The sequence below is a fragment of the Natrix helvetica genome (genome assembly GCF_964273705.1).
Source record: "Natrix helvetica genome assembly, chromosome: Z".
NCBI classification, from domain to species: domain Eukaryota; kingdom Metazoa; phylum Chordata; class Lepidosauria; order Squamata; family Natricidae; genus Natrix; species Natrix helvetica.
This window is the reverse complement of record NC_138554.1, coordinates 76,856,400-76,928,245: the sequence shown is the minus strand read 5'-3', so window position 1 is coordinate 76,928,245 and position 71,846 is coordinate 76,856,400. Positions and strand designations below refer to the sequence as shown.

The following is a 71,846-nucleotide window of genomic DNA, read 5'->3' as shown; positions in this document are numbered from 1 at the left end:
TTGCTAACTTAGCTGGGTCCAGAGAAGGCTTCTTGAGTAGGGGCCTCACCACCGCCTCTTTCAAGACGGCCGGCAAGAACCCCTCTCTCAATGAAGCGTTCACTAGTTCCTGGAGCCAGCCTCGTGTGACCTCCCAGGATGCCAGTACAAGCCCTCCTGGACACAGGCGCAGTAAACATGTGGTGGCTCGTAGTCGTCCACGTAACCTGTCCATATCGTTGGAAGTAACAGAGTCAAACTCCTCCCAGGATGGCACCTCAAGACCCACCTCCGACATCTCTTCTAGACCGCTAACGGAGACCCACTCGCTGCGAATCTGAGCGATTTTGTCCTGCAGATATTCCCCAAATTCCTCTGCTCTACCCTGCAAGGGGGCTTCCCGCGGTCTCTGTGAAAGGAGGGAGCGGGTCACCCTAAACAGGGCGGCAGGGCGGTTATCTGCGGACGCAATAAGAGTGGCACAATATTGTCGTTTGGCCACTCTTAATGCCACAAGGTAAGTCCGTAAATAGGCTCTCACCTGTGCTCGGTCAGACTCGGAGCGTGACAATCTCCATCTGCTCTCTAGGCGTCTCTTGCGGCGCTTCATCACCCCCAGCTCCTCGGTGAACCAAGGGGCCTGGGTGGTTCGATGCTGCAGGAGAGGCCGCAAAGGCGCAACCCGGTCCAAGGCTCCGACGGCTGCACTATTCCATGCGGCCACTAGGTCCTCCATCCGGGTGCGGGTCAGGACTACAGGGAATGGCCCAAGCTCCGTCTGGAACCTATCAGGTTCCATCAAGCACCTGGGGTGGAACCATCTAGGACATTCCGGTTCCGCCTCCCCGTGATGGGGAGTACCGGTTGGAAAGTCGAGCCGGAGAAGTGAGTGATCTGACCATGACAGGGGCGTGATAACTAAATCCCCTACTCCCAGATCACTCCTCCACTGGCCAGAGACAAAAATAAGGTCCAGTGTGTGACCTCCCTTGTGTGTGGGGCCCTGAATTACCTGGGTCAGGTCCATGGCTGTCATGGAAGCCATGAACTCCCGAGCCGCCTCGGATGTTTCCCCTACTGATGGCAGGTTAAAGTCCCCCATGACTAGCAGCCTGGGGGTCTCAACCGCCATCTCAGCGATCACCTCGAGGAGCTCGGGCAGGGCCGCTGATGCATAGCGAGGAGCCAAGTATACAATCAGCAAGCTCAACTGTCTCCCTGGGCCCCATTTCACACATAGGGACTCACAACCGGTTATCTGTGGCACAGTGGACTCTCTTGGCTCAAGGCCTTCCCTTACGATAACCGCTACCCCGCCACCCCTACCCTGGGCCCGTGGCTGATGAAATGCACGGTAGCCTGGCGGGCACATTTCCACAAGGGGGAGACCTCCCTGGTGGCCCAGCCAGGTCTCCGTTATCCCTGCCAGGTCCGGCTCCCCCTCCGAGATCAAGTCGTTAATGAGGGGGGCTTTGTTGGCAACGGACCTGGTGTTGCATAGCATCAGTCTCAGGCCCCGGCTCTGTAGGTCCTGACCATTTAGATTGCGGGGGTTGGGACAAATGACCGGCCGTATCCAACGGCCACGGTCTCCCAACCAGTTAAAAGATCTCGGTCTACCCTCGCACCTACCCCTCCCCACGACCGTTAGAATGGGAAGACCTTCTTCTGGACCACCACTCCCCCTTCTCTTAGTCGCTCCGCTCACTCCCTTGTTAAACCCACCTGTCTGCCTGGCACTAGTCCCTCCCTCAGCCTGATTGAACCCACCCCCCACCCTGGAACCCCTTAAGAGATGAATAAAAGATCTAATTAAAAAACCCCTAAGGTTGCGCTTCGTCCACCTCTCTGGATTGATAAATCCCTCATCAAGGTGGGCCCTCGAGAGGGCGGGGGGGCCATACTTGCGAGAGGGGGGACTCCCGCAGTAAGATGAGAACTGCCCTCGAGTACATGGTAAGATTGCATTTCCAACAGGGCTACAGTTTGGTTAGGGATGTTTACAGGTCATTAGTTCCAGTGAGGGATAACGGCCCAAGTCTTGGGTAGGGTGGTGAGATGAACAAATCAAATAGTCAGCAGGTGATAATTAGTCCTGTGCCAAGGAGCCTCCTACCTCCTGTCTCTTGCCAGACTTCCAGCGCCATAGTGCTCTTCCGCCAAGAGCTGCCAGCCAAAGCTGCCAGCCTCCAGCGCTCCTCCGATGTTCTTACTAGAGTGGGAGGGGAAGCAGTGAAGCTGGAGGAGGCCGAGCCGATGTTCCTGCAGGCGCTCCTGCCCGGTCTCCTGCCGGCCGCCAGCGCCGCCGGCCTGCCGATCTCCTGCCAGCCTCTCTCTCCAGCTGACCGCCAGCCTGCCGATCTCCAACACCTCCAACACTGCCGGCCTGCCGACCTCCTGCCAGCCTCTCCAGCTTCTCTCGGCGTCTCGCAGCTCCCCAGCTGACTCCACAGCCGACATCGGTGTCCGGCGTCTCTCTCTGCGTAGCTCTTTTATTGTTTTTGTACTTATTTTAATCTTATTGTAGTTCATCCATTGGGGCAAAGAATTCAGTGACGTCGTCTTGGCCACTCCCACCTAGTCACATGGCCAGCAAACCACTCCCACCCGGTCACATGGTCGGCAAGCCACTCCCACCTGGTCACATGGCCGGCAAGCCACTCCCACAAAGGAGGCCACACCCACAGAGTAGGTTCCAAAAAAATTTGAAACCCACCACTGGGGTAGGCATAGATTTTAGTATGCAATTCATTCCAGAATTAATCCTTAGTGTCTTCATCAAATTCTGTTGGTGAGACATAAGAAGAAAACACCTGGAGTCGATGGTTGGGTGTGTCAGTGGTGACAGACATGAGATGGTCATGCATGTAGCTGTATAGATCTTTGCTCACGACAACAGCAACACCATAGTTGTTGGAAGTGCATTGGTAAATCAGCTTCTCCAGTGCCTCTGGATTTACAATAATACAATAATACAATACAATAATACAATAGTAGAGTTGGAGGGGACCTTGGAGTTCTTCTAGTCCAACCCCCTGCCTAGGCAGGAATCCCTATACCGTTTTAAACAGATGGCTGTCCAACATTTCTGTCCCTTCCATCTGGTCTCCTGAAGGCATGCTATTGTCAAGCCTCCAAGTAACATGTCCCAAAACACAAAGTTCAAGGCATTCATCTTACCTTTAAAGTTTCTTTATTAGGAATACCCTAAATTGGCAAGGACTTGGTGTAATTCCGACTCTGACCCGTATCCAGAATTACACCCAATAAAAACAATAGTATGAAACTCCCACCCTCCCCCGAGTCACAATCTCCAATCAATTCTCAATCCAACAGCCAGAGACTCTAAACTCCACATTTGTCCAGCTGCAGGCTGCCACCTAGACACAACCCCCCTTATTTTTACAACCCCCCTTTCCACAGTTAGAAAATGGCAAGCCTGAAGTATTATTAAATTCATTTACTCACAACCCTAAAAGCTAATAGAAAAAGAATTTAAATGCTACAATAAAATATAGCTATACATATGCCATCTTCAGGGTTGTCAGCTACATCAATACGGCAGTCGTTTCAGGATTTGAGCTAACTCACAGCTATGTCCTGTTATTGTTCCTATGTTGAGAGTGGTGATGCACAATGGTTTTGGCTTCCTTTGAGCGAGCTTTTTTAAATGACCACTGTGCGAGAAGCCTCCAACCGCTGCTGCCAGCTCAGTTCCGGCCAGCAAAGAGGCTGCTGCTGCAGCCCCTTTGCAGCAGCAAAGTGTAGTGGTTGCAGGCTTTTCATGCTGAAAAACGCCGGCTTCTCACGCTTAAAAAGAGGCGGCAGCTGTAGGCTTGCACTGAAAAAGACTGGCAGCTGCAGGCTTCTCGCACTGAAAAAGAGACGGCAGCTGCAAGCTAGTGTCTCAGGGTGGGATCGTGTGCCCAGCTGCACCAACAAAGGCCAGAAGTAGCTGCTCACCATTTCCTGCTGCAAAAACCTTTTTTAAAAAACCCTGACTGTTGGGCAACGAGACCCAGCAAGAGATGAGGCATCGGAGAATCACCGTTGCTGCTGCTACATAAAGATAAGTCTAAGGCTTTGGCCCGCCTGCGCCACCCATCTTGCCGTGAATGACATAAAGTTGGCCATGCCCACTCAGTCACATGACTCCCTCAAGCCACTTGCACCCAGCCTTTAGGACAAACTGGTTGTTAAATTAGTTGGATCTCACTACTGACTAGAGGCAAAAATGTTTTACACCACTGCTACTGAACATTATAACAATTACCAAGAGAGGCTATGGGACATTCTGATTCACCTTGTATAAATAGAAAGTGCTAGTATGAGAAGTTTGCTTTGAGCAATAAAGTAACTAATTTATACATGTACTGTAAGTCTGGTTGTTCTCAGTTGACAAGTAGTTCTTCATCTATGACTGTAAAAGGATTTCTGGTTGACACCGCAGCAAGAATGGCTGGAAAATAGCAAGGCTCTACTGAGCTCCACAAAATCCAGTCAGCAACTGCTTTCAGGAGGCCCTATTGGGTCATAGCCTCCTTGAAGGGGAGGTGAAGGAAGGGGAGGTGCTTTGCTGAACATGAGTAATTTGCAATTTCCTCGTTAGGTCTGAAGCAAGCTCACCCCAAACAGCAAAATGGATGACCACCATTTTTTGGCAATCACGAAGCTGAGACAACCAGACAATAAAATTTGTGCAGCAATAGTATATGGGCAGATCATCGAAACTGGATGAGATAATTACCAACTTTTACCTTAAATATTGGATATAACAAGAATGTTAAAAGATAACTCCTAAGTTTAAAACAGCAGCGACCTAACACACGGAAGGAAAAAAATAAAAGAGGGACTGGAAATTGAAAGGCAGGAGAAGCCCTAAAGAAGCTATAAAAATTCAGAAAGCTCAGGGGGAAAAATAGAACAAATAATTTGAAAAGTGAATTTAGGGAAAAATTATTTGTGGCTTTTAACCCCCTGGATTTACTAGATAATCAGCTGTTTTTAATAGTCTGTTTAGCATTGAATTTGGGACTAAGAGAGCCATTTACTGGAAGAAAACAAGTGTTGCAGAACTATAGATATAGCATATTCAGCTGAAGTTAATTTAATATGCACAAAGAACAACACACAGAATAGAGGAAACAACACCTGGAGGACGGCCTAACCTTGACTTTATCAGCTAGAAGGCGATTGGGACACTTCGAGAACATTTTTCCCCTTTCTTTTACATTTGAAGACTGATAAAAGAAACTAACTTGAAAATAAATAATTTTTATTAAAATTGGACACTGGATTTGGACTTGAATTATTGGAGGACTTTAGCAGACTAAGTTGGATTTGGATTGGACATTCCATTTTTGGCGCTCTGCACATGTGTGGAAAGTCCTGCGCGTGCATGGAGGTGGCATGTGAGCAAAGCTTGCACACTCTCACATTTGCAAACTAGTGGTGAAGATAAGTTGATTTCACCCCTGCCAGGGACAGGTGGCCTTCCCTCCTAACTCAACATGATATCTGGGGATTTTCAAGTGGTAAGTGTGTGATAGAGGACAGGGTGGAGAGCAGGTCAAAGGCATGTGGGGACTTGACAGGACAGGATGGGTGGGAGAGGGGGGGGATGGACACCACTGTAATGTTCCTACTGTCAGTCATAAGGGTGAATGACTATAGGACCACTGTGGCAGCTGTAACTTTGAAATGGGATCATAAGTACCTTTTGAGGTTGTCTGTCATAACTTCTAAAGATATCTGACCAGTCATTAAGTAAGGATTATCAGTATAAGTAATACAGTATTTTTGTTTGTTTGTCTCCTTGTCAATTGGATTCAACACGAACCATTTCTTTCTCCCAGCTGAGTAGTAAGGAGGATTAATTCTTGTATCTGTGCAAGGCTGTGAGATTCTAAGCAAACATAAGCAGGGAAATGTTTTCGTTACATTGCCAATGCTACAGCATGTGGATTGATTGTTTATTTCTCAGTATAAAGGTTTGTTCATGTACACAAAACAAAATATCAAGTTAAGAACCTGTTGAGTTACACAGAAATTTTTTTGGAAAAAGTTTGGAAAAATGTGTCCCTTTAAAAAGCTGAATTTCTTTCTCTGATAAATGGGGGTGCTAGCTATGCTTATAAGCATTATTCATTCTGATGTGTGTGAATTCTGTGAGAATTCTGTGAGAATTTAAGAAAGCAATGGATAGATGTGATTCAGAAAGAAAGGGGGACCTGCAAAATATTTTCTGTTTTTAAGAACATGAACTGCTGGCTCCTGTTGCCTTATAACTCTTCATTTTACAGACTTTTTTTCTTAACTTTCTTTTTTGGCTCCTAAAACCCAGTAGAAGATTTTGTCTATGTGTGCTGATAACTCCTCACCATGTAAAAAGTATAGGACATGCACCATTTTCCTTTTGGGGCAAGGTGAGTATTATGGAAAACCTGATTATTGTATTTTTTGGACTATAAGATGCTCCGAACTATAAGACACTTATTAGCTTTAGAAGAGGTAAATAAGAAAATAAAATCTGCTTCTGTCTCTGTGGCCCATTCATTGCAGCCCATTTGCTGCTTCCCATTCACTGCTGTCATGGCCTGTTCTCTGCAGCCTGTTTGCCACTGCCTGTTCTCCCCCGCCCATTCTCCCCCACCATGGTCTGTTTGCCGCTGCCAGTTTGCCACCACTGCGCCCATTCGCTGCTGTGGCCTGTTTGCCACGGCCCATTCACTGCCATTGTAGCCTGCTTGCCACATACCATTTACCACTGCCTATTCGCTGCTGCTGAAACCCACCCACCCACTCACCACTGCCCGTTGCCTCTGCCAAGGCCTGTTCACTGCGGCCTGTTCACCACCACCTGTTTTCACACTACTGCACTTTGCAAATGCCTTTTTTCCCCCCACTACGTGAAAGTTTTTGGTACTACTTTTATTTGGAAGGGGTCTTCAGTATATGTATTTCCATACCTCAATTGGAATTACCTCAATTCCATACCTTACAGAAAATTTGCAAGGGTTTTTTTCTAATCTTTTGCTATACTGGACTACAATTTCCAAATATGATTATGTGCTGATCACATGAAGATGCTACAGTTAGAATAAATTGCAATTTGCTCAGTTAAACAAGAGCCCAAACAAGAAGGCTATGCATGTGAAGGCCAGTAACTAGATATAGCATGATGTACCCTATACAGTACTCTTCTCAAGCATGGGAATGTTTGTCCATTTTTGCATTATGACTTACATCCTATAGGACATGCAGCATCTGCAGAATCCAAGTGTAACAATTTCCAGTGCTTCTCTTAAAAATCCAGCTGAATTTTTCCTGTGTCCACAAAGTGTTCAGCTTTTTTTTCCACTAGCAGAAATGAAATAAATAGAGGATTTCAAAGATGCATCCAGTTTTAATGCAAACTTTAAATTTTACTGTGATAGTATTAATTTAATGAAAGAGTGGGTAGAATGCAAGGCACAAAGCAAGATATGCAGTCCCCCCAAAACAGAACACTCTCTAATCAGCAGAACTGCAACGCAAAGGTCATGAAGGAACAGAAACATTAGCCTAGAGCAGGACTGTCAAATTCCTGGCCCACAGGCTAGATGCATCACACGCTGACCACAGCCACGCCAGGTTTAGCAAAGGGGGAAAAAGTCTAGATATGTCATGTTACAATGACGTGATGACGTGAGTTTGACATCTCTAGCCTAGAGGTTTAAACAAAATTGGGCATGTACAAGAGATAGTTGGCAAATGTGCAAATGGTTTAGCTTATTCTAAGGGAAGATGACTACAGCCAAATCCATCCTGATTATTATTCAGGAGCTGTGGTGATGGCAAAGAGATTAAAAAATAGTAATTGCAGGCTACTTCTTCTGGAGTTCAGGAATTCAATCTCACCAGCTCAAGGTTGACTCAGCCTTCCATTCTTCCGAGGTTGGTAAAATGAGGACCCAGATTGTTTAGGAAAATATGCTGACTCTATAAATTGTTTAAGTATATAAGATTAAGTCCTAAGTGCTATTACTATTCAGAGCATGGTACCATTTTGAGATAATACAAATTGACTCATGGGTTTTTAATTGAAGTCCTTAGTTAATAAACAAATCTCTATTGGTCTTAGAGTAGATCTGTATCTAACAGATATTTCCAGTCTTTTTGAATAGTTATTTCCAAGTTTGCATATTTCCCTTTTCGTCAGCAGATGGCACTCTCAACTTCTGTCTGCTACAACCTCTCTGAAATATTGTTAACAGTTCCAATTTCAATTATTTTTTCAATTTTTCAAATTATTTTTAAATTATAAATCCAATAATTAAGCGATGTTTGTAAAGAGAAATTTGGGACTTTAATCCCAGCATTTTAAAATACTCTCAATACTACATCTTTAGCTTTGAGAAACCAAGTTTCTATTTATTATTTAAAAAGCAAAATTTTTCCTTCTTCAATTCTCCAGTACTTTTCCTTTGTGCCCATTCGCAGGTTCAACAAATAGCTTTAAATGTGCTTTTCCCCTTGGATTTCTGGGGTCAACTTCCAATAAAAAGTATTTTCTCACCCAGATCACATTCCATCCACTTTCTCCACTCCAGCACAGTCTTGGGTATTCAAGCTGTCCCCGGCTTCATGGCAGCCATTTTGGCTGCCGTTGCTCCTCGTCTTTAGATGAGGGGGCTTTTCCAGGCAGGGAGGAGAGATGTGGTTCTCCTCAACCTTTCAGGTGGTCCCACCTTACTTCACCACCCCTTCAGGATGGCTATGGTCCAAATTTAGGCCCTCCCTTTGACCGCAGAGCTTGCACATCAGGCTTCCGAAGGCACTGGAAGTACAACCGGAAGTCACTAACCTTAATCCTTTCCATTCCAAAATGGAGAACCATTTTCTGCTATCAAATTTGGATTCTGTGTTCAAAAATGCTTTATATGAGAATCAGAACAGTTTTTGGAGCTCCCCCTACATATAAATCACTCAGCCTTGAACACTAAGGCAACCCACCAAGCTTTATACAGGGTGAAAACAATGAATAATTTTGCCAGGACAAAACTGTGTGCAAGTGTTTGGTTGTTATATTTGTTGGAAGAAAATTTCCTGTGTTCCTTTCCCAGCTGGGAAGCAGTTACCTATGCTGAGAAGAAATAAACATGAAAGCCAGCTGCCAGAAAAGGGTGGTATTAAATTAAAGGGATCCTTTAATTCAGGAAGGCAATAGTGACACAGCTCGTGTGTTCCTGGCTTGCAAGCAAACTTGGAAGTGTGACTCTGAGCCTTTTATACTTAATTCCCCTTTGAAATTCCTGCAGCTTGATGGGTTTTGATGTGTTTCTGATTGCCCTGGGTTTTGTTTTTCTGTATTAATCTTGGTCCCAGGTTTTGTTTTTCCTGTCCTAGGAGTTAATCCTGTTAGGGAGGCAGGAAAAAGGGAGTTTCAGTTTATCTGGAGAGTTTATTTTTAGCTTTTCCCCTTATCTTAATGGCTCTACTTAAGTGTTCTTTTCAGATGGTACTTTTGCTGGGAGAAGGGCTGGCTTGAGTCTTTTGGAAAAGACTTTGTTTTCTGAGGTTTCTAGTGCTGTAAGGTTTCTGGCACTGTCCTTTTGAGGTATACATAAATCTAAGTGCTATTGCATATATTAAAAATACATTCTTTTTCCTACCAGCTACTGAAAACAGCACATAAGCAATAGAGCTTAGATATGTACAAACTCCTTTGCATTTACCCTGTTGTGTGGAAACTATTCCATACTTTTAGGAAGACCTTATGCAATTAGGCATTTAACTTCATTTCATCCAGAACCAGTTGATCAAAATGCTATTCATCGCAAGCCAAGAGAGTGCACAAAAATGGTACCTTATTCAGGTTACCCTCATCAGCATAATTTACATACCAGTCTTTACAGCTTATGCCTATCTTGATTTTAAAAAAAACTTGGCCTGTATAATTATAAAATATATAAATAAGACTGATATAGTTGTCCCAAATGAGGAGCAGAAATAGTTAGGAACAGTAATATTGCAAAACAAACTGGCCATTGATTTTGCATTTTTTAAATGTCCCAATGCTATGAGCAATTTCCGTGTAACTGACAATTCCTGCAAGTAAAAGCCATTGTGCAAGATGTAAAGAATATAGCAAAATGATTTACATTATGTTCCATAAATGGAACCTCTTTCTTGTGAAGATTACAAATGATTTTGTCTTTAAGTTATATGTATGTATGTATGTATGTATGTATGTATGTATGTATGTATGTATTTGTATTACAACCCCTGGTATGCCCAAATATGGCAGGGAGCTCACTACTCCCCCTTTCTGTCCTTCGGCTCATTACAGAAGACCATCCAGGCAGAAAACCATATTTTTATTTTTATTGTTGCCTTTGCTATGTTTGTGTTGTATTTGTGCTGATAAATAAATAAAGGGAGACTAGTCTAGATCTATTTCAAGCTATTTAGCTCTCATCAGCTAGCCATACCCTTACTGGGATTAGAACCTGGGCTATATATATATTTGTGTTGTATTTGTGCTGATATTTAGCTCTCATCAGCTAGCCATACCCTTTATTTATTTATTTATTTAAAAATATGGTTTTCTGCCTGGATGGTCTCCTGCAGTGAGCCGAAAGACAGAAAATTGTAACACAAATACATTGTGTGTGTGTGTGTGTGTGTGTGTGTTGTATTTGTGCTGATAAATAAATAAATAAATAAAGGGAGACTAGTATAGATCTATTTCAAGCTCTCCTCCCTATCAGCTGAGCCAGGGAAATAGGTATGTATTTGTGTTACAACCCCTGGTATGCCCAAATATTATATATATATATATTAAAAAGTCTGGAAAGCTAGAATGGCAGTAATTTACAATTTGGAAATATTGATCAATTTTCAGAAGAGGAAACTTTAACTTTTCAAAAGATTTGGGATGGAATTCAAAATTTATTGGAGGTAACTGGGAGAATTGAGAAGAAGATAGAGTTTATACTAGAAAAAAATGATGGAGATGGAGCCCCAAAAATTGAAGAAAAAAAATGAATACAAAGATAAGAAAACTAATGATTTGATTTGTAGAATGAAAGTGGTTGAAAGCGAAAAAATGGGAGTATGGAAAAGGGAATTTGATGGACTGGAGCTCTACCCAAAATTTCAAGGCACAGAAGAAGAAAAAAGAGAAAAAATGATGGTTTTAAGGAGAGAAACCTTACCAGTAGCACGATCGACAATCAAAGATAAATTAATTAAAGTAGCATATGGAGGGCGCCGAGATTACCTGAGAGATGCAACAAGTAATAAGGTGTGGAGATATGTCCATAAAAACTTTACCAAAGAAATAAACAGAAGATTAACTCCACAAATGACAAAAGAAATAAGACTATATGCCTTCTGGAAGGATACAGGTTGATATATGAAAGTTGATAATAAAAAAGTAGCTAAATTTGGATTAGTAAGTAGGAATTTAGTAATTTTTAGATTGCTTTGTTAAATAAATAGTTGATAATAGTAACAAGGTACATATTTATGTTGGCTGGAAGTGAGGAAGTTGAATATAAGTAGCAAATGATTTTGTTAACAAATATTAATGATAATAATAATAATGAAATGATAAGAGATATAGTTAATAATGTATGTATGTATGTATGTATGTATGTATGTATGTATGTATGTATTGGTTTAATATAAGGAAATTGGATATAAATTGCAAACTGATTTGAAAAAAAAGCTTAGAAATTTTGTTAATTAATCCTTATTTTGAATATGTTATAAAGGTGTAATATTATTGGATATATGAAAGTTGATAACAAAAAATTAACTAAATCTTATAATTAGTAATAATTTAGTAACTTTTAAATTGTTATATTAAATAAATAATCGATAATGACAATAAGGTACACATATGTGTTGGCTTGATGAGAAGAAAGTGGATATAAACAGTAAAGGATTTTTGTAAATGATTTTGTTAACAAATATTAATGACAACAATAATAATGAAATGATAAGAGATATAGTGAATTGTATGTATGTATGTACCGTATTTTTCACCCTATAAGACGCTCCGGAATATAAGACGCACCCAATTTTAAAGGAGGAAAATCTAGGAAAAAAAGATTCTGAACCAAATACTATAGTAAAATATTTTATATCAACTGTATATTGAGAGGCCGTGGGAGGCCCCTCTTCAGGGCAGGGCAGAGGAATTTGGGAAATATCTGCAGGATAAAATCGTTCAAATCCGGAAGGATTGGGTCCCTGTCAGTGGTCCAATGGAGACGTCCGTGGCTAGTCTTGAGGAATCGACCTGGGAGGAGTTTGACTTGGTTGCCATCGAGGATTTGGACAGAATGCGTGGACGACTGCGACCCACCACATGTTTATTGGACCCGTGCCCCTCCTGGCTTGTACTGGCATCCTGGGAGGTTACACGAGACTGGCTCCTGGGCCTAGTGAACGCTTCGTTGAGCGAGGGGTCTCTCCCGGCCACCTTAAAAGAGGCGGTGGTGAGACCCTTGCTCAAGAAGCCTTCCCTGGACCCTTTGGAGCTGGCCAATTATCGTCCTGTCTCCAACCTTCCCTTTTTGGCGAAGGTTGTAGAGAGTGTGGTGGCTTACCAGTTTCCACGACATCTGGACGAAAATGATTATCTAGACCCGCGCCAGTCCGGCTTCCGCCCCGGTCACAGCACAGAGACGGCCTTGGTCGCGTTGGTGTATGATCTCTGGAGGGCCAGAGATAGGGGTTGTTCCTCTATCCTGGTCCTATTAGACCTCTCGGTGGCTTTTGATACCATCGACCATGGTATCCTGTTGCGCCGGCTGGAGGGGTTGGGGGTCCGGGGCACCGTGTTGCGGTGGTTCGGCTCCTACCTTTCTGGCCGGACGCAACGTGTGTTGGCAGGGGAGGAGAGGTCGACCCTACGCCCCCTTACTTGCGGGGTACCACAGGGGTCGGTCCTCTCGCCACTCCTGTTCAACACATATATGAAGCCGCTGGGTGAGATCATCCGTGGTTTCGGGGTGGGATATCATCTGTACGCTGATGATACTCAGCTGTACATTTCCACCCCGAACCACCCCAACGAGGCCGTCAAAGTGATGTCCCGGTGTGTGGAAGCCATACGGGTCTGGATGGATGACAACCGACTCAAACTCAACCCCTCCAAGACGGAGTGGCTGTGGGTACCGGTTCAGCCAATTAATCCCATCATTGGCCATCGAGGGCATTCAACTCGCCCCCGTGGAGCGGGCGCGCAATTTGGGCGTCCTCCTGGATGCCCGGCTGTCCATGGATGACCATGTGACAGCCGTGGCAAGGGGGGCGTTCCACCAGGTCCGCCTGATGCGCCAATTGTGCCCCCGACTGGACCGGGATGCCTTACGCACAGTCACTCATGCGCTGGTGACGTCTCGCTTGGACTACTCTAACGCTCTCTACATGGGGCTTCCCTTGAAATGCACCCGGAGGCTACAGTTGGTCCAGAACGCAGCCGCGCGGGTAATTATGGGGAGTACTAGGTACTCCCATGTGACACCGTTCCTGCGCGAGCTGCACTGGCTTCCTGTGGTCTATCGGGTGCGTTTCAAGGTTTTGATAACGATCTTTAAAGCGCTCCATGGCTCAGGACCTAGTTACTTGCGGGATCGTATTCTGCTCCATACATCTCTGCGACCAATCCGCTCGCACAGAGAGGGTCTCCTCCAGGTGCCGTCCACCAGACAGTGCCGAGGGGCGGCGCCTAGGAGTAGAGCCTTCTCTGTGGCGGGCCCAGCCCTGTGGAATGACCTCCCTCCAGATATTAGGAATACCTCTGACCTCCGCTCCTTCCGTGTAAAGCTCAAGACCCACCTATTCCAAGTAGCTGGCCTGGCTCAACTATGATCTAACTATATCGCTCCTGACGGGTTTTTTATTTGGGTAATTTAATTGTATTTATTTATTTAGGGGTTTTTAAACATTGTGATTTTAATTGTTTTTATTCATCAGCTCACCTCCTCCTTGTACACGTCTTAGTATACGTCTTTGTTATATGTATGTCTTGTCTAGATATGTATTTTATATGTTTTATTGTACGCCGCCCCGAGTCCTTCGGGAGAGGGTGCGGCTAAGAAATATTTATTATTATTATTATAAAGTTAACAGCAGTTTAAGAACAATTTTATGTCAACCATGTAACACAGGGGTGTCCAAACTTTTTTCAAAGAGGGCCAGATTGGATGAAGTGAACATGCTGGAGGGCCGAACATTTTTCCGAACATTCTTTGAACAATAACAATTAAATGCAAATGAATTATTTTATGCCAAGTTAATTGCAAATGGCATACTTTTCATTTCATGACATTAAGATCAACTGACAGCTGAGTTTTCACAATGTATCCATCTTTTCCCTGAAGACTTGTGCTTAGTACATTCAGATGCTTTCTTTCCTCTTTCCCTCTTACTTGTCTATCCTTCCTTCCACCCTCCCTTCCTCCTTCCCTTCCTTCCTGCCTCCCTTCCAGTTCCCTCCTTCCTCTTTCCTCCTGCCTGCCTTCTTTCCCTCCTGCTTATCTATGCTTCCTTCCTTGCTTGCACCTCCCTCCCTTCTGCCTGCCTACCTTCTTTCCTCTTTCCCTATCCTCCTATCCTTCCTTTCTCCCTCCCTCCTTCCCTGCCTCCCTTCCAGTTCCATCCTTCCCTCCTTCCTTCTGCCTCCTTCCTGCCTGCTTGCCTTCTTTCCTCTTTCCCTCCAGTGTGTCTGCTTTTCTTTCCTTCCTTCCACCTCCCTTCTGCCCTGCTTTCTTTCCTCTTTCCCTCTTACTTGTCTATCCTTCCTTCCACCCTCCCTTCCTCCTTCCCTTCCTTCCTGCTTCCCTTCCAGTTCCCTCCTTCCTCTTTCCTCCTGCCTGCCTGCCTTCTTTCCCTCCTGCTTATCTATGCTTCCTTCCTTCCTTGCACCTCCCTCCCTTCTGCCTGCCTGCCTTCTTTCCTCTTTCCCTATCCTCCTATCCTTCCTTTCTCCCTCCCTCCTTCGATCTCAGGAGCGAAAGCCTTTGAATCAAGTTTGATTGTCTCCCATCTAGCGTTCTCCACCCCCACCCCCAAATCTCTCCGGATCCGGAGAGATTTGGGGGTGGGGGTGGAGAACGCTAGATGGGACACAATCAAACTTGATTCAAAGGCTTCGATCTCAGGAGATGGGACACAATCAAACTTGATTCAAAGGCTTCGATCTCGGGCTCCCGAGAGGGCTAGCGAGATCGAAGCCTTTGAATCAAGTTTGATTGTGTCCCATCTAGTGTTCCGGATCCGGAGAGATTTGGGGGTGGGGGTGGAGAACGCTAGATGGGACACAATCAAACTTGATTCAAAGGCTTCGATCTCAGGAGCGAAAGCCTTTGAATCAAGTTTGATTGTGTCCCATCTAGCGTTCTCCACCCCCACCCCCAAATCTCTCTGGATCCGAAGAGATTTGGGGTTGGGGGTGGAGAACACTAGATGGGACACAATCAAACTTGATTCAAAGGCTTTGGCTCCTGAGATCGGTGCGCTGCCATCCAAAATGCTATTACTACGATCTCTGCTGCCTGGAACCGCCTGAGAAGCGGCAGGTAAAGCAGGCGCTGCAGCGATCGTGGTACCAGCATTTTGGATGGCAGCGCACCGGTCTCAGGAGCCAAAGCCTTGAGGCACCTTTCATTTGCAGGAGGAGGGCAGCTTAAAGCAGCGCCCCAGCAATGTGAGGAGCCGCTGCCACCGCCACCACCGCCTAAACCCTCTCGGGAGCCCAGCCGAGCGGGAGCTCTGAAAGTGAAACCTCTCTCCTTTCCAGCCATCACGATCTCTGCAGCCCCCTCTTTGCCTGCCCCATTTTCAGATGACCCAGTGGCTACATTCGGCTTACAAGACGCACTCAGATTTTTACCCTCTTTTTTGGAGTAAAAAAGTGCGTCTTATAAGGTGAAAAATACGGTATGTATGTACTGGTTTAACATAAGGAATTTGGATATAAGTTGCAAACAGTGATTTGGGAAAAAAGGTTTAGAAATTTTGTTAATTAATTCTTATTTTGAATATGTTATAAAGGTGTAATGTTATTGGATATATGAAAGTTGATAACAAAAAATTAACGATGTTTTATAATTAGTAAGTAGTAATTTAGTAACTTTTAGATTGTTATGTTAAATAAATAATCGATAATGGCAATAAGGTACACATATGTGTTGGTTTGATGAGAAGAAAATGGATATAAACAGTAAGGATCTTCTGTTAACCAATATTAATTATAACAACTAATAATGGAATGATAATGATAAGGGATACAGTTAATGATATATATATGTACTACCATAACAAAAGGAACCTGGACACAAATTGTAAACAGTGACTTGGAGGGAAAAAAGGCTTAGAAACTTTGTCAACTAACCTTTATTTAGAATATGTTATAAAGACTGAAAATTATTGGATGATTTTTGAAATAACTAATGAAATGCCATCAGGTGGTTTGTGTTTTTAACTATGGATTACTTTAGGCAAAAGGACACTAAAACAACTTCAGTCAAATATGAGAACTATGCTATGTTGATAGTAAGACTCATTAAGATTCTTTGACATCTAGGTTTTAGGTTTAGGTTTATTTGGATTTATATGCCGCCCTTCTCCAAAAGGACTCTGGGCGGCGTACAACATTAAAAACACACATCACAAAAGTTAAAAAAAGATTAAACCCATTTCCAAAAAGACCAAACCGATTTTTTTTAAAGAAACAATACATTTAAAATAAATTAAAATTAACATTAACAGGCCAGGCCGGCTTGCTGGAAAAGCCAACTTTTTAGGGCGCGTCGGAAGGACCAGAGGTCAGGGATTATGCGGAGCTCCGGGGGCAGCTCATTCCAGAGGGAAGGCACTCCCACAGAGAAGGGTCTCCCCCTAGGGGTCACCAGACGACACTGTCTGGCCGACGGCACCCTAAGAAGGCCAACTCTGTGGGATCGTACTGGACGGTGGGAGGCTACTGGTGGCAGTAGGTGGTCTCGCAGGTACCCTAGGCCGAAGCCATGGAGGGCTTTAAAGGTCATAATTAATACCTTGAATCGCACCCAGAAAACAACCGGCAACCAGTGCAGGCCGTCTAAAAGGGGTGTGACATGGGAGCACCTTGGTACCCCCATGACAACCCGCGCGGCCGCATTCTGGACCAGCTGAAGCCTCCGGGTGCTCTTCAAGGGCAACCCCATGTAGAGAGCATTGCAGTAGTCCAGGCAAGAAAGGACGAGGGCATGAGTGACTGTGCACAGAGCATCCCGATCCAGGAAGGGGCGTAACTGGCGTACCAGGCAAACCTGATAAAAGGCTCCCCTGGTCACGGCCGTCAGGTGTTCTTCTAAACTAAGCCGCGTATCCAGGAGGACTCCCAGGTTGCGAGCCTTCTCTGAGGGGGCTAAAATTTCTCCCCCTATCGTCAAAGATGGAACAAGATGTACAAATCGGGATGACGGAAACCACAGCCACTCAGTCTTGGAGGTATTGAGCTTGAGCCTGTTCCTTCCCATCCAGATCCGCACAGCCTCCAGGCATCGGGACATCATGTCGAGGGCATCGTTTGGGTGGTTTGGGGTAGAGATGAAAAGTTGGGTATCATCAGCATATTGATGATACCATACCCCAAAACCATGGATGATCTCGCTCAGCGGTTTCATGTATATGTTGAACAGGAGGGGTGAGAGAACCGACCCCTGGGGCACCCCACAAGTGACGCACCTGGGGGTCGATCTCTGCCCTCCAGTCAACACAATCTGCGACCGATCCAACAAGTAGGAGGAGAACCACCGTAAAACGGTGCCCCCCACTCCCAACCCTCCGAGTTGTTGCAGTAGGATACCATGGTCGATGGTATCAAAAGCCGCCAAGAGGTCTAATAGGACCAGGACAGAGGAACAGCCCCTATCCCGGGCCCGCCAGAGATCATCGACCAACGCGACCAATGCCGTCTCCGTGCTGTACCCGGGCCTGAAACCCGACTGAAACAGATCCAGGTAGACAGCTTCATCCATGTCCTGGGGAAGCTGACGTGCTACCACACTCTCGACAACCTTCGCTACAAAGCGAAGGTTGGAGACCGGACGATAGTTGGCTAAAGAAGCTGGGTCCAGGGAAGGCTTCTTGAGGAGGGGCCTCACCACCGCGTCCTTCAAGGCGGTGGGAAAGAACCCCTCTCTCAATGAAGCGTTGGTAATCGCCTGGAGCCAGCCTCGGAGCAACTCCCGGGAAGCCGAAACTAACCAAGAGGGACATGGGTCCAGCACACAAGTGGCAGCACTGAGTCTCCACATAATCCTGTCCATGCCTTCAGGGGTCACAGGGTCAAACCCATCCCAGATAGTCTCCTCAAGATTCATCCCCGTCGGCTCGCCCGAATCTACCCAGTCAGAGTCCAAGCCTGTCCGGATCTGAGCGATTTTATCCTGCAGATACTGAACAAATTCTTCAGCCCTACCCTGCAAGGGGTCTTCCCCAGTTCCTTGGTTAAGTAAGGAACGGGTCACCCTAAACAGGGTGGCTGGGTGGTTATCTGCGGACGCGATAAGAGCGGAAAAATATTGCCGTTTTGCCGCTTCTATCACCACTAAGTAGGATTTAATATAAATTCTTACTAGTGTTCGATCAGATTTGGACTGGCTGGCCCTCCAGCCACTCTCTAGGCGTCTTTTCCGGCGTTTCATCTCCCGGAGCTCCCCGGTAAACCAGGGAGCCATCCGGGATCGACACTGGGTCAGAGGCCGCAAAGGCACAACACGATCCAAAGCCCCAGTGGCAGCCCTATCCCAGGCTCCCACTAGGGCTTCGGTCGAGTTGTGAGCAAGGGATTCAGGAAAAGTCCCAAGCTCCATCAGGAACCTTTCGGGGTCCATCAGGTGCCTGGGGCGGAACCATCTAGTCAGTTCCCCCTCCCTGCGGCGAGGGGTAGCGGTATGGAAGTCAAGCCTGATGAGGAAATGATCAGACCATGACAAGGGTTGAATAGAAATATCCCCTAAATCTAGATCATTCATCCACTGCTCAGAGACAAAAATCAGGTCGAGCGTGATACGAATATAAGTAATGACTGTGGAAGAAATGCACAAAAGCTAATTGTAACCAATTGACACACTTTCTACAAGATGTAATGTAAGATGATGCTTTTGTTTTGTTGTTTGTTTAATAAAAATAAAAATTTCTTGCAAAAAAGAAAAAAGAAAATACTGCCCTCTAAAATAAAAATTATTGAATTTATTCTTTGCCGACTCCATTGAGATAAGGGATATCCTTTTTTCCTGTGCTCTACTGATTGGTGGGTAAATCATATTACTGCATTTGATTTCAGTACTATGCAGGAACATTCCACTATGCCAATCTATTTTCAAAGAACTTCAATCGCTCAAATACACAAGTAATATTTCTGTCATGCTTGTATTAATCAGCTAATTATGAAAGCAGTTTTGATATTAAAATGCAAACCTGCACAGGGCAAATAGCCAAACACAATGGCATTTACAGAAGAATATTAACCTGAGCCTTAGCATATAATAGTGAAAACATCAGATTACCTGATGGATTATGGTGGACTTCTGACATGGTTTTTAAACTGTTAAAATCCTAACAAGGAATTTATACTATTTCTTGGCTATGGCCAGCGAAAATTCTTTCACCACAAGAAATCAAATGGTCATTTAATCATAATTATAGAATATGCAGGACAATTACTCCTTCTATGAAATTACACAGTAAACTATGAAAAATAAAAACATTCATAATGTGGTTGTATTTGTTGTAAATCTGTAACTTTTGAAATCTTACTTAATGATATCTCACAACACAGTAAACTGCTTCAGAATGGAATCCCTTCTCTGAAAGATACAAAATTACAAAATAGGTTGGTGTTAGATCATTTTCAATATAGGGAGGTTGTATGCATATTAATCACAGCCATTTGCATATTTCATGAAGGATTAATTATATAACAGCAAGTAGCTAGACTCCTTGCTTCCCTAAATTGGGGCAGGATTTTTTTCCAAGAAACATTTATTACTTGACATTATTACTACATACTCCTTGTTGTACTATAATGTACTACAATAAGAATGTAAGTCCGGTTCCGGCTGCTGATCGCGACGGGCAGGCTCTGCTCGCCCCGCGCTATTCTGGTGGGCCCCCCACCGCTTGGGGGGAACAGGACGCGCCGTAGAGGCTCCTGCTGAAGGGGCAGCATAACGGGGGATCCCCTGAGTTGGCGGCAGCCGGGGGGCCCCCGCATCGCCCTAGGCACCGGGAGGCATGATGGGGAGGCGCTGCGGCGTCTTCGTGAGGAGGCAGCTGGAATAATGCGCTATTTGAAGGATGCGGTTGCTGTGTGGTGAGGTAGAAACTTCCCCCCATTCCCTTGTTTGTTGGAAAGAAAAGGAAAGAAAGAAAAAACTGCCAGCTGTTTTTAAAATCGCTTTCAACTTGGCTGGAGAAGCGTGACTGGAGGGAGGGGGATTTTCCCCCCCCTCGGACAGGCGGCTTTAAATTTTTTGCTCTTGGCCCTAGAGGAGAAGGAAGGGAGAGAGCCAACTAATGATTTCACGCTCATAATGAAGGCAGATTTTGGATTTTAACTTTATAAATGAGGTGATGATCTGAAAACTTTGGAAGCTTTCTAAACTTTTTGTTATGCCTCTTAACCCTGAAGCTGGCAGGGCAAGATGGCACACTTCCGTTGTCTTTATAAACATTGAAAACTGACTCCACCTATAGAAGTTCAGGCTTCCTGTCTTTGTCCTCCGTGACACTCAGACAAATCTCTTGTTGAATTGGATTCCTTTGGAACAAAGGACTCTTTACTGCCAGAAGTAATTAGAATAATTTCCCCTCTGCTTGGACTCCTAGCCTCCTGATTTCTCTCGGCGGTTTCTCTCCTTAACTTCCTCTCTGTATTGACTTTGAACTTTTACTGCTCAACATAATGCCACCAAAAAGACCACCCCCGGGGAAGCCGGGCTTTGCTGTCTCCGCCCCAACAATATCCAGTCCGAGCGGATAACGAACTTTAACCTCACTGATGCAGCCCAAACCTGCAGAGACGGATTTTCAAAAGATGTACCAACAAATCTTAAAGGGACAGGAGGACATAAAAAGTGAACTAAAGGAGATGAGAGAGCAGCTTAAAGCGAACCAAGACCAGACAAGTAAAAATACACAGAGACTGGATCTTTTGGAGGGAGGGATGGCTGAGATGAGGGGGGAGGTGCAAGGGGTGCAGAAGGGGAACCAAGAGATTGAAATCCACCAAATGAAAACAGAATTTGAAAGAATGTCCTTTTTCCTTAGGTTCCAAAATGTAGTTGAGGCAGATGATGAAGATTTAAGGGACATCATGACAAACATCTTGGCTGAATACATTCAAAAAGAAAAACAACAGATGGGGTAGGAACTGGATCTGGTTTATAGAGTAAACTCAGCATATGCTAGAACACATAATGTCCCCAGGGAGATACATGTTAAATTTCTCAGAAAGACCACAAGAGATGAGATTCTGAGTGCACAAAGAGGGCAAGCGTTGAAATACCAAGATAGAGAAATAACCATTCTGAAACAGATCCCCAAGAAAGTGAGAGAGAAAAGAAAAAATTATTCGCAATTAGCAAAGATGTTATACCAGAAGGGGGTGTGGTTCAGATGGCTGATGCCTGAAGGTATGTTAATATTCTGGGAGGACACAAGAGTTAGAATTAACACAACCACAGAGGCTCAGGCCTTTATGGAAAAAAATAAAGCACTCTTAGAAAAACCTGATGATCCTACACCTGACATACAAGACACGAGAGGGGCCGGAGCCCTGCTGCCGGGGGGAGAAAGGGCAATACCAAGAAAACTCAGATCACAAAAATGAATAAGGAAATCGGCTTGATATAAATTGGTTGAAATTATTATTTGAATCTACATGCTGACAAATTACTATTATGTAATATTGAATTATTTGTGTAAATGAATACTATGAGTACGGGGGGGCGGGGACACCTTCCACACATTGTAACTGCCAAAATTTGTAATCCATTCCAATACCCTTTTCCTTTTTATTTTTAAAAAACCAATAAAATTTTGCTTAAAAAAAAAGAATGTAATCTTATATAATTTTTTGTTTGTTTGCCTGCATCTCAATCTGCCACATGTTTTAAAATCTGTGCTACAACACATATATTCTATGTAATTTCAAATGCTAACTACTTGCTTGCTTATTAAATATAATAGTGCTTCAGCAAACTATAAATAGTTGAGAACTGAATGGGGAAATTGTTGCCTGAAATTGTAGACTTTATTTATTAGCATTTTAAAAGGTGATATTAGCACTTTTAAATGGCATTCTAGGGCTTTTTTAAACTTTGTTTTTCTCTTCTTAGCTAAGGTCATTGTTAGACCGGGTAATGGAAAGGCACACTCAGGCTTAGGCAACAACAGCTCTTTATTGTAACAGAACAAGTATGTACAATCCAGCGAAGGTTCAGTCTGACAGCAGCTCTTTTATAGGCAGCTGTCAGACCCTTCGACCAATGAGATTGAATCTCTGTTCCCGCCGGAACAGAGGACCTTGGTGGAAACCATTATAACAGTTCCTAATATCTAACACCCCTCCCCTCTTAGATGGAATCAACTGACTGGTGACGTAGTCACGCAGGTAGGTGGGCTTTTTGGTAGGTCTGCCAGACCTGCGCAGTACAGTCCGAGGGTATTAGTCGGACAGGTCGGACAGACTTGTTGGCTCTGCAGCTTCGCCTGTGGAAGCTCCTGGAACCTTTCACAGGCCGCGGCTGGAGCTTCTAGAGCTCGGAGCTTGCTGTGGGCTGCAACACAAGTAGATGAATATCACAGTGTCTTCGGGTTTGAGTTGGCTGTGGAAGGAGTGACTTTGTGCTCCTTTTGGGTAGAGCTTTGGCTAACTCATGCAGGAGTTACCTCTGGCTGCCTAACAGTGGAGTTGGAGAGGCAGCCACGGAGTTGGTCAATGTGCCTTCTCCAATTCCGACCATTCTTGAGCTCTATTAGATAAGAGCGAGGCCCGGTGATGCCTATCACTGTGACAGGAATCCAGAGTTCCCCCAGCGTAGTTGTGGGTGTAAACTGAATCCCCTACGCTAAAATTCTGAAGTTTGGGTATAGCCGGTCTAAGTGGGACCTTAGCCGGCAACCCATGAGAAGCTTGGAGGGGCTTCTCCCCATAGTAGCGCTTGGTGTGATGTGTTGAATTAGAAGATAATGATCAACCTGTGTTTGCCAATCTCCCGGGCCCATCCTGGATAGATCCTCTTTTGCAGATCTCACCATTCTCTCCGCCTGACCAAGGGCATGTCGAATTCCCTGTGTTGCTAAGCAGGACTCAAATTGCATGGCCGTGAATTGGGGCCTATTGTCAGAGACCAGGACATCGGGCAGGCTGTGTGTGGAGAAAAGTCTCCGTAATACCTTAATGACCACTTTTGCTGTAGTGGAGGTCATGAGGACTACGTCTAGCCATTTTGAATAGGTGTCCACTACTACTAAGAATGTCTGGCCATGAACTGGGCCAGCAAAATCTATGTGCACTCTAGATCATGGTGCTTGAGGTCGCTCCAACTCGTTAGTGGATGCCTCTGGGGGAGCTGGTCTGGACGGTGTGCAGGTAACCACCCATTCTTTGATCTCCCTGTCCATGTTAGGCCACCACACATAACTCCTAGCCAAAGACTTCATCCTGACAATTCCAGGATGCCCTACGTGTAAAGCCTCTAATACTGCAACTCGCAGTTTGGATGGAACAACGACCCGATCCCCCCACAGAAAACAGCCATTATTAACAGACAATTCATCTCTTTTACAATAATACAATTTGAAATCAGACCCAACAGGCCCCTTGGGCCATCCCCTCCACACCCAGTTCAAAACTTGTTTGATCGTGGAGTCTCTTGCAGTGTGGCGGGCAATGCCACTAGATGAGACTGGACCTTCTTATTGACTCTAAGCAGTCAATAAGAAGGACTGGCATCTCGAGGGTAGGGTATGCAAATAGTTCTGGCAGCGGGCAGTGACTCAAAGCGTCGGCATGCCCCAAGGTTGAGCCTGGTCGATGGACGAGGCGATAGGTGTAGGCCACGAGGAAAACAGTCCATCTGGTCATCCGCAGCGATAATGACACAGGAGTAGGTGGTTCCCCAGCCAGCAAGCCCAGTAGCAGTTTGTGGTCCGTGATGAGTTTGAAATCACGGCCTTAGAGGTACTCATGGAACCATTTTACCCTGGCCACTACAGCCAAAGCCTCACGGTCCAGCTGGCTGTAGTTCCGCTCGGCAGTGGACAAGGTCCTTGAGTAATAGGCTATGGGTGCCTTGGTTCCATTGGGCATGCAGTGGCTGAGGATGGCTCCGATGCCAAACAGAGAAGCATTGCAAGTTAACACCAAAGGCAGGGTCTGGCTGTACTGAACCAGGAACGTGTCTGCTGACAGTAGTCTCTTTACCGCAGCAAATGCGGCTGCTTCGGCTCTGCCCCAGGACCACTTTGCGTTCTTTGCCAGGAGACAATGTAAGGGCTCAGCAACAGTGGCCTTCTGTTTAAGAAAGACGCTGTAGAAATTAAGGAGCCCGAGGAACGCCTGCAGCTTGGTCTAATTGCGAGGTGTAGGGGGGTCCTGGATTGCTTTAATTTTTTTAGTGGTCAGGTGAATCCCAGAGCCGTCAATTAGGTACCCTAAGAATTCAACCCTTGGAATGTTAATTTGGCATTTTTCTTTTTTGAGACAGAGGCCGTTGTCTCTAATTCTGGTCAAAACAGTTCTTAAATGTTTGAAAAATTGCACCTCCTTTGCAACTCCTGGAATCCCATGCAAAAGCCATTCCATGATGCTTTGGAACAGTCCAGGGGCGATACTAACTCCAAATTGCAGGCGGTTACATTTGAATGCACTCCTGTGCGTCACAATGGTTTGGGCCTCTGCCTTAGCACCATCTACAGGCAATTGTTGGTATGCCTGCACCATGTCTAATTTAGCGAATACTTTGCTGGGGCCTAAGGAATGTAATAAATGCAGTACAATGGGTACAGGGTAAGCGCTTTGTTGTAATGCTTTATTGATTGTGCATTTGTAGTCCACGCAGATGCGGACAGACCCATCAGATTTGACAGGTGTCACTATAGGGGTCTCCCAACGTGCATGATCAACCGGCTCTAGGATTCCCTGGCCTATGAGCTTGTCAATTTCCAGATCAATTTTAGGGCAAAGAGCGAAAGGTATTATCCTTGGTTTTAGCCTGATAGGGGCTATGTTGGGGTCCAAATTAAAAGAGATTGGGGTCCCCACATACTTACCTAGACCGGTGCCGAAGATGTCCTCGAACTCCTTAAAGAATTCTTCGGCGCTCTCATATTTCAAAGCATTGATACCTGTCACTTCTAGGCCCAGGGCTTCAATCCAGTCAAGCCCCAGGAGGCTCTGCAGGTCACCACTGACCACTGGCACTGGAGCTGGTTGCTGAAGTTTTTCAGTTGCACCCAGAAGGTGCCCTGGCCCATGATGGGGACTCAGTTCCCCTGGTAATCGCGAAGGCAGATGACAGGGGTGCGAAGATGCAGCTTCTTCAGACCAGGGATAGCCTGCTTGAGTGTAGACCCCGTCATCAATGATGACCCCGTGTCGATCTTCATCTTGCATGAAGAGCCCTCGATGAAGACTGTGACCTTCAGCTTTTTTGGCCGCCTTGTGTGGACTTGGCTGATTGAGGTGTGGTAGGTGACTCTGGTGTTGCCCTCTGAGCGCTGTGGTGGCGGCTGCCATGCCCCTTGGTTGGGCCTCTGCTGGCGGTTTGGTCAGCTCTGGGCTTCCAGGTTGTCGTGGGGTGCTCGCTTCTGCAAACTTTGGCGATGTGCCCCTTTAGCTTGCACCACTGACAGAAACAGCAAGACGATCTGGCATGGTCTCCTCCACAGCTTGCGCAAGGCAGGAAACACGGTTCGAATTTGCGTGTTGGCTAGGTGCGGCTACTGTGCATGCAGCAGCTGTCATCTTCACTGTCTGAGCCCTCGGCCTCTGTAGCCTTGTGATGTACGCGTGCGCTCTTTCACATGTCTTGTGGAGTGCTTTGGCGCTGGAGGGTTTCTGTAGACTTAACGGCAGATTTGGATGCCCTGGCTTCGTCTAAGGCAATTTGTAGAGTGAGATTAGATTTGGCAAGTAATCTCCTCTGTAAATTAATGTCCCGCACACCACATATGATGCAGTCAAGTATAAGTTTGTCTAGGTCTCGGAACTCACAGTACGCTGCAGCCTTTCTTAGCACCACAATGTACTCGTTGATCGATTTGCCTTCCTTCTGATTGCAAATATTAAATTCATGCCGGCGGACATGCTTAAACGGCTTGGAAGCGTAGTGTGTCCTCAGCATCTGTTGGAGCAGTGACCAAGCGACCGATTGGAGTGGTGTTGGCTCTGATAGGTCTTTGGCTGTCTCGAACACTTCCCGTCCACAGTAACCCAGGAACATGTTCTTGCTGTCAGGGGAAATTTCACCCTGAGCTAATGAGGTGTAGACTGTCGGCTTTCCTAAAAAGCATATCTTCAGAAAAAGCGAAAATAAGACCCGATAACATGTTCTAATTAAAATAAAATTTAATATGAAAATAAAATAAAACAAATCTATCTAATTGTTACATTTTGGCAAGAGCAATTGTCGCCCACCTTCTTGGCAGACGAACAGAAGATCAGAAGACTCTGGAATGTATGAGCAGGTGCAGTACATCACTTGCTGATAAAGCCTATGACCTGCGCAGTAATATCTCAGCACAGCTAGCAAACAATTAACGCAGTGACACTTGTGGCCTTCAGAAAGGCCCATGAGGTTGTTGCTTTGAGGAAGCAGTTGAACCTCAGCATATACGATTCCCAGTGCTCGGTGACTGGGTCATACGGAGTCGGTGGGGTGAGCATGGCTATTTTGTGTTCTGAGAGCGTTTTGAGTTTGCTGCTCAAAAATGGCTGCTCGAAAGCTGCACTGAGCTCCAGGCTGGATTTACTTGCTGGATTGCTACACTCTTTTTGGTTCGCCTAGTTGCCTTCCAATCCCATCCTTGTCACCAGTGTTAGATTGGGTAATGGAAAGGCACACTCAGGCTTAGGCAACAACAGCTCTTTATTGTAACAGAACAAGTATGTACAATCTAGCGAAGGTTCAGTCTGACAGCAGCTCTTTTGTAGGGAGCTGTCAGACCCTTCGATTAATGAGATTGAATCTCTTTTCCCACCGGAACAGAGGACCTTGGTGAAACCATTATAACAGTTACTAATATCTAACAGTCATTTCTTTTGGTTTGTGAGAACCTGCTCTTTTTTTTATTCTTCATATTTCTAAACCGCCCCCTCTCCCAAAAAGGGACTCGGGGCGGTGTACAGTCCACACAACAAATAAAGATAAAATACAAATATAAATATAACTATAAAAATACATATATATGTAGAGGAGGTTAAAATTAACAGTACTGTACTGAAGAATAAATATGGGTCTAAAAGCCCTAAAAACAATTAGAAATTAAAACATTACCCTTAAAATAACCAGGTGAGAGTATGCTACCAGGAGTTCACAGTTGTAACATTTATAATTATAATTATGCCAGGCCGGCTAATCGGAACAGGTGAGTCTTCAATTTTTGTCGGAAGGAGCGGAGATCCAAGGTGGTTCTAATGTCGGGGGGGAGGTCATTCCAGAGGGTTGGGCCCATCACAGAGAAGGCTCTACTCCTTGGCGCCGCCCGCTGGCATTGCCTAGTGGACGGCACCTGGAGAAGGCCCTCCCTGTGAGAGCGGATTGGCCGCAGGGATGTATGTGGGAGGATGCGATCCCGCAAGTAACTAGGTCCTGAGCCATGGAGCGCTTTAAAGATAGTAATCAGGACCTTGAAACGCACCCGAAAAACCACAGGTAGCCAGTGCAGCTCGCGCAGGAGCGGTGTTACATGGGAGAATCTAGATCTTCCCATAATAACCCGCGCGGCCGCGTTCTGGACTAGCTGCAGTCTCCGGGCGCGTCCCAAGGGAAGCCCCATGTAGAGAGCATTACAGTAGTCTAGGCGAGACGTCACCAGTGCGTGAGTGACTGTGCGTAGGGCATCCCGGTCCAGTAGGGGGCGCAATTGGTGCACCAGGCAAACCTGGTGGAACGCCCCCCTTGCCACGGCTGCCACATGGTCATCCATTGACAGCCGGGCATCAAGGAGGACGCCCAAATTGCGCGCCCGTTCCACAGGGGGCAGTAACTCGTCCCCTATGGCCAGCGATGGGATCAGCTGGCTGAACCGAGGTGCCGGAAGCCACAGCCACTCAGTCTTGGAGGGGTTGAGTTTGAGTCTGTTGTCCCCCATCCAGACCCCGACGGCTTCCAAACACCGGGACATCACCGCGACAGCCTCGTTTAGCATAGTTTAGCAACTATGCAATGGAAAGTGTATTCTGAAAATCATTAAACCTCAGATTATGTTACTTTGCACATTTTTTAAAATGTTGGTACAAAACCAACTGGGAAAGAGTAATATAACCCATAAATCTGCCCTTGTGGAACATTATCTAGAATCAAGTTTTCTATTGTTCAAGTCTCACACATAAGTATCTTTTATCGTTTAATCATTTGCTTTCTGACATATACCCCTAACCCCTGTACAGCTGTGTAAAAAAGTCTGGCACGCTTTTTCACTCATAGAAACCACGCAAAATTAGTACTTTAATGAAATTTTCTGTAGTCGGATTAAGATGCATAATTTTTTATTAATGTAACTAAACTCTTTTTAAGGTTTTGACAACTTGCATTTTTGAGAATGTTAAGATTAAAAATAGCCAATCAGCAGCAACATTTGGCTAACCAATCAAAATGCACAGAGGCTAAATCTATGAGCCAATCAATGTTGTCATACCCTCTGACTATAAATAGGCATGAAAAGCATTGAGAAATTTAATTTAGTTTTGGCTGTGGGCAAGAATGAAGGCCTTTGCTTTCACCAGTACTGAGCAGCAGCATCGCATCATTGTGCTTCATGAAGAGGGTTACTCCTGTACAGAAATAGAAAGTGAAATGCCATTGCACCACAGTGAGCAGAGTGGTTGAAAATACCAAATAACTGGTTCAGTTGATGACAGGCTCCACTCTGGAAGACCAAGAAAGTCGACAAAATGGCAAGATCAGGCTCTGCAATGCATTTCAATGGCTGACAGGAAGCTCACCTCACCTCAGATTACAAGAATTTGGGGTGAAAGTGTGCACAAGCACAGTGTGTTGCAGACTGCTTGCCAGAGAGCTTGCCAGAGGGCTCAAAGGCTTCAGGGCTCAAAGTAAATCTTTGCTCATAGATGCTCATGGCTCTCATCGACGTGCATGGGCCAAGAAGTATGCTAAGTGGACCAATGAACAATGGGCCAAGGTCATCTTCAGTGATGAGAGCAATTTCTACTTGACTGGGAATCAGTGCAATAAATATGTCAGAAGATTTGAAGCTGAAGAATTTAGGCCGTACTGCCTGAATCTATCTGTGAAACATCCGTTGCACGTGATGATCTGGGGCTGTATCGCTGCTTCTGATATTGGTCAGATACAAATCGTGCAGGGAATCATGAATTCCAAGCAGCATGTTGAAGTCCTGGAAAAGACCATGCTTCCTTCAGCTCAGCAACTTGTAGCGAAGGACTTTTACTTCCAGGATGACAGCACTCCTTGTCATCGAGCCAAGTCCATCCAGCAGTGGATGAAAAAGCATGGTGTTGGACCTCTGGATTGGCCAGCTCAGAGCCTGGATTTGAACCCAATTGAGTACTTATGGACCAAGATTGGTTACAAAATAAGCAAGAAGCATCCGATGACCAAGCAGGAGCTGATTGAATACATTATTGCAGCCTGGCACCACATTGTCACCAAAGATCACATGCAAAGGCTATGCCTAAGTGATGCCGCCTAGTGATAAGCAATAAGGGCTTGACACCTCCCTCCCCCCAATAAATGCTTTCTGCTTTGCCTGAATTATTGGGTGATTGATTTGTATTTTCAGGTAGGCAAAAAAGCCCTTTTGCAAAGATAAAAATGTCTCTCAGATTCAGGGATCAAGTTATCAGCTCCATGTCAAATTCAGAATGCCCAAATTTGGAAGCAACAATAAACATCCATTTTGTATATCTATAATGGGGCTTACAGAATAATAATACATCACGTTAAGTACTTTAGGAAAGACTATTCAAAATTGATTTTATTTTTATAAGGTGGGGTGCAAGATATTTCTTTGAAGTTGCTTCTCATTTCTACCATCATATCAGCTCTGTTATGTGGGTTGATCAAAGAGATGGTGACTAGGAATTTTCCAAGACCTGAAACTCCTGGTCTTAGGCCAACACTTTAATCATCACACTCCATATATAACACGATCTGTGGAAAGAAGTGAGTATATTAAGAGTAAAAAATACTTAAGCTGGAATGTTCTTAGATTCTCCATCCAGTTAAAAAAAACAACCTATGAACCTTTGTGTTTTCCTTCTGAGCCCAATCCACAATTTTTTTTAAAGGAGAAAGGAACACAAATTAATACTGGGTATTATGGGAAGGAGGTCACTTGTACCTTGGAAAAATATAATTTGATCAGTTTTAATTTAGTATGTTGTACAAACCAAGCAAATCATAGCTCTTTATACAGTAATGTATAGACTGGCCATTGAGATTAAGTTTGAATTTAAAATATAACAAAAAGTAATTCTATATTCTATTTTATGCAGTAAAGTGAGACAGTATACTAATGTTCAACCTAATCACCTTAGGCTCTGTGGAGATAGTTTTGCTGATACTCCATATGGAAACAAGCAGTAAGCTAATTTATGAGAAAATTATAAGAATGAGCTCAGCTGTGTACGGAAGGCCTCTGCTTATTAAGAAAGATGAGAGCTCTTTTCATTTAGTTCATTGCTGGGCTGTTCTCAACACAGTAGCAGCTTGCGTCTTTGGTTGGAGTCAAATATAACACTGTAGAAGAGCTTCCATTCAAGGTTTGAGGGCTATTTGCAAGTAGAAATATCTAGTTTAAAAGGTGGGGGAATGAGGTTTTAAAGCAGTATTTAATTACCTTTTGAGAATGTCTCCAAAAGATTCTCTGCTTTATTATTTTTCCTATGTGGTGTGGAAAAGTTTTGATCCCTTTTGAACAAGCATTTGTTGTTTTTTCCTTTGCAATGCTTTTATAAACATTTTAATTGCATTGTGTATACAATACTAATTAACAACTATAAATCCAGGATATTAATCTATATGATTTACTATGCTGGCTGCAGCAAACATTCTATACAGGAATTTTAAAGCGAAGAACTTAGTTAGCTGACCCACCCCCCAACTCATTGAATTCTCTATGTGCTTGTTTTTAAATTCCCAATAATGGAAATGCTAGTTTACTCTGTTGGCCACAATACATATGGGGGAGGGGGGTTGACTTAAACCAACAGTAATAGAAATCTTGTTTATTCTGTTTGTTGCAACTAAATTGGCATTGCTTGCTTTAAAATCCCAGTAACAAAAATGTTAGTCTATTCTGTTGGCTGAAATTAAATTGGGAGTGTTTGTTTTAAAATTCCAGTATTAGAAATGATGGTTTATTCTGCTGGGTGCAACTAAACTGGAGTTTGTTGCTTTAAAACCCAATAATGAAATGTTCCTTCATTCCGCAGGTAGCCATTAAATTGTGGGTGCTTGCTTTAAAATCCCAGCAATACATATCTTATTTTATTTTTTGGCTATAAGTAAACGAGGTGCTTGCTTTCAGATCCCGGTGTTAGACATGTTGTTTTATTCTTTGGCTGTAAGTAGTAAATTGGCATTTCTTCCTTTAAAAATCCCACTAATAGAAATTTTGGTTGATTCTGTGGACTGCCACGAAATTGGGGGATGCTTGCTTTAAAACCCCAATAATAGAAATGCTTTGTTTTGTTCACTATAAATAAATGGTGGCTGTTGCTTTTAAATTCCAGTATAAGAAATCTTGCTTTATTCTGTTAAACAACTGAATGGAGAGTGCTTATTTAAAACTCCACTAATAGAAACATAGTTTTATTCTGTTGCTGCAACTAAATTGGGCTTGCTTGAATTAAAATTACAAGAGAAATGTTTTATTTTGTGGCTATAAGTAAATTGGGGTTGCTTGATTTCAATTCCCATTAATAAAAATTAGTTTCTCTGTTGGCTGCAATTAAATTGGGGTTTATTGCTTTAAAATCACAGTAATATAAAATTTAATTCATTGTGTCACAGAATTGGTGATGCTAGCTTTAAAATGCCACTAATAGAAATGTTGTTAATTTTGTTGGATATAAGTAAATGGGGTTGCTTGCTTTAGAATTTCAGTATTAGACATGTTTTATTCTGTTGGCTGAAACTAAGTTGGACTTTCCTTCTTTAAAATCCCAGTAATAAAAATGTAGTTTTATTTTGTTGGCTCAACTAATTTGGGGGTGCTTGCTTTAAAATTTCACTAATATGTTGGTTCATTCTTTTGCAACAACTAAATTGGGGTGCTTGCTTTAAAAATCCCAGTAATAGAAATTTTGGTTGATTCTGTAGGCTGCCACAAAATTGGGTGATGCTTGCTTTAAAACCCCAGTAATAGAAATGCTTTGTTTTGTTCACTATAAAGCACGCTCCATTCAGTTGTGTCAACAGAATAAAACAAGATTTCTTATACTGGAATTTAAAAGCAACAATCACCGGAGGTTGTTGCTTCTAAATTCCAGTATAAGAAACCTTGCTTTATTCTGTTGAAACAACTGAATGAGGAGTGTTTATTTAAAATTCCACTAATAAAAATATAGTTTTATTCTATTGCTGCAACAAAATTGGACTTGCTTGAATTAAAATTCCCTAGAAATGTTACTTTATTTTGTTTATTTATAAGTAAATTGTGGGTGCTTGCTTTAAAATCCCAGGAATAAAAATTCTAGTTTACTCTATTGATAGCAACTAAATCGGGGTTGGTTGCTTTAAATTTCCAGCAATAGAAATGTTAGTTTATTATGTTGGCTAAAATTAAATTGGAGTTCATTGCTTTAACACCCAGTAAAGAAATTTTCTTTCGTTCTGTATGTAACCAATAAATTGGGGCTTACTTGCTTTAAAATCCCACTAATAAATATATTGGTTTATTCTGTTGAAGCAACTAAATTGGGGCTGCTTGCTTTAAAATCCCAGTATTAGTCATTTTATTCTGTTGCCTGCAACTAAGCTGGGCTTTCTTCTTTAAAATCCCAGTAATAAAAATGTTTTATTTTGTTGCTTACAACTAATTTGGAGGTGCTTGTTTTAAAATCTCAATATTAGAAATGTTGGTTTATTCTATTGCAGCAGGGTGCTTATTTAAAACTCAATTAATGGAAACATTGTTTTATTCTGTTGCTGCAACTAAATTGGGATGCTTGCTTTAAAAAATCACAGTAATAGAAATTTTAATTCATTCTGTGGGCTGCCAAGAAATTGGTAATGCCTGTTTTAAAATGCCTCTAATAGAAATGTTGTTTTATTTTGTTGGATATAAGTAATGGGGCTGCTTGCTTTAAAATCCCAGTATTACTCCTGTTGTTTTATTCTGTTGCAGCAACGAAATTGGAGGTGCTTGTTTTAAAGTAATATAAATTTTTGGGAATGTTTATTTGAAAATCCCAGTAACAGAAATTTTTGTTCATTCTGTGGGCAGCTACTAAATTTGGGGTTCTTGCTTTAAAATGCCACTAATAAAAATCTTGTTTTATTCTATTGCAGCAACTCAGTTGAAGCTGCTTTCAAATCCCACTAATAAAAATGTAGTTTTAATTTGGTGGCTATAAGTAAATAGTGGGGCTTGCTTTAAAATACCAGTATTAGAAATGTTGGTTTATTCTGTGGGTTGCCATGAAATTGGAGATGCTTGCTTTAAAATGCTGCTAATAGCACTGTTGTTTTATTCTGCTGCAGCAACTTAAGGGGGGGGGGTGCTTTAAAATGCTGCTAATAGAAATGTTTTATTCTGTTGAGACAGCTCAATTGGTGTGGTTATTTAAAACTCCATTAAAGGAAACATTGTTTCATTCTGTTGCCACTATTACATTGGGTGTGTGTATGCTTGCTTTAAAATCCCAATATTAGAAATGTTGGTTCATTCTGTGGTTTGCCCTGAAATTGGAGTTACTTGTTTTAAAATGCCTGCATTAAAAATGTTGGTTTATTCTGTTTTAACAAGTAAATTGGCAGAGCCAATTTAAAATCTCAGTCTGTACAGCTTTGATAGGTAATATGGCGATAATCACTTGGTAATGTGGTTTGTTTGATTTTGCAGGATCCTGATGGGGTAAGATTCACCTAATATTTGGGCTACATAACTAAGTAGCTCATTACTTCATTACCTCACATCTACTTATGGAATTTTTCCTTGCAAACACACAAATCTTAGGGTTTCTTTAAACATTCCAAGTTGTTCATATTCTTCAAATGTAGAGGTAAATGATACATGAACAGTTTTGGACAAGAATCCATTGATAGAGCAGCCTCTAGCAAATACCTACTAACAAAAAGGAAAAAATGTGTGCAATTATGATATGTTTAAATTTAAATTTAATTTTTACCAGGATATCAGCAGTGTCCTTTTTCTTTGATAAGTTTTCAATTGTCTAGCATTTATGCCTTTTAAATTTTATATCTCTCGCTATTTATTTCAAGCTTAGAAAATGAATGCTCCTCCAGCCCCAGAAAGCAGACCTTATTCCACAAACCCCAGGCCTTTTTTTTATGCTCGGCCTACAGCACATCAGCCATTTCCTAATCCTTGGCTTGTTGGACCTATGTACAATCCCTATGGCATGCCTGCATCCGGTAAGAGAATCTACACAGTACAATGTTCTGATACACAATGATAAACTTGTGAAAAATAAGAGGGATTGTTTGTCAACTCTGAACAGGAAACAAAAGAAGTGAGAAATTTACTAGAAAAATCTGTCAATGTTGTTTTCTCCATTTGGTCAAAGAGCTGCAGTTCAACTGCTAATTTATTAATATCTGTTAGGGTTTCATCTACTGTTCTGGACCTTGGCAATAGTGCTTTTAACTTATTAGGGTCTGACCAAACAAAAAAGAAAGTTCTAAAACAACCTAGGAAACTGCCTAGGGAGGGGCATAGCAAATCTCAAAGATATTGTTGAAGGAATTATCCAGATCCAGTTCCAAGCCGACAAAAAGACACTGGAGATAAAATGGAGACTGGAGGCTGATTGGAAAGAAATGTTCCCTTTATTGATAAGGCAGAACCACCAACCACATGTGATTCTGGGCAACTGACAAAATGGAGTTTGCAGTGGGTGGGTTTTTGTACTTTCTGGATTTCTTTGGGGTCATGTAGGGGTCTAGGAAATGCAAATCCTAGGTGTTTGAGCTAATCTTGTCAACCTTTTATTTGTTGTTTATCTGAGTTTGTCTTGGCCCACTCCTTCTGAATGGACTATCAAATCTGCATTTTTAAAAGCTTGGCCTCCTGAGTTTTTGCTTGGGGCAGGAAGACTGAGGCTGGTTTCTGCCTCCCTTAATTTTTTTTTACCATTTCTCCTTTAGGGGAATATTCTATCCCCCCTTTTTAATACTTCCCAAAATTCATTCTTCTAGGGGTGGTGGTGGTGGTGTCGGTTCCCACAATATAAAGGCTAATGAGGCAGAAATGACACTAGCAATTTTTTCCTATAATTTGCTCATGCCTTCTTCAGTCATAATTTGTTAAGCATTCTTTTCAGATGTTGAAGATTACTTTAAAACTATTTTCTGTAATACTAGCAAAATACAGTATGTGTATGGAACCATTAATACTAAGAATAGAATCATAATTCCAATGTTTTGTGGCACACTTTACAGAGTACTATAAAGTAATACCCTTAACTAGTTATCTATACCTTAATAGGTTCTGCATAGTTTCCTTCATTGTAGTCTGCTTAACAGCTATATGATACCTTAGTTTTCAGTGGATGAAACTTTCAGAGCATATAGCAAAAAATAGAAAATATCTCACTTTCATAACCTCTGCTTGCTTGCTCCTAGGGCAAATAAATGATTTTATTTAGCATAATTAACTTAAATACAGTTTATTTCAACTGAATTTAATTAGCTTGCAATCTTCAATTTGTTTAGCTATAAATGATTCCATTGAAAACAATGAGGTCTGTTTCCAAATAAATGTGACTAGACTCTACTTGTTACTGCAATTAGAAATTAATATAAAAAGTGTCTCTTTCAAGTCAAATGCACCTTCTAGCAGCTTCATAGATATGCCCCTGTTGTTGTTTTGGCTCAATTTGCTTTTTTAACCTTCCTAGTATAATTTATAGCTTATTTCCATACAAATACTAGACAGATCTATACTAGCTCTGTTTTTCAAGATCTATCAAGGGCAAAAAGCACAACAAATATAATTATCAGCAAAAAATATTGTCAGCCTTCATCTTCTTACTCATTTCCCAAATTATACACAATTGTTGACTTCCTTTACTTGTAAAGTATATATTTTTCCAGTAATAGTCCTAGAACTGCACAGAAATTTTGCATGTACTACATGTTTTTACTTCTCACTGTCTTACTGAGCTAGATATAACTGAAACTGTGGGATCATCTGTGTTCTCTGAACTTGGTTATTTTCTTGCAGACATTTCAATACCCAACTAGGGAATATCAGTACTAAAAAGGGTGGGGTTTACTCTATTTATATACAAGTGATTTGCCCTGTCCATGTGGGTGGGAATGTTCTTGATTAGGTTGTTTACTATTAGCTCAAACACTCAGCAGTGATGATGTGCATTAGTTGGGTAATGAAATGCCTGGAAAAAAAATAAGTTTGGAGAGCACCAAGGGCATTGCAATCCTGGCCTACAAATATTCTTTCTATTGGTGTAACTATAATCTTAGATAAAAATGTGTAAAATGAGGCATTTCCAAAGGCACAGAACTATTAATTAGTTCAATAAACAAGGAGCTTAGAAACGTTGATTTATTCTGTTGCAGCAACCAAATTGAAGGTACTTGATTAAAACTCCAGTAATAGAAATATTGTTTTATTCTGTTGCAGCAACTTTTCGGGATACTTAGGAAGATATCAAACAGTCTGTTGAACACCACAGATACATATATTTTGAGGGGCTTTATTACATTTTTTTGGATTAGCTTAATTGCATGTTTAGCATTGTTAAAGATCTAAAATTCCAAGCCAATGATATAACTATATTTTGATTTTGTTCTAAGGTTTAAGAAGTGGCAATCCATATTTCCAATGTTACTCAGTTCCTTCCCATGAATATCCTGGATATTTAGTTCCACAGCCTCCTATGCATATGAGAATTAGACGGCCTTATTTTGGTGGTCCTCCATCTTCACCCATGGTGTATCAAGTCCCACGGTTCAGGCATGGTTTTCCCATGATGTATCAACCACAAAACCCAGTGAAACGAACAGAAAACAAAGAAACTCAAACTGATTTTGGAGAATCTGAAAGTGGAGCAAAAACACCTGTGAAACAAGATATAGGAACAAAAGGCTGTGATGCTGGAAATACTGGAAATACTGCTTATATTGCATCTAATACTCCTAAAGAAACTGAAAGTTTTTTGGGAAAAACAGATAAAACAACATCTTCTGCTATGTCAGATAGAGAACTTGCCAAGAACTCTTCAGGTCTTGTACCATTTCGAAGTCTTCCCCCAGCAGGCTACGCCATTGAAAAAGAGGAAGTTAGAATACAATATGCAAATGATGGTGCTCCTGCTATTCAGCTCTGGAAGTCTTTCAAAGAAACAATCCCTCTCTATGAGATGGCACAAAAACAAGCCCCAAAGAATATAGTGCAAAGAGATATGCTTGCTCGTAGCTCCTGTGAAGGAGTTGCATATGGGCCTCATGAACAAGGAGAATTGCTTCCATGTATTCCATTTTCAGAGGAGCAAAAAGTTCCTGAGGGCATGCTGAAGAAACAGCCTCTATGTAAAGAAAATCCAGATTCAGAAAAACAAGGAGTTATAAACTACAGAGCAATAGGTCCAATGGATGAAGCTGGAACAGTGCAATTGGCTGAACCAAGTGGGCTTGACCACTCAGGGACAAGGCAAGATGTTCTGATGGCCAAAATAACACCTGGCTTTAAAAAATCAAGTGGTTCAAAAGCTCCACAAGAAGTTTCAAATCATATTCGACAACGAAAATTATTTCCTTCTGGCATGGAGATGACAAATGATGCATATTTGCCTCAGAAGCTGAGTGAATGTAATGACATTAACAATGAAAACTGGAATACTTCTGAAAAAATCCAATGGTGTGATGACTCTGAAAAATATCTTCCTTCTGAGAGCTGGTTGGCTTGTGTGGATAACATGGATCCAAACTATAACTATGAAAAATATCTTTTCCGAAGAAAGCGTCCAAATTTGCTTAGTATTACCTCTGATGATATGTCTTCTATTGAAGAAGGTGCCTCAACTGAGAATTCTTCAGCATCTATCATAGTTCCAGACCATTTGCTTCCAAAGGGTTTATGTACCTTCAAGAAAAATGGTGATGGCTTGGGAATAGGCCAAATAAGAAGTGGAGGCACCCTTAATGAAGATGAGGAAGTGATGGGAATTGAACAGGCCACTAGTGAGCATAGTCAGAAGCTCAAGATCGATTCAAGAGTCAAGGTTAAAGAGATTCCTAGCCAAATCAAAAAGATGAGCTTTCTTCCAAGATGTTCCAAAGACAAGCATCTCTACTGTCTCCAAAAGATAACAAGTTCATCTCCATCAGATGCTGATGACTCTGAAGAATATTGGGTGATGGAACCAGAGGAATATGAAGAGCAAGAAACTGATGAGGAATACTTTGTTGAGGAAGAAATGCCATATGAAATCCTGAATCCAGACAAAAGTGGATTGGGCCAACAGACTGCCCAGAAAGTATTCTGGAGAATCCCTAAAAATGCAGTGCCACCACATGTAATTAACTGGCCTGTGCAAGAAAAAATGTCTGGGTTACCTACTAAACTTCAGAAAGAGCAAGATGAAGATCTCTGTGATGACTATAACATCTGCTTGATGAGACCTACAGCCCAACAGCTAGAATTACTTGAACACAGAAAAAATCCACAGAAATGCTCAGGTAAATAGAAAACTGAAATAGATATCAATCGTTTTGGAAGGCTTCATTTTCTCATTTATAAGTCTTTATAAGTCAAAAAGGAGGGAGAAGAAGATAGATAAATTTGGGGATTTTCAAGTTTTTTTAAAAAATAAACTGTATATCAAGAATTTTATACATAGCTATTTGAATGCCTATCTCTCTGAAATGTTGCAGTTTAGAATGTATTATCTTTCTCCTCATATATACCTCTTACTTGAAATTTTTTATACACAATTAATAAGCTTTTCAAAAAAAATAGAATATTGAGTGACTACAGTCTAAATGTTTCTTGATGAAGACTTGAAAGTAGCATAGTTGATTTATGCGTACATCTGAAGATATTCATAATCTGCAGTCAATGGACATATTGGAATGGGATCAATTCTGTTAGGATTGTTGAGCCAATTTGCTTTACCAAACACTAACCAGATATGTAGCAAAGAACTGAACTGTTTTATATATGTTAATCAGGATGGTTACAAGAGGAAAATAGAAGGACTGGACCTGATGAATACTGGATAAAAAGTGGTGCTAGACCCAGATCTGCTAGCCTAAAGCCTGGTGATCTCTCACCTACTGCTACAAAAGAGAAAGGTATGATCTTTATTGTTTAAATTAAAAATGTACTGCATTCCTCCACTAACATGACTTCAACTGATTTTCTTTAACTCAGTGGCAATTGATTCCATATTTTAAAGCGAAGTGGCAACTTGTGCAAGCAAAAAAAAAAAAAAAAAAGCAAGTTAAAACGAATGCTGAAATATTATACATAAAAGCAATTCCAATGCTTCCAATCCACAACAAACATGGATTTTGGATAACATATATAACTCAATTGGAAGCCTCACTTTCAATTCTCTAGCTGCTGGTGCATATGAAGCACATATTCTGCTCATACTTTATTCTGAGAAAATATCTATTATCTTGTATAGCGAATTTGAAAAAAAACATTCTTAAAGAATGAGATGTGGTACAGATGTCTTTGCAAGCAAAGTAATTTAAAAGTGAGAAACTGTAGAAGGAAATAAACTTTAGGCACAGAATAAATAAAATAATGAATAAAATTATTGCATTTATAATAGATATCCTGGAAGTATTCCCTTTTGCAACTGATGATATGTATATGGAATGTCCAAAGAACAAAGGAGTGCATAAACCTCCTCATAAACGCAGAGACACAAGATGTGAAACAGCTGAAGTACGGGAGAAACCTAAAATTACGTATCATAAGGGTAAGTGCAAAATGTTATCTAGTAATAAAGAGAGTAACTCTTTTAAATTTACCTTTCAAATAATTTCTGTAAGAAGGCTCTGAGTAGTATATGGAAGTCCAATAATATTTGGCACATAGGCTTCTTAGAACCAGTGCTTTAAAACTAAGTTCACAGAACTGAAAAACCATGGTGGAATCTTCTTTGGCTTAGGATGTTCCTGTTCATCTTTGAAAGATGTATGTAATAAATACATGGATCATAACCAGTAAAATACCAAATACTTAATTGTATTGACTACGTAGTCAGTGGAATACATATGTATACAATACATACCTGGAATGACTAGCTCAGCCTTGACAAGGAAAGGTGAGTTGTATAAAAGATGCAAGCAACCTGTTATGTCTAGCTGAAGTGCTGTAGGAGAAGCTGTTTGTACTAAACTGCTTATCTTTAGACTAATTTCTTGAAAAATCTAACATTTATATATTACTGAGCATCATGCCTGCTTACTTCCACTATCATGGATTGTTATACTGCAACAAATATTAACAACAGTTGAGATTGAATGCCTAAGTGGGCTTTTCCTAAGGTACAGTCAGGATATTCGTATCTTTGGCACACATTTTACTGGATAGTTATGCTACCTGCTTTGTGTTGCTGTGTACTGCCCAGTATCTATAATTAGTGCCTGTTCAGCTGTAATACAGAAAGATGTGTAAACAGCCCTCTCAGACAAATCACACTGGGATACAGATTGTAGGTCTGATTTCCCACACTAAAAAGAAAAATATTTTTAAAAATATTAAGCTGGATCCCAACCTTTTCACTCCATCCACCTAACTTATATATGTCCCATGATGTCCTAATTTTTAGCAGCTGGGTAGTGTTTGAATGCTGCTCATATATGCCTTTTTCTTATATAGATTGTTCATAAGTAATATAATCTTATTATAGTAGGCCTATGCCATGTACATATTTTGAATATTGGAAATGTTTTATCATCCTGTCTAAGATGTCCCTTCTTAATGGATATACTGAATGGTTTGTAGAAGCTTTAAATTTTGACAGACGTTTGCATATGGTAATTTTTAACAGCTCTGAATATCGTCCATTTGCAAATTATTTCTTATCTAAGATTTATAGGTAAAAACAGGTTGTATATATTAATGGATGCCAGATGGTTAAAATCTAATCTACTTTTAAAAGCTATGTTGTCTAATATGTTTTCCTTTTGTGCAGGATGTGAAGCAAAGAAACCACCCTATAAAAGATAAAAGAAGACAATGATAATCAGAAGTGCAAATATTTGCTTGTATTGTTTAAAGGAATCGTAATTTTTTTTGAAGCAAATCAGTTTAAGTTGCATTGTAAAGGATTCCTGAGTTGATACTGTAAAATGTCCAAAAAAATGAATTTGGACACACAAATTTCACACAATGTTAAGTAACACAGTGTTTAAATAAAGTTGAAATTGCACTAATAGGATGTGTGAATAATTTCTAATATAAAACTTATTTTCAAAGAATGGATAAAGCATCATCTGAGAAATAAGAAATAAAGGTGTATGGGAATCACAATTTAGTTTCAAAAGCATTAACTTTAAACAGTATCAAATTTTGGCAAACAGTACTCCCAACTTCTTCTGCGATGATACCTGAAGGGAAACCAAGATAATTTGTTGTAAGTAACAGAAACTATAGACTCTATCTAAATAAAGCTTGCATCATGGTTTCATAAACCAAGGCTTTAAAGAAATATGCAGACTCTATAGATTTTGAATGTAATCTCAGAATTTAAGTTGCCTTTAAATTGTAATTTTTAACATGGCAGCATGTAAAATTAATTTCATAGGAGGAAATCTCATAAAATATATTTAACTTTACTTGAATGCAGTTTAGTATTTGGTCAGAGTATATGCTTCTAGACTTCTAGTTCCCATACTAAAACATTATGGTACAGTATCTTAGCATAACTAAGTCTATACTATGGATGAACAGATCAATGTATTTTCTTAAATGGAATTGAGGTTTTCCATGCTTAAAAGGCCGGAACCTTCATTATTCTGGGTCAGCAACAGACAATAGAATAGGAAGACTTGAATCAGATTCATTCTGTTTCTATGTCTTCATTCTCAAGAGTGATTCTAGCCAGCTCTGCTTATAAAACATGCTGCAGAATAAACAGATAAAATGGAGGTGTTGAGTTAATGTGCTTGATAAGGACTCAAGTTATCCAGCTAATCCCTGCTAATACAAACTGTTACTGGAAATAATGGCTCAAATTGTTTTTAATTTCCTAGCAATACTTTGTTTTAAAATAAAATTAAGCTTTCAGTCTTGATAAATGGGAAGAGATGAAGGCATGAACAGGTGTAGATGAAGCCAGATATTTTGCATCCAGTCATCTAAAGCAGGGCTGTCAAACTCATGGCCCACAGGCCAGATATGTCACAAGCTGGCTATGCCCACATCTGACTTAGTGAAGGGAAAAAGATTGTGATACATCACATGATGACGCCGTGACACTGAGACAATATGAGTTTGACACCCCTGATCGAAAGGAACCAGCATGCTACAGTTTTCTTGACAAAGTGCTGATGCAATAAAAACATTTTTATTTGCTCTATGTCACAACTGTTTAGGATTTTGATCCAAAACTTTAGTTCTTTTGTTGCTTTTCAATTAAATAAAAAATAACACCCATGAAAAAGCAGTTTCTTTATTGGGCAGAACAAATATGCCACAATATATCCTTCCAATATTGTTTTTCTATCTAAAAAATATCAAACTTAGAGGGCCAAAATAAAACCAAGATATATTTAAGTGTGCTTCTATAGACAGTTTTTACAATTTCTAATCTTATAGAAGTCTGTGGAGCCTTCCTTTATGTCAGATGCAACTGGAAGATGGGTGCTAAATTATGCAGCTTTACAATATAATACATCTGAAAATGTTATATTCTTATATTGTGGTAGATGATGGTAGTTGTATTGTGCTTCATCCCTTTGTAGAAAGCCACTTTTTGGAATAAAGTTTAGTTGGAGGCAGTTAAGGGTGAAGCCTGTACTATGCCCCTTTATAATTTATTTTCCTCTGCATATTATCCATTAAGCTTCTTTCAGTAAAGGCTGAGACTTCTGTCATATTGCTAACATTCTGGCGACATGCTACTAAAGGAATCCTTTTGGCTAAATGTTACTTCAATCAAGCCTGTCTTGACAGTTCTCCCTAAATTTGTGCAGTATGTGCAGTTCTCCACCAGAGGGAAGAACGCTTTAGACCATGTGTACTCTAACCTGAAGCAGGCACACAGAGCAATCCCCCTTCCCCACCTGGGTACATCGGACATCTTTCACTGCTGTTATGCCCGAAGTATGACCCTCTCAGGAAAAGAACTCAGCCAGTCATAAGAATGTTTAAAATCTGCCCAGAGGGTGCTCTCAGTCAGGTGCAGGACTATTTTGAAACCACTGAGTGGAGTGTATTTGAACATCAAGACCTGTATGAATACACTGATGCTGTACTCTCTTATATCAAACTGAAAGCGTAACAGTGGACAGGCGCGTCAGAGTCTACGGGAATTGTAAACCCTGGATGACTGCTGAAGCATGGATGCTTCTGAGAGCCTGGGATTCAGCCTTTAAGGCAGGGGACAATAATAGATATAGAGAGGCCAGGGCAAACCTGAGAAGAGGTATTAAGATGGCAAAACAACAATACAAACATAAGGTGGAGAACCATCTAGCAGACAACAACCTGAAGCAACTGTGGCAGGGAGTGCAGCATCTGGGAACATGAGGAACACGGTCAACGCTGATGCCTCTTTGGTAGAGGGGTTGAACACCTTTGCCCACTACGAGGTGAAAAGACCGCTTAGCCTCTGCCCGCTGGCCTTCTGATTCTTAGCCACTCACCCTACAGAAACACCAAGTGAGAGTTGTATTGAAGGCCGTGAATCCCAGAAAAGCTGCAGGTCCAGATGGGATGCTAGGAATAGTGGTAAAGAATTGTGCTGACCAATTAGCAGGGGTTCTGACAAGGATCTTTAATATCTCCCTGCAAACGGCCAATGTTCCATCTTGCTTGAAATCAGCCACTATTGTCCCAGTCCCAAAGAAAACAGCAATTAACTGTCGAAATGACTACAGACCTATCGGACTAATATCTGTAATGATGAAATGCTTTGAGATTGGTTCTTCAACATCTTAGGACTCCCACCAGACTTTGACAAATATCAGTTTGCCTACAGAGGGAATAGGTCAACAGATGACGCCATGGCTATTGCTTTGCATTCTGTAGTGAGCCATCTAGAGAAACCCAGACACTACACTTTTCAGGATGCTTTTTATAAATTATAGCTTGTCTTTCAATACCATTTTCCGAAGCATCCTTATTGAAAAGCTGACTGACTTGGATTTTCCCTCTTCCATCAAATACTTTCTGAGGGACCGGCCAAAAACAGTGAGTCATATCTGTCATATCCACCTCCCTGAAGCTTAGCACTGGCTGTCCACAGGAGGGTGTGACTATGTGCTCAGTCCCTACCTGTATTCATTGTACACACGATTGTGTACGGTCTAATCCATCCACTGTGATCATTAAGTTTGCAGATGATACCACTGTATTGGGTCTAGCTACAGACTCCACTTCCTTGGGGTCTTGTGAAAAAATAAAGTGGAACAACTTTATTTGACCTCCTTTTACTGAGCCACAATAGAAAGCGTCCTCAATCATTGCATTATGGTGTGCTATGCTGGCTTGGCAGCCGCAGATAGAAAGATATTACAGAAGATGGTGAGCACAGCACAAAACATTAGACGACATCACTAGGGCTCTCTGCCTTAAAAGAGTGAGGAAAATCCTCAGGAATGACTCACACCCTGGTCAGCCCTTCTTTATTCTCTTACCATCTGGAAGGAGATGAAGAACAGTTTTTATCTGTGGGCTGTCAGACTCCTGAATGAAAAATAGCTCTACAACAACATAGTCTGATTGATTTACAGGGCTGGCACAATGTGCAATAAGTTCACATGGTGCAGTAGGACTGGGTTTTTGTTAGTAGGATTCACTGGGCTAGGGATTTTTTTGTCTTTAACTGTGAGTTGTATTGTGGTGGTGGGACTGCACGAAGGGAGGCTCAGCCAATCTCATTGTACACATGCACTCTGACAATAAAGGTTTGAAATCATACAAAGCTTTGATGAAAAGATATTTGCGTAAATCTTGGGAGTTATTTTTGGAACTTCCCTATTGGTAGTTCGGAACTTTTTATTGGTAGTTTCCTCTTTCCTACACTGATTGATTATTAAAGTCTTAATAGACTAAAAAAGGGAGGAGGACCTTTTATAAAATAGCTAAAAAGAGTCTGTGCATGGATTCAAGTCAGAGTATACATTAAGCAGTTTTCTTTAGCAGCATCTCATACAGATACAAAATAAACTTTCTTGTTTTGTTGTTGTTGTGGTTTTCCAACACAACAAAGGAAGAGGATGCAGGTAAAACGAAAATGAAGGAATGTTCTTTGGATCTTTTATAACTTATTGACATAAAGGCAACTATCTTCTCAATCTGATTCAAACTTTTTGCTTGATTTAGAGGATCGGCCTTTTCTCTTTTTCTTTTTTTTCTTCTTTTCCTTTTTCTTTTTCTTCTTCTTGTGCTTCACCTGACTCTCTGAAGAACTGGAACTGTCACTGCTGCTATCTTCATCTGATGTGGAGTCTTCCAGCAACCGTTTTAACTGTTCTATCCTAAGCGCATAAACAGACAATGTCAAATGATTTTTGCTTGGGCAGGTTTCATTTCACTTGGATAGCACTTTAAAACAAAACTTTGAAACTATTACCTTAGAAGTAAAAGGGTTCTTTACAATTAAGAAGTCATTGTTTTTTTCTTTGCAGAAAAATATGAGATGAAGTAGTTGTCATAATGGATTGCTGGTAATTTCTTGATTCACATCTCACAGGCATTCTCACTCTGGCAAGTCACTATCTCTCAACAACAAACTTGGGGACTATAAAGTTCAGTAGAACTTTCCTATAATGACCATAATATATTTGGAAATTTGTGAAGTATTGCTATCATCACTTTCATCATAATTGTTTAAAAGAGATCCAAGCTTACCTCATATCTTTTTCATAGCGTTTATTTTCTCTTATTATATCATACATGGGGTCTTCATGTGCCTTAGAGAGGAAAGAAAGCTTCATGTCCAACCAAATAATTTCTTACTTTTTACATTCTTAATGTGATGCCCTCTAGATAGAGTTGGATTGAAATTCGCTTGAGAATCCTGGGATTTATAATCCAAATGTATCTGAAGGGCTTAGAACGTTGTTCTAAACAATTTCTGTACAAAAAAACCCCACAACTAATGGCATTTTCTACATAAGCGTGGCAACCTTTTTCCTAACCAAGCTTGTCACTTGAAATCCCATGTAGAGTACTGTGTAGGGTACTGTGGGTGGGATATAAACAACATGCGTTAACAAAGATGAGGAAATATTAAAACGTCTAGGCCTACTGACCCAAATTGTGATGGCAAACCACATTACCAAATGTTGTTGGAAAGAGTCACTGGCAACTTTTGCAGAAGCTGTGGAGTTCTCAAAATAGCATGGTATAGATTGCTAGTCAAGGCTGCCTATCATGTCCTCCCATCAGTCTATGGACACAAGCAAAACAATTTTGTCAGCCTATTCTAGAGAGTTGTCCCATGCAGTAATTGTTTTATATCTATACTCTTGGTTCATGCAGGTTGCTAGGGACAGATTATATTGATACCTTATTTTTAAAATATAACTTATGGATCAGTTTAATTTCTCCCAATCAAAGGATTAATTTAGGTAAAAATATTCAGTGTAATAAAATTCAAACCCTGCCTCTTTTATATGCATTAAAATTTGTTAAATCCATTTTCTGTTATACAATTGCACCTATCCCCCTTTGGATTTCTGTTTTGGAGTCATAACTTAAACTGCTTTGTCCCATAGATAATAAACTGGACAAACAAAAGAAAACCAATGTATCATTTTCAGTATTATTCCTAAATTTTTAAACTACAAATACCAAAACTGAAATATAAGGCAGTTAACAGTTGCAATATTTTTATATGATTAATTTTCAAATGTTTACTTTCATTTTCTAGCTTGCAGTTAGTTCAAACTGAGTGGATACAGAATTTATATCTCTAATGTATACATCAATTCTAAATGCATAAATAGCCAAACACTTTATCAATACAAGCTTATCTAATCATTTATGTTTAATACAATTTGCCTTCTCGGCTTTTGGTATAGAATCTATATAAAATCCCATGGGCTTTATTTGCATAGGCTAATTTGAGGATAAATATTGAAATGAATAGCACAAAAGTAATAGGACCATGTTTGCTTTGAAACCAATTCAAAGTACTTCAGGACTTATAAAAGCACTACACTTCTCTGAAATTCAATTAATCAGCCCAACAAGATTTTGGAAATGTGCTGCTCTATTCTGAGGCTTGAAGGCCTTCTGAATTTGTCTCAAAGCATAGGTAAAGGTAAATGTTCCCATCGCACTTATGTGCTAGTTGTTCCCAACTCTAGGGGCGGTGCTCTTCTCCGCTTCAAAACCGAAGAGCCAGCGCTATCTGAAAATGTCTCCATGGTCATGTGGCTGGCATGACTAAATGCTGTTACCTTCCCACCAAAGGTGGTTCCTATTTTTCTACTTGCATTTTTACATGCTTTCGGACTGCTAGGTTGGCAGAAACTTGGACAAGTAACGGGAGCTCACTCCGTTATGCGACACTAGGGATTTGAACTACCAAACTGCCGACTTTTCTGATAGACAAGCTCAGCGTCTCAGCCACTGAGCCACCACATCCCTGCTCTATTCTGAGGCTTGAAGCCCTTCTTCTAAATTTGTTTCAAAGCATATCCAGCCCTAATAAAATACTTTCATTCTCCTTTTATGGATTTTGATGCAAGGCATATAGTAGTCCTAAGTGCTGGATGGGGAAAGGCAAGTAGAGGGGAAATAACAGCATAACCCAGTAGTTCTCAAATGTTTCTTTACCATAGACCCCCTTTAAATATCTTTTGTAGCCATGGACCACCAAGACTTAACTCAAGATTTAAATCATAACATTTGTTTAAGTCTTTGTGTGCCTCTGGGGGTCCACAGATTGAGAATCACTGGCATAAGCAATTATTATAATTACAGGGCATATCTCAATAATGTTTCTGCCTGAGCAAGCTACCTATATGTTTAGTATTTGTTTCCCAAAGCAACATGTTTTGGGATGATCTTGAACATGTAGTGGTTGGCTAAGGCAAAGTGGCAGAGAGAGAAATTAACTTCAATTTATTCACTGCTGAAACTGTCTTCACTTTATTCCTAGAAAAGTGCTATATGAAAGATTAATATTAGCATATCATATTTTACAGAATTATGTTAACATATCTATAATTAACATTATCTTTAAAAAATCAGATGTCTTAATTTAAGATTCTTGCCACATGATCATTTAGAGCATGGGTGACAAACTGATGGCATCACATTGCCATCATATGACATACTGCGACATTTCCTCCTTCACGGAGCTGGGGTAAGCATGGCCCATGAGTGACGCATCCAGCCCATGGGTGCCAGTTTGACACCCCTGATTTAGAGTAAATTATGTCACAATTTACAGTACTTACTACTCTGAATTGTTCTAATTTTTGGTTGCCTTTGATGAAGAAAGGACATTCTTTATCTCCTGTTCGGTGTCCATATCGTTTACATCTCCAGCCTTGAGAGAGAGAAAGAGATTAACACTGAAAAATCATATTCTACCCAGAACATTTTTTTTTACAAAAGTGCACAGATAGATACATACAGAAAAAAAGAAAGTTGATAGGAGAGAGGAAGAAAGGAATTATATATATATATAGATAATACTAGTAATGACATTTACAGGAAATAAGTGTGGTTAACTGAACAGGTAGTTTTATCCCTCCTTAAGTGAAGAAGATATGCGAAATGTGGGGATTGTTACAAAGGGAATTGAAAATACGCCCAATGAAAATAATTAACTGAAGTGCTAATGAGAGAGTTAAAAATCTGGGGTGCTTAATGATATATAATTATAGGTGGGACTGAGGAGGAAGAGAGCGGAGTGGGGGAGGGGAGTCAGTATGACGTTCCTTTAGAGCAGGGGTGGCGAACACGTGGCTCGCGAGCCGCATGCGGCTCGCGGCCAAAATGAATGAGGCTCTTTGCCTCTTACCATTATTTAGTATACTGTGGCTCGGATCGCGCGCTAAACCCGGAAGTACGGTCGACGCGACGACGCTTGCCTGCGCTCCACCAGCTCGGCTTCCCAGCCGAGCTGGTGGAGCGCAGGCAAGCGTCGTCGCGTCGACCGTACTTCTGGGTTTAGCGCGCGATCCGAGCCACAGTATACTAAATAATGGTAAGAGGCAAAGAGCCTCATTCATTTTGGCCGCGAGCCGCGTGTTAAGTTAAGATGAAGTCTTAAGTTAAGATGAAGTGGAAGATGGGTAATAATTAGGGGAATGGAGACTTTGGGTTGTGGAGTCCACTTTTTAAAAAAAATACAAAAAAACCAGCCCTTAGAACTTGAACTTTGCTAATCAGAATAAAATGCTAAGTAGTCAGAGGAAGGTTGTAGCAGTACTGTCAGTCACCTATTGCACCTCATCATGAATCAAGTATTCTATATTTTAAAAAATACAAACTTATATCTTAGTTACTAGAGATCAAAGTGTCCAAGGAAATAGATTAATTCAAATGCAATGAATTAATCATTATACTGAAGTTAAAAGACAAGCAATTATCAGAATGGTGGCTATGGCAGAGATCTTTCTAAATTTTTAACATTTCATTTAACTTAAAATACTGGAAGTTGGAAAAGATTGGTGATCTGCCAATCATTTGTAGATATACCAAACCCATAGAATCACAGGGTTGGAAGGGACCACAGAGGTGATTGTTCAATTTTATCTTTAAATAAGATTAAGACAATTTGCTTTGTAATCCAGTCTAAGATTAAGAAATGCTGCTCCTCTATATCTTTCTTTTGAGTCTTGTATGATTTTGAATCTTGCTCCCCCACCCCACCACCCAGCTTCCAGTTGGTGCCATTTGGAATAAAACATTTATCTTAGATAATATCTAAGTTTCAAGGAATTGTTCATTTCATTCAATAATTTGTTATAATTGTTTTCAAATGTATTATTATTATATCCTATTAAATAAGAGTTCTAGATATTTCACTATATTTTTCTCATATCCCAATCCCCCTTTTCATGTTTTTTTTTCATTGGAAATTGAATGCCTTATTATCTTACTTTTCATTTAATTTTTTATCTCTAAAAGGTAGCCAAAAATCTTTAGATTCTGCCATTAGTATCTTATGGAGCTTTGTGTTTGCATAATCGTTACTACTATATCATTTGCATAGCATTTCATCTTGTATCTCTTTCTACCTGAATCTTTAGCTGAAATATTTGTTTAGCTTTTCAGTTCTGGCCCGCCAGGACCTCCTAACCCAGGGGTGTCCAAACTTGGGAACTTTAAGACTTGTGGACTTCAACTCCCAGAATTCCCCAGCCAAGTTTGGACACCCCTGTCCTAACCAATTATAAATAATAAAAGAGAAAATGCCCATCCTTGCCTTTGACTTTCCATATTAAAAGATTGTAGAGATTATTCCATTTACTGTGAATTTTAACTTGTCAAAAGCTTTGTGTCTAAAAATATTTCCGTTGCCTTCCGTTGCAGCTCTAATGGGTTTATAAAAATTTATAACAAAAAACACCTGACTGAGCATGTTATATTATGTGTTTAATATATTATTGTTAAAATGATATGCTTTTGTGTGAGTGTTTGTCTGTTTTGGCAGGTCACTGTGTGGTGTGGCTCTCTGACTCTCACAGTTTAAAATTTTGGCTCTTTTTGTCGAACTTGTTCGCCACCCCTGCTTTAGAGGGTTCCTATATCCCAACGGTCGCAGGAATGGGTGGATGCGAGGACAGAAGATTCTGCAGTCGGTTGGGAGACCGCGGGCGCTGGATACGCCCGGTCGTTTGTACCAACCCCCGCACTCTAGGTGGTCAGGGCTTACAGAGCCGAGGCATGAGGCTGATGTTGTGTAACGCAAGGTCCGTTGTTAATAAGGCCCCCGTCATCCATGATCTGGTTTCTGAGGGGGAGCCGGACCTTGCAGGGATCACGGAAACCTGGTTGGGCCACGAGGGGGGTTTGCCCCTCGTGGAAATGTGCCCACCAGGATACCGTGTATTCCATCAGCCTCGTGCCCGGGGTAGGGGTGGTGAGGTAGCGGTCATTATATGGGAAGTCCTGGCACCAAGAGAATTCACCGTACCTCAGATATCCGGATGTGAGACTCTAGGTGTGAGATGGGGCCCAGGGAGTCAGTTGGGCCTGCTGATTGCATACTTGGCTCCTCGCTATGCATCAGCGGCCCTGCCAGAGCTCCTCGAGGTGATTGCAGAGGTGGCGGTTGAGACCCCCAGACTATTAGTTATGGGGGACTTCAACCTGCCATCGACGGGTGAATCATCCGAGGTAGCTCGGGAGTTCATGGCTTCCATGACAGCCTTGGACCTGACCCAAATAATTCAGGGCCCCACACACGAGGGAGGCCACATGCTGGACCTTGTTTTTATCTCTGGTCGATGGAAGAGTGATCTGGGAATAGGGGATCTGGTTATTACTCCTCTGTCATGGTCAGATCACTCGCTTCTCCGGCTTGACTTCCCTGACGCTACCCCCCATCGCGGGGAGGCGGAACCAGAAGATCTTAGATGGTTCCGCCCCAGGTGACTGATGGAACCAGATAGGTTCCAGACGGAGCTTGGGCCACTTCCTGTAGCCCTGACCCGCTCCCGGACGGAGGACCTGGTGGCCGCATGGAACAGTGCGGCGGCCGGGGCCTTGGACCAGGTGGCGCCCTTGCGGCCTCTCCGGTGGCAGCAAACCACCCTGGCCCCTTGGTTCACCGAGGAGCTGAGGGTGATGAAGCGCCACAAGAGATGCCTAGAGAGCAGATGGAGATCCTCTCGCGCCGAATCTGACCGAACACAGGTAAGAGCCCATTTACGGACCTACCTTGTGGCACTAAGGGTGGCTAAACGTCGATATTACGCCACCCTTATTGCGTCCGCAGAAAACCGCCCTGCCGCCCTGTTTCGGGTGACCCGCTCCCTCCTCTCACAGAGGCCGCGGGAAGCCCCTTTGCAGGGTAGCGCAGAGGAATTTGGGGAATATCTGCAGGACAAAATCGCTCAGATCCGGAGCGAATGGGTCCCCCTCAGTGATCGTGGGGAGACACCGGAGGCGAGTCTTGAGGTACCACTCTGGGAGGAGTTTGACTCTGTTGCCGCCGAGGATATGGACAGGCTACGCGGGCGACTGCGGGCCACCACATGTTTATTGGACCCGTGTCCCTCCTGGCTTGTACTGGCAGCCTGGGAGGTTACACGAGACTGGCTCTTGGGGCTGGTGAACGCCTCGCTGGGGGAGGGGTTCCTACCAGCCGCCTTGAAAGAGGCGGTGGTGAGGCCCCTACTTAAGAGGCCTTCCCTGGACCCAGTAGAGTTAGCCAATTATCGTCCTGTCTCCAATCTTCCCTTTTTAGCGAAGGTTGTTGAGAGTGTGGTGGCGCAACAGTTCCCTCGACACCTGGAGGAGATTACTTATCTAGACCCGCGCCAGTCCAGTTTTCGCCCCGGCCACAGCACTGAGACGGCTTTGGTCGCGTTGGTGGATGATCTCTGGAGGGCGAAGGATGGGGGTTGTTCCTCCATCCTAGTCCTCTTAGATCTCTCAGCGGCTTTCGATACCATCGACCATGGTATCCTATTGCGTCGACTGGAGGGGATGGGGGTGAGAGGCACCGTTTTGCGGTGGTTCTCCTCCTTCCTCTCCGGTCGGACGCAATGTGTGTTGGCGGGGGAGCAGAGGTCGACCCTGAGGCCGCTCACGTGCGGAGTGCCACAGGGGTTGGTCCTCTCACCTCTCCTGTTCAACACATACATGAAACCGCTGGGCGAGATCATTCGAGGATTCGGGGTTGAGTGCCATCTGTATGCAGATGACACTCAGCTATACATCTCTACCCCGAACCACCCCAATGAAGCCGTCGAGGTGATGGCCCGGTGTCTGGAAGCCGTGAGGGTCTGGATGGGTGACAACAGACTCAAGCTCAACCCTTCCAAGACGGAGTGGCTGTGGCTACCGGCGCCCCGCTTTAGCCAATGTGTTCCATCTCTGGCTATCGGGGGGGAACAACTGCCCCCGGTGGATAGGGCACGCAATTTGGGTGTCCTCCTAGATTCCCGGCTGTCGCTAGATGATCATGTGATAGCCATGGCTAGGGGGGCGTTCCACCAGGTTCGCCTGGTGCGCCAATTGCGCCCCCTACTAGAGCGGGACGCCCTTCGCACAGTCACTCATGCCCTGGTGACTTCCCGTCTTGATTACTGCAATGCTCTCTACATGGGGCTCCCCTTGAGATGCACCCGAAGGCTCCAGCTGGTTCAGAATGCAGCCGCGCGGGTTATTATGGGGAATACTAGGTACTCCCATGTAACACCTTTCCTGCGTGAGCTGCACTGGCTGCCTGTGGCTTTTCGGGTGCGTTTCAAGGTGCTGATTGTCATCTTCAAAGTGCTCCATGGCTCGGGACCTAGTTACCTGTGGGATCGCATTCTACCCCACACATCCCTGCGACCAATCCGCTCTCACAGAGAGGGTCTCCTCCGGGTACCTTCCGCTAAGCAGTGCAGGCGGGCGGTGCCTAGGAATAGGGCCTTCTCTGTGATGGGCCCAACCCTCTGGAATAACTTCCCCCCCGATATTAGAACCACCTCGGATCTCCGCTCCTTCCGCAAGAAACTCAAGACCCACCTGTTTCGACTAGCTGGCCTGGCCTAATTGTAATTGTACTTACAGGGAACATCTACTACTGACCTTCCTGGATGGCTCTCTAAATTTTAAATTTTGGGGTTTTAAACTGGTTTTAGAATTGTTTTTAATTATTTAATTAGTTTGGGTTGTATATACAGACGGTATGTGTGCGTTGTTTTGTCTGATGTTTTATGTTATGTTTTGTTGTTTTATACACGAACGGTCTGTACACCGCCCCGAGTCCCTACGGGGAGAGGGGGCGGTCTATAAATTGAATAAAACCTAAAACCTAATAACTATGTAAAATTAGTATGAGTTTAGAGGGGAACTTGAATATGGCTCACACTTTGTTCAAAAATTAGGCTTTTGGGGGGAGAATCAAATAATGGAATTTTGAAATATGTATACAACTCAAAAGAAGATGTATGTAAAATTATAAATATGAAAGATGTTTATTGGAATGTAATTATCAATACCAGCAAATATTAAATGAAGTGTGCTCAGATGCTGAAATATACCATGTAAATTAATTGGAGAGAGTGGAAAGGAAAGATAGAGAAAGAGGGGAGACAGGAGAGAGGGAAAAAGAAGGGAGAGGAGAAGTAGGAGAGAAAGAAGGAGTGGAAAGAGGAGAGAGGAGAAGGAGAGAAGAAAGGGAAGTAGAGAAGAGAGGGATGGTAGAGAGAAGAAAGGAGGTAGAGGAGGAGAGAGGGAGAGGAGATAGGACAGCAGTGAAATACGGTATTCTATGGTATATTGAAAGCAGAAGAGCAAATGACAGCTGTTCTGGGTTGAAGGAATGATATGGTAATAGACAATACAAAAAAAAATATGTTCAGATGTAATGGTATATTTGTGGTTATATGTAGGAAATTAAAATAAAATAAAAAACATTTTTTAAAAAAAAAGATTGATTTGTTTTGAGTAGGCTTCCAGCTCCAGAGCAATGTGACCAAAATGATTCAGGATCTTAAGAAACTGGGGCTCTTGGAGAGTGCTTCCGGTCACTGAGAGCAACGGACGTGTTTGTCCGCCCTGTGCTCTCTTGGTGGGCTCCCCTTGGCTTGGGGGAGCACAGGGTGCCTTGAAGGGGTGCCCTGCCTTAAGGGCGGCATGCTGGGGGTCCCCTGGATCGGTGGCGGCCGCAGGGGGGTCTCCGGCTTTGCCCTAGGAGCCGAGAAGCGAGAGGGGGTGCGTGACGGAGCTTTTATGCATCGGCAATTTGAAGGATACAGCTGAAGTGCGGTGAGATGGGAATCCTCCCCAATTCCCTTTTTGACATTTAAATGAAAGAATATCAGCTTTTTATAAGACTTTCAATCTCTTTTTGGGAAGTGTGATTTGGAGGGGGGGATTCTCCCCTCCCTCGGAAAAGCGGCTTTGGACTTATCTCCTCTCTCTCGGAGGAGAGAGGGAGAGTTTTAAAAAAGAATCCCACTCTTTATAAGCAATGGCAAAATGACTTTCTCAATGCAATTGTGAAAGAAAAGTGGTGATCTGACTCCTTTAAAAACTTTGAAAACTTTTGATCTGTTGCTTCCTGATCTCCGGTGCTGGCAGAGCAAGATGGCATACTTCCTCTTTCTTCATGCTTTTTGAAATCAGACTCCTCTTTTGAAAAATCTTGCTGGCAAGGTACTTATACCTCCATGACTCCCAGTAGCATCTCTTGTCGCATAGTATCTTGGACTTGGAATAACTGATTTAATTGATTGGATTTGAACTATACAGAAGGTCTTTATTCCTGTCTGGACTGTCTGCCTCGTGGCCTCTCTTGATTGTGCTTTCCCACAGTCGCCATTTCTTTGTATGGACATAAATATCTCTGAGTTTTTATGATGGCTCCGAAGAAACCACCGCCTGGGAAGCCAGGATCCGCTCCAACATCCAGCCCAATTGGACAACAGCCACTGACTTCGTTTTTACAATCAAAAGCCCCTGAAGGGGACTCAGTAATTCACCAGATGCTTCAAAAGATTTTAAAAGGGCAGGATGAATTGAAAAAACAATTGACAGAAATGAATGAACAACTCAGAGAAAACCAAAATCAAACTGCACAAAATAAACAAAGAATAGACGTTCTGGAGGAGGGGGCAACTGAGATGAGGGGGGAGGTGAAGGTGGTTGAGAGAGGAAACTTAGATCTTGAAAACCACATGATAAAAATGGAATTTGAAAGGATGTCTTTTTTCCTTAGATTTCAAAACGTAATTGAGACTGATAATGAAGATTTGAAGGAGATTATGACAACAATGTTAGCTGAATATATTAAAAAAGACAAACAACAGTTAGGGTGGGATATTGATTTGGTGTATAGAGTTAATTCAGCTTATGCTAGAACACACAATGTTCCAAGAGAGGTTCATATCAAATTTCTTAGAAAGGCTACAAGAGATGAGATTCTGGGGGCACAAAGGGGGGAAACATTAAAATACAAGGACAAAGAGATAGCCATCCTGAAACAGATCCCGAAGAAAGTAAGAGACAAGAGGAAAAAATATTCCTCTTTAGCAAAAAAACCTATTTAATAAGGGTTTTTGGTTCAGGTGGCTATTGCCAGAAGGTATGTTGATTTTCTGGGAGGGCAGCAGAGTTAGAATTAATACAATTATGGAGGTGGAGGCCTTCATGGAAAAAAAAACAAAGCACTCCTAGACAAAATAGAGGACAGTACACATGATATGAAGAAGGGAAGGGCTGAGGCTTTGCTGGCAGGCGGGGGAGAGGAGGCAACAATGAGAAGACTCAGATCACAAAAGTAAGCTGGAAAAATATTGCAATTGTTGATACAATGATTTTTTGTTAGATACAAAGTAAATGATTGAAACTACTGAAAGATACAATGTAAAAATAGGCTGTTAAGATTTATTTAAGCAATAATATTTTGTTTATTATTTAGTAAAAGTTATGAGACTTGGGGGGAATACCATTTTCTGCACGATGTAGCTGTCAATTTTTTTTCTTCCATACCCATTACCTTTTCCTTAAAATTCTGTAAAAACCAATAAAAAACTTTTAGTTAAAAAAAGAAAAGAAACTGGGGCTCTTATCATGAGGTAACTAATAGGGAACATCATGGAAGATTACAAATTAATGTATGGCATGGAAAATATGAAATGTTACCCACAAAAATAAGTTGCTATGAATCTCTGTACTGATAAAGTACATTTGTAGAAAACATTAACTTTTTCCTTAATGTACAATTATTTAATAACATTGTGGAATTTGTTATCATCAGAGCTCCTGTGTCAGGCCTGTAGTTATGTTCCTTTTAGGATCTTTGGCCTGCCACACTTTTTATTAATTTCTTATGCTGTTTCATTAGTGTAGTAGTTGGGAGGGGGGAATAGAAAGGAGTAGGATTGTGGAATGTATTGTTATGGTTCTTCTTAGAAGCTCAAGGTCGTCTTTTGTCTCCGTACCTTGACATCTGACAGGAAGCAGAGAGGTGTACATGCCAGCGTGGAAGATGAAGATTGGACCATGTGATGAATTATGGGGTGTGGGGATAGATAATGAACTTTCAACTGGGTGAACCCACAGGATGTACATTAGAGTTGAAATTTCACAGCATAATGCCAACATGTCTGTCTTATTAAATTGGAGTTTTAAGGATAACTTTGCCTTGGACAATGATTTAATTCTGGATGATATTTGGAACGCTGACATCCTGGTTGCTACTAAGGATTGCTTTCAAAGCCGGTTAGACAAATTTATGCAAAATGATATTACAGCTATTCTGTGACATTGGTAGTTATAAACTGCTCCTGGAATTAAAACTGCTATATCTTAAATACTTGATGTGTAGCAGTGAAATATGTTTATTGATTTCATGTCTTGTTTACAAATTTTCTTGATGTACCTCTGACTCCAAGTGAAGATGAAATAATAAGAAAGGTTATGGACTGTGCTGAAATGGACAAACTAACTAAAGAAATTCAGGGAAAAGAAGAATCAGAAGATTATCCCTTCTAAGTGCTAGCACTAAGCACATTATTTGCATCCAAATAGGATTGGATATTCATAGCACAATCCTACATGTCTATTTAAAAATAGCACGCAGTGTAAGACACAGTAACCAACAGCTTCCGAGGATACTTCTTTGGTGAATTTTTTCTTCAACTGTCCTACCTTTCTTGACTATCAATCAATTGATTATAAAGATGCCATGTTGCATCCTCATAGATTTTCAGCTTTCGAACTTATCCATGTGCTTGCACAAACTGAATGCACATTTCTGAGCATTTATACTATTTCTAAGTTAGTACTTCTAGTTTGGTAATGCATGTTCCTTTACCCTTTATTCTCTCCTTTCTTTAAATGCTATGAATATTTTAAATTATTCTATTCATGAAAGCACTGATAAAGGGTATATTGGAAATGCAGTTAATAATAAGAATTAAAGCTACAATCTTTTTGAAAAAGACCAGTGTAAAAATATATATCATAAAGCAAAAAGCATTTATAAATTAATCATCTTCACTGAGCAAAAATGGTAACTGCTACAGGAAAGATTTTGTGTCCTATTCTCACCAACCCTATTGTTGGATTTATTACAGAACCTCCAAAACTAGATGCTCTACTTACATTGCATAACCTTGACCTCTTTTCCTAAAGGCATCCATAATCCTTTGGTTGGAGCATGTGCTAAGAATTCTCGTGCATTTTCATTGCCAGGTACATCAGGAATGCAGTCTTCTGGTTTAGTCTCATTTTCCTGCAACAAAAAGAAAAGAAATCCACTAAAACTATAAAGATAAGGAAGTGAGCAAGATATTTTTCTATAGGCACAGAGTAGTAATTTGCAATCATGGCTAGAACTCATACTTCCTGGAAGTTGACTCGTGAACAACCAGGGATTGTTTAACACAGGATTGGCAGAAAGTAGAAGATGAAGCACCCTGCACCAGCAACCATTCAGAATATTGTTAGTTTTCTGCTTCTAATTGTAGCGGAAAAATACCTACTTGCAACAAGATCCTGAATACTATTAAGTCTCCTCTTGAATGGACATGTATGGTATACTGTATGCATTAATTGTACGTGTTTGAACTTGAAGCTGTCCGGACAGCTGAGCCTACTGTCATGCTATATAGAATCAAATGTGACATTCTATATTGAAAGCGTTGCCCAGTGATGTTTTAAAAGAAATCTGATGGATGTATTTTACTTCAAACTCAGATGCAAAAGTAACACTAACAGTTCTGTAGGCAAAAATGGATTTCAGGGCATACACAATCACATAGAATAATTTGAAGAATATTTACATTATACCTGTTATATTTTCCTTAAAAAGATTATTTATAGCCCTCTCACCTACCTTAATTAGCCCTGGAGGAAGTTTCTCATAGCTGAAAAATAAATTGAAAATATATCGTTAGTAATTTTTTTTTTAAAGCTAAGCAATGATGATTTTTTGAGTTGCTACAAAAGTAGGAGGATACTTTCTTTAAAAGTGTTTTTCATTTGCCTTACTTGGCAAATAATATGAACAATTTTGGAAAATGATTCAATTTAAGAAGTTGTCATTATAATGAAACAAAAATGAGTAGTTTCAATCATGTAAAGAGTTCTCTCTAGATGACATGTTCATAATGATAGCTTCCAGCCCTTATTCTGTATCAACAATCTGTCAGAAACACATTAGTTTTTTTCTTGGATTGTAAGTGAGAAAAAAAGTTTGTTTCTTCCCATTAGCACAAATGACAGTCACAAGACATTTATTTATCTATATGATTTATTATTTTCTGTATAAGATTTGTAATGCTTGCCATGATTCCCTGGATAATGAGTACTATATGTTAATAAGATAAATTTAAAACAAAAGCAGAATGGCAGCATTGTCCCAAAGGGGCTTTTTCAGGAGTCACCTGGACTTTCTTGTTTTTTCCCCCCTTTCTTCTTTGCTTCTTATCCAAGAAGTTTATTCAGCTCTGACAGGATAGTGGGGAATGGACTGTTGTCTGCAAGGAATATAAATCCTTCTACTCCCCATTATCCTGTTAGAGCTGAAGAAATTTCTTGGAGGAGAAATGAAATGTTTTCAAAAAGAAAAAACAAGAAAGTCCAGTTGCCCCCTGAAAAAACACCTTTAGGACAACCGTGACCTGGATGACTAAGAATCTCTACAGACTTTCATAATGACAACACTGCATCAAATAGCTGATATGTAAGGATTTGCACACACTTCGGACCAGAACTGACTGGCACATAGCACTTCTATTCACAAAATTGCTTTAAAAAAGTGTTGATCCCACCTGCTTTCATGATAGAACAATAAAATGAGCCCAACAATGGATATTGTTATGAAACACTTTGATCTATGAATAAGAAACAAATACAATAAAATATATAACAGTGTGCATAGTATGAAAACACTGGACAGCAGAGCATTTTTTTCTCAAAACTCTAAAATCTGGAGTCATTGCCTAATGTGCTGAGTGGAAGAGAAGAGATTTATCTCATACAGCATAGAATTAAGAAATAAAATTCCTTAGTACAAGGCGAGTATCTGTTGCCAAGATGAATACCTTTATGAAAGATTTAGACAAATGAACAGTTAACTTGAAGTAGGCATTAAGACATTGATGGGCTGCTAGTTGCAGATGAATCTCATGCTTTTTCTTAAGAAAATCCTCACCAGCAACCTTTGTCTCTCAGCCTAGAGCGACCTCCTCAACACTACAACTCAGCTGTAGTTGTGCACTGCTAACCGTCACGAGATAGAGGAACTCGGGGGAAAAGGAGGAAATAAACAAGTCAAGGGACCGTCGAAGAGGATCTGCTTACAAGGACTCCAGATGCTGGATCTGTTGGATTTGTTGCACGGCCCGCTTATTTCGCTTTTGCTCCTTCCGATCCTGCCCTTTATGGTTTGTCTGGGAGCTGCAGCTGGGCAGCGATTCGCTGGAGCTCCGATGTTTCCGGAGGCTGCCACCTGCCCCTGCCACTTCCAGCTTGCCTCCTTGGAACATGGCCGCACTGACTGTACCAGGACCGAGACAAGTGATCGGGCTCCCAAACCAGCCTCCGTTCGACCGGCGTCTCCTTTCACTTCCAGGTTGGAGTGGAAACAGACACTTCCTTCAGTTAGCGGGGCTATCTCTCTCGAGGCAGCGCCCCCTTCTCTTCTTAATCCAGCCTTTTGGCCGAGTGATCGCGGAAGCTTTGCTCCTCTTCGGGCGAGGCCGAAGCGAAGGGAAAGCCGGAGTATTTTACGGCATCGCTTTGCAGTTATAACTGGGATTCGAAAAGTCTTTTTGGGAGGAAGCGTTGCCTGCTAAAGCTGCTTTAACCCCTCGTAATATAATAATTAGATTTCTGGATCCAATGGTGGCAACTTCCAGGAAACGTGCACAGGATTTGGGTAGGACTATGTAGGAGACACTATGGAGTCTCGTTTTTTATTGCTTCCTTTTGGAAAACTGGTTTATCCCTCTACCGGCTCTAGGGCAGAAGTCCATATTTATTTACCTCTTTACCAGCTTTACCCTGAAGTAAAAGTCAGTTCCCCATAGGATTTGCTGCGAGACCCATGTGAGCTGGCTTTAGTCTGTGTGTTGCTTAGCTATTCTGAATTCAGAGTTCGTTCCCTCTACCAGTCAAGAGGTACATGGGTATTGTTTGTTTCATGTTTTTTCTATTTTGTAGATAAAAAGTTTTTTTCTATATTATGAATCCTGCTCAATGCTTTGAATATGTGCTGGGTGATTCTCAAATAAACTAACAGGTTATGGGCCCATATCCTACCCAGCCAGGCCATGCACACAGTCAAACTGAAAAAAAGGATTGAGGCTCAACACAGAACTGTAATCAAGCTGAGAGATTGCCTGTGTTATAAACAAAAGGAAACAAGGCAGAGAAGGATTGCAGGATGGCTGTTGATTTCAAGGAGAGCTCTCTGCTTGATTGGGACAGAAGAAATATCATATTTGGGCTGTAAAAATGAAATGCTTCCTGAAGCTAAGGAGTTCTAGGATATCATCATTAATCCACCCCAGGGACCATTAGCAGCTGCACATCAATGCTGGTATGATAAGGCACTGACTTACATCATTTTAAGTTTGGAAGATGAACAATTCTTAAATGTAGCTGATTTAAAAACAGCAAATGAGGTTGGGCTGAAATTGAAAAGTGTGCATGTGAGTGCAATTATTGAGACAATTGTACAGAGCCTGGTTGCTGCTACAAAAGAGCATAGAAAAGCATCTGCTGCACATGCAGACAATGTGACATGGTGAGTTTGACACCTGTGATCTATAGGATCTGGGTGGTTCTTGGGAAGAAAAAAAACAGATAATCATTGCTTACCCATGACACATTTAGTAATTTGAAGTATGGGGAGCACCGAGAAAGATCTGTGGCTTTTACAGTGTCCCCACACTCATGTGATTTATGGGGCTTGGCAACTGATGCCCATTTACGGCAGTTGCAGTGTCCTGTAGTCATAAAAGTGTCATTATCAACCCATTTGCTCATTGGCTTCCAGCAAGCAGTTCAATGGGGAAGTCAGCAGGAAGTCACAAGTGGCTGCAATGTGACATTGCACTTAATGACACAGTGATTTTGCTTAACAATGACAGCCCAAATTGACATAAGTTGGCATAGTCACATGACATTTCACTTAGACTGTGGTACTTAGTGATTATTACAGGATTACCTGTAACTATTCTGACCCAGGCTACCCAAGAGTATGTGCAAACTCTTTGTCCTGACAAAAACCCCTTTTATTAATTTACCGTCATTACCCTAATTCTATCTCTGGGCACTTGGAGGTGTTTCTGGCACACTCTTGCCAGCCTTGGCTCTTTTAACACCATAATCGCAGGAAAATCCCTCCCATCATAGCTTGATTTTGCTTTGTGAAGCTTTATGCCGAGAAAGTTCTATGCTGTTTTCTTCTCTTCCCCCGCTCCAGCTGTCCACCTCAGCTTTCATGTTCTGACCTAGGCTTCCCAAGAGCATGCAGCAAACTTTGTCCCGACAAAAACCCCTTTCATTAATTTACTGTGAATTCTGCTCATTCACATCCAACAAAGTGTCAACTTCCAACACATCTCAAACCAGCTGCTGTAATCTGAGATCCAGCTCCGCCGACGGTCTGCATGGAATGTCAACACTGAAGTTGAAACAAAGTCTTTCAAGGGAGGATTTATAGTCACATACCTTATCTGGCTCGGAGAGCTGACAGGCTGATATCTGCAAAACGTGGCAAGGAGAGTTACGAACCAATTAAGTGGACTAATTGTCTCCTGCAAACTCCTCTCCCCCTTTGCTCCTCTTTTATTTCTTCTGGGAGGGCCATTCATTATCCACCTTTGGCCTTACTCCCAAGTTGACTTGTTTTTTAGCTGTTCCCTTCATCTGGCAACTCTGTGCATGTGCATACTGGGAACAGGCTCCAGCTATTCATCTGCCTCACTGATGTTTGACTCTCAAGGCAGCTGATAACTGGCATATGGCTCTGGCTCCCTCTCTGCCTCCGACACAGAGCCCTCATCAGAGCCTTTCCCAGAATCTAGCACTGGCCCATGTTCCTCCCCAACTTCCTCACTGTCCAAATCTGCTGCCAATAGCTTCACTGGCTGCTGGAGCGCCATAACTGTAACAGCTGTGACTACCATAATACTAATTCTGGAATATATGCTAATTGAATACTCTCTGTTCTACTATCTGTAATGGTAGAACTATCTTTTAAAAAATCTTAATGAGTGTGTTAAGACTACCTATGATTACTGCTATTTGCTCATAGCACCGTATTTCTTTCAGTAATTTCAAGAAATATTAATTTCCACACAAGATACCATGTTTTTCCTTCTACCTCTCTATAGATACCTTTACCTCTCTAAAGATACCTCTGTTTAACTTTTTTAAGTGTCTTAAATAAATTGCATGGATGTTCATGGGCATTCTTTATAAATAAAAATGTGTGTGTATGTTTACAATTCTGTCAAACTCAACGCCTGGGGGCCAGATCGGGCCTGGGAGGTGTGTAGATCTGGCCCGCAGGGCCACCCTGGAAACAGGAAGGGACCTACTTGCAGTGCCTCTGCCAGCAAAAATGGAGTTCAGGAGGGCCGTGCGTGACCCTCACAAGATCCGTGTGCAACCCTTGCAAGCTCCATTTTTGCTGGGAGAGGGTTGCAGGAGGCCATTGCAGCCAAAAACGGAGCTCGGGAAAACCTGTTTTCACTGACAAGAGTGCTCAGGCCACCACAGGTGCCCCTGACACAAGTGACTTCGAGCTGGCCCTGTCCACCCCTACTCCAGTCCCCCGAGTCAAACACAACCCCGATGCGGCTCTCTTTTTTTTAGTAATGTTTTTTTTTTCAAAACAAACACAACACATCCTTCTTTACATACTGTAGAAAGTGTATCAGTTGGTTACAAAAAGGCTTACGTGTATCTCTTCCACAGTCGTCAAACATAATTCATATTAACTCAAGTATTTTAACTCAGATATTTATACATGTTACCATCATCATACCTCCATTTTCATTTGACTATAATTGTTTAAACGTCTTTCATCATAAAATATACCAAGATTTAATACATAACCACATACTGGCATTTCATTTACTATTTCTAAAATTCTCCAATAACACTGAATCCTTATATCCTATTCTAGCTAAACATCCATAATATTTAGTAACAAAATTTTCTAATCCTACTTTCCAAATCACTGTTTACAATTTACATCCAGTTTCCTTATGTTGTACCCATACATATATATACGTTGTTATCATTATCCCTCCTTTATTTGACTGTATCCTGTATCATAACATTTTCCCCTAATAATCAAGACTTAACTGTATCTAATTAGTTCTTTTTTATTAACCTTTATATATAATCCAAAAGTATTTGTAATCTTCCTTTCATGGGTACCATTCAATATTGATATCCAATTATTACTTATCATAACACTACACATTGTATACATTATTATCATTATCAATTATTTATTTAACTATATCTATTGTCACTAAATTTCATTAAGTTTAATTATTTTTAAATTATACTCTTCCATCTATCAACCTGTATCTTTTCATTTTTTAAAAAAAAATTTAATTGCTTTTAAAAGTTTTACAAGGAAAAGGGGTTAAGAAGTTATGGAACATTTTGACAGCTACATCGTGCGGGGGGGAGAAGCCCCCCTGGGTCTTGCAACTTTTACAAAAAGGAAAAATAAAAGACTATGAACATTTACATAGATATTAGCAGTTTTAGGTTTAACACAAAATCGTCAATATGTTTCAATCATTTTACTTTTGTCACTTCCTTAAGAGTACATTGTAACAACATTTGAAATAGTGTTTCAATTCACTTTTGTGACCTGAGTCTTCTTGTTGTCGCATCCTCCCCCCCGTCCACTGGCAGAGCCTCAGCCCCTCCCTGCTTTGTTTCTTGTGTAACATCCCCCATGTCACCTAAGAGAGCAGTGTGTTTTTTCATGAAAGCCTCTGCTTCCGCAACTGTGTTAATTCTGATTCTACTGCTCTCCCAAAAAAACAACATACCTTCTGGTAACAACCACCTAAACCAAATCCCGTTATTGTATATATATTTTTGCTAAGAAGGAATATTTCCTTTTCTTGTCTCTTACTTTCTTTTTTATTAAACAAAATTTTATTGGTTTTTAAAACAAAATATTCAAGGAAAGGGGTAATGGATGAAGTACAAATTTTGACAGTTACATTATGCAGAAAATGGCCCTCCCCCCCATTCTCATAGCTTTCATTTACTAATACATTAGTTTGTTATTACTTGGTACTATTTTGTCAGCAATAAACTTTTATTTTAAGATAGTTTCAATCATTTTATATCACACAGATTTTCAAGTTCATTTTTGTGATCTGAGTTTTCTCAATGTTGCATCTTCTCCCCCCACCCCCCCCCCCTGGCAGGGCTCCGGCACCTCCCGTGTCCTGTATTTCCGGTGTAGTGTCATTAGGTTTATCTAGGAGGACTTAATTTTTTTCCATAAAGGCCTCAGCCTCAGTGGTCGTGTTGATTCTAACTCTCGTGTCCTCCCAGAATATTAGCATACCTTCTGGCAACAGCCATCGAAACCACACCCCTTTCTGGTATAATTTATTCGCTAAGAGCAAATAATTTTTTCTTTTATCTCTAACTTTCTTTGGGATCTGTTTCAGAATGGCTATTTCTCTATCCTTATATTTTAATGTTTGCCCCCTTTGTGCACTCAAAATCTCGTCTCTTGTGGTCTTTCTAAGAAATTTGATGTGTACCTCCCTTGGAACATTGTGTGTTCTAGCATATGTTGAGTTTACTCTATAAACTAGGTCCATGTCCCACCCCATCTGTTGTCTGTCTTTTCCAATAAATTCAGCCAATAAATTTACCATAATATCCCTCAAATTTTCATCATCAGCCTCAATTACATTTTGGAACCTAAGAAAGAAGGACATTCGTTCAAATTCCGTTTTTATGTGGTGGTTCTCCAGTTCTTGATTTCCTTTCTGGACTCCCTTCACCTCTCTCCTCATCTCAGCCGTCCCCTCCTCCAAAAGTTCCAGTCTCTGCGAGTTTTGGATCACATGGTCTTTATTCTCTCTGATCTGCTCATTCATTTCTTTCAATTGATTTTTTAATTCCTCCTGCCCCTTTAAGAGTTGTTCAAACATCTGTTGAAAGTCCACCTCAGGGGGCTTGGGCTGGAACAAAGAAGTTGGTGTCTGTTGTCCGCTGGGGCTGGACGTTGAGGATGTTGGGGCGGAGCCCGCAAATCCCGGCTTCCCCGGTGGTGGTCTTTTGGGTGGCATTGTGGTAATCAAAGCTCAGAGATGAAAATGTCAATACAGAGAAGAAGCAACTGGGGAGGTGGGTAGCCGAGAGAGATCGCGAGACAGGGAGCCCAGGCAAATAGGGACCTAGGCAATAAAGCAATAAAGTCCTTTGTTCCAAGTCCAGGTTAAGATGTAACATGAGACTTCTCTGAGTGCCACGGAGACAAAGACAAAATGCCAGCAACTTCTGTAGGTGGAGTCAAATTTCAAAGTACATAAAGACAATGGGAGTGTGCCATCTTGCCCTGCCAGCTCCGGGATCCAAAGGCAAAATATTTTTTTCTTTTATCTCTTACTTTCTTTGGGATCTGCTTAAGAATGGTTATTTCTTTGTCATTATATTTTAATGGTCCTCCCCTTTGAGCTCCTAGAACCTCATCACTTGTGTTTTTTCTAAGAAATTTAACATGAACTTCCCTTGGAACATTATGTGTTCTTGCATAGACTGAGTTAATCCTATAAATCAGGTCAATATCCCACCCAAGCTGTTGTTTATCTCTGTTAATATATTCTACTAACATTATAGTCATAATCTCTTTAAGATCTTCATTTTCAACTTCTGGTAAATTTTGAAATCTAAGAAAAAAAGACATCCTTTCAAATTCCGCTTTTATCACATGATTCTCAAATTCTACATTCCCCCTTTGGATTGCCTCCAGGTCGTTCCTCATCCCAGCCGCACCCTCCTCCAGTACACCTATCCTCTGCTCATTCTGTGTAGTTTTTTGTTGTGTCTCTCTGAGCTGGTCATTTAAGTCCTGCAATTGTTTTTTCATTTCATCCTGTCCCTTTAAGAGGGCCTGAAGCATCTGCTGAGTAGACAAGTCCTTTAAACTCTCTTCTGGGACTTTAGGTTGTAAAAAGGATCCCAGTTGTGACTGGTGGGCAATGGGGCTGGACGTAGAAGATGTCGGGGCCGATGAGGCCTTTCCAGGTGGTAATTTCTTAGGACCCATCATGAAGCTTGGAGATAGTTATTGTTCTATACAGGGAATGGTGTCTGTGGGAAAGCACAGCCAGTAGAGACCACCAAACAGGCAAATCCAAAGGAGAGTAAATCGTTTTATTCAAGACCAGAGCAGATGGGTGGATCAAAATATTCCAAATCCAGGGAAAAAACTTGTTTGAAGAGGTTCCTGGAGGTCTCTGCGGTGGAAATTAATTCAAGGCAACAAAGTTTTTCAAAGGAGGAGTCTCATGCACAAAGACAAAGAAGAAAGAGGAAGTGAGCCATCTTGGCTCAGTCAGCACCGGTGGTCAGGAAACAACAAAGTTAAAGTTCCCATGCATAGTTTAGAGAAGAATTAGTTCAGCCATCCTTTCTCTCACAGTTGTAGTCAAAAGAGAAAAAAGAGGTTTTTTTTCCCCCATTAATTAAGGGAAGTGAAAGTATTTTAAACTTTTTAAACTTTCTCTCTCTCCGTTACAAGGGAGAGATTTTCCAAATGCCGCGCGTTGGCATTCCGCGCACTCCCTACGCTCCACGGCTCCTGGGGCAAAGCTGGAGACCCCCCGCGGCTGCCACCGTTCCAGGGGGTCCCAGCAAGCTGCCCCTATGGCAGGGCGCCACTCCAAGGCACCCTGTGCTCCCCCTAGGATTCAGGGGAGCGCACCGAAGCAGCGAGAAGGCGGACGCACACGTCCGTCTCCTTCGGCCGCCGGAAGTCGTCTCAACCTGTATCTTTTCAGTAGCAAAACAGTCTCATATCTTCTGCCATTTGTGTTGTCAGTCCTGTAATCATCTCCTTAATCAACTTTATATGGACTCCTCTTCGCAACTCCTTGCTTATAAAATCTTTCATGTAATTTCGATGCCCTTCTTCTGTTTCCTTAATCAGCTTATCTTTGATTGTCGGTAGTGTTATCAATGATATTGCTAATAAAATTTCTTTAAATCCATAAATTCTTTTGTTTTTTCTTCTTCTGTATCTTTCCATCTGGGGTAGATTTCCACTCCATTTAATTCCTCTTTCAGTATTCCACTCTTTCCATTTTCAGAGACAAACCAATCACCATAAATATCAGCAATTTTAATTTCTTTATATTCCATTTTCCTCTTCAATTTTTAGGATTTTAACCACCACTTTTTCCACTTGATAAACATCTCCAACTTCTTCATCATATTTTGCTGTTAGATGCTCTAAGTCTTCCAACTTCTTCTCTATCCTCTCATATGTGTTTGATAATTTCTGTATTTCTGAGAATATCTTTTGCAGACTTTCTTTCTGCTATTGAAATTGTGCCATTATCTCCAGCTAACAAACACTGCTGCTCTAGCTTGGAAGGTTTTAACAAGATTAAGCATAGATTCACAATAACGTTTTATTTTCACCTTTCTCTGGTTAAAGATATACTTCAAAGGCATATCTGCATGCTTTTCTTCTTATAATTCTCTATAAACAAGCAGTGAGACCTTGTAGTGGCAAGCCAGGATAATCAGTGAGAAAAGTAAGAGTGTTTCATTTCCAATACACAAACCTCCAGCCTCTGAGTAGCAGTGTTATTGTTGCAATTTTTTTGTTTCTTTTTGTATCTTTTGTATTTTGGCCCTCATTGAAATAGAGGTTTCCCCCCTGGTTTAAAAGTATACATATGCTAAAAAATTTCAAATATAGTTTATAGTAAACTGGAATTTATTCAGCCTTTAAAAAATATGGGGTGCATTATCTTATCTATCTTATTTCTTGCGCCATGTCCTTCTTGATAACTATCTCTAAGAGAAACACTTTCCATGGCAATCCTCGTGTGAGTTCATCCACAACATATTTCCCAGCTAAACATGATTATCTACATTTGAATTCTTATGGTCTCTACATTAAACTACCCTTGTTATCTGTATAAATATATTATATGGATTATACTGAATCAGATATACAATTGAGCAAAACAATTTCTGCTACAGAGTTTTTTTAAAAACTCCCCTATAAAAATTAAATTTAGTGTCAAGGTTTTGACTAACAAGCCCAAGCAAATCAGAACCCTGAGACTCAGAACTCTCTCAAATAACTTCTTTATTGGGCACATCATATTGGCACGATTAAATGTAAAATCAACTCTGAATATTTCCTGTGGTTTCAGTATAATTAAAATAGTATATGATGCCCTCCACAAGAGTCACAGGTCACATTGTCCAATTAGGTTCATTGGCGGGCTCCCTAGGCACTCCTCTCCATTTTTATCTGACACCTGTGGAGATGATCTTGGTTCCCATGAGATAAAGTGGTAGGTGTCTGGCAGTGAATTCCTTCCCTCTCTCATACTGCAGCAACTTGAGAACCAACAAAATGCCTTCTGCAGGTTCGGTTTGAAGTTGACAGTTGGATCTCCTCTTAGTGAATCAGAAGTACCTGGAAAACATCAAGTACAGACAGGTTAAGTCCCTATTAGCCATCCCATCACTAAGTTGTTCCTTTGGCTTCTGAAGAATTTCTTAATTAACTTATCTGCTCTTATGTTGTTACTCTTCACCCAGGTAGCTTCTGACAGAGGATAATCCTTCCATTGCACTAGGTATTGCAGGTTTCCCTTATATAGTCTAGAGTCTTAAGATCCTTTGTGTAGAGTTTCCTCTTCCACTACAATAGGGCCTGGAGCTACCCGAGCCAATGGCCTCAACTTTGATTCAATTATTGGTTTCAACAAGCTACTGTGAAAAACTGGATGCACTTTTGCTAGCAGACATGGGAGTTTCAGCTCTACCATGATTGGGTTGATGATTCTTACAATGGGGAAAAGTCCTGTAAATTTAGTCTCAGGTTTTTTTACGGCAAGTTTGAGAGATACACTTTCTCTCCTATGTGAAATGGTCTCTTGGGGGATTGTTTTTTGTTCGCTTGCTTTTTTTATGTTAATGCTTGTTTCACATTTCCCCATGCACTCTGCAGTGAATCTATCAATTCTGTCAGGCTCATTGATGAAGTGGTTCCTCAGACATGGGGATGAATTCTACCTCTGTGGCTACCTGTGCATGGCATTGTTGTATGCCACATCAGCAAACAACAGTAGGACATGCCAGTTAGTTTTTCTGGTAATTCACATAGCACCTCAAGTACTGCTCTACCATTGCATTTGCGCATTCTGCCACAGCATTTGTACTCAGATGAAAAGCTGAACTAAGCCCCTGGGACAGTGATGGCGAACCTTTTCAGCACTGAGTGCCCAAACTGGAATGCGCAAATGTGCACATGCCAGAGCATCACAAACCCGAAGACCAGCTGGCCGGTGTGCATGTGTGTGCCAGCCAGCTGGTGTTTGGGTTTCCTGCGTGCACTTGCATGCCTGCCAGCTGATCTTCATGCATGCTGGTGTGCTGGAAACCCAAAGACCAGTTGGCTGGCATGCACACGTGCACCGGCCAACTGATCTTAGGGTTTTCAGCACTGATGTGCGAAGAACAGCTGGCCAAATCGCATGCACGTACCAAAAACCAGAAGAGCAACTGGTGATGGCTCGTGTGCCCACAGAGAGGGCTCTGCATGCAACTCTGGCATGCATGCCACAGTTTTGGCATCATGACCCAATTAGCTTAATAAACTCCCTTCAGAACTTGGCCATAAATTGGATCACTCGATCTGATAGGATTCTCTTTGGGACAATGTGCAGTTGGTAAATATGTTTCAGGAACAGTTTAACCAGCTTATGAGCTGAAGGGAACCTGGGATATGCTATAAAGTGAGCCTGGTTGGAAAAAAGATCAATCACTGTCCAAGCTATAGTATTTCTTCCGTGAGTTCTACTTTCTGGGAGTTCTACTAAAAAATCCAT

At 41.7% G+C, this 71,846-nt stretch overlaps 2 protein-coding genes across 5 annotated transcripts; one reads left to right on the top strand and one right to left on the bottom strand.

Annotated features, from left to right (window-relative positions):
• The first annotated feature begins 30,843 nt into the window (after nt 1-30,843).
• On the top strand, nt 30,844-41,736 carry LOC309401912 (uncharacterized protein). Of its 3 annotated transcripts, none has more exons than XM_081971277.1 (6): nt 30,844-30,997; nt 34,683-34,835; nt 37,239-39,122; nt 39,615-39,737; nt 40,226-40,375; nt 41,597-41,736. In XM_081971277.1, exons 2-6 carry the CDS (start codon nt 34,691-34,693, stop codon nt 41,629-41,631), a joined length of 2,337 nt encoding a protein of 778 aa, XP_081827403.1. In that variant the 5' UTR covers nt 30,844-30,997; nt 34,683-34,690; the 3' UTR covers nt 41,632-41,736. The 3 variants fall into 3 exon arrangements, with proteins under 3 accessions (XP_081827403.1, XP_081827404.1, XP_081827405.1); XM_081971278.1 differs by having other exon boundaries at nt 30,891-31,038; XM_081971279.1 differs by lacking the exon at nt 30,844-30,997 and adding an exon at nt 33,170-33,284.
• Nucleotides 41,737-41,932: 196 nt separating this feature from the next.
• Nucleotides 41,933-62,258, bottom strand: RP9 (RP9 pre-mRNA splicing factor). Of its 2 annotated transcripts, none has more exons than XM_081971284.1 (6): nt 61,066-62,258; nt 59,597-59,627; nt 58,864-58,993; nt 49,041-49,132; nt 46,480-46,541; nt 41,933-42,011 (listed from the first exon to the last, which is right to left on the bottom strand). In XM_081971284.1, exons 1-6 carry the CDS (start codon nt 61,248-61,250, stop codon nt 41,957-41,959), a joined length of 555 nt encoding a protein of 184 aa, XP_081827410.1. In that variant the 5' UTR covers nt 61,251-62,258; the 3' UTR covers nt 41,933-41,956. The 2 variants fall into 2 exon arrangements, with proteins under 2 accessions (XP_081827410.1, XP_081827409.1); XM_081971283.1 differs by lacking the exon at nt 41,933-42,011 and adding an exon at nt 43,062-46,106 and having other exon boundaries at nt 61,066-62,253.
• Nucleotides 62,259-71,846: the final 9,588 nt, after the last annotated feature.

What these genes read in the sequence shown, in the direction of transcription:
- LOC309401912 (XM_081971277.1), top strand. Translation starts at nt 34,691, where the DNA reads ATGAATGCTCCTCCAGCCCCAGAAAGCAGACCTTATTCCACAAACCCC. An exon ending in AAATCCACAGAAATGCTCAG is followed by an intron (nt 39,123 to 39,614) that starts GTAAATAGAAAA and finishes TATGTTAATCAG; the next exon opens with GATGGTTACAAGAGGAAAAT. An exon ending in TAAAATTACGTATCATAAGG is followed by an intron (nt 40,376 to 41,596) that starts GTAAGTGCAAAA and finishes CCTTTTGTGCAG; the next exon opens with GATGTGAAGCAAAGAAACCA.
- RP9 (XM_081971283.1), bottom strand. Translation starts at nt 61,250, where the DNA reads ATGTTCCAAGGAGGCAAGCTGGAAGTGGCAGGGGCAGGTGGCAGCCTC. An exon ending in ATCCAGCATCTGGAGTCCTT is followed by an intron (nt 59,628 to 61,065) that starts GTAAGCAGATCC and finishes TTTATTTTTCAG; the next exon opens with CTATGAGAAACTTCCTCCAG. An exon ending in CGCTATGAAAAAGATATGAG is followed by an intron (nt 46,107 to 46,479) that starts GTAAGCTTGGAT and finishes TTATGCGCTTAG; the next exon opens with GATAGAACAGTTAAAACGGT.